At 33.4% G+C, this 72,089-nt stretch overlaps 3 protein-coding genes and 1 pseudogene across 4 annotated transcripts; 2 read left to right on the forward strand and 2 right to left on the reverse strand.

Annotated features, from left to right (window-relative positions):
• Positions 1-3,452: 3,452 nt before the first annotated feature.
• Positions 3,453-19,402, reverse strand: LOC133181400 (uncharacterized; annotated as a pseudogene).
• Positions 19,403-32,251: 12,849 nt separating this feature from the next.
• On the forward strand, positions 32,252-38,376 carry LOC133181441 (lithostathine-like). Of its 2 annotated transcripts, none has more exons than XM_061315950.1 (4): positions 32,252-32,359; positions 36,017-36,162; positions 36,451-36,541; positions 37,084-38,376. In XM_061315950.1, exons 1-4 carry the CDS (start codon positions 32,296-32,298, stop codon positions 37,458-37,460), a joined length of 678 nt encoding a protein of 225 aa, XP_061171934.1. In that variant the 5' UTR covers positions 32,252-32,295; the 3' UTR covers positions 37,461-38,376. The 2 variants fall into 2 exon arrangements, with proteins under 2 accessions (XP_061171934.1, XP_061171935.1); XM_061315951.1 differs by having other exon boundaries at positions 37,204-38,376.
• A 468-nt stretch (positions 38,377-38,844) lies between these two features.
• Positions 38,845-48,392, reverse strand: LOC133181443 (myosin-10-like). Its single transcript, XM_061315952.1, has 7 exons — positions 47,904-48,392; positions 42,774-42,915; positions 42,417-42,431; positions 42,151-42,180; positions 41,509-41,565; positions 40,830-40,939; positions 38,845-40,466 (listed from the first exon to the last, which is right to left on the reverse strand). The coding sequence occupies exons 1-7, from the start codon at positions 48,036-48,038 to the stop codon at positions 39,156-39,158; spliced, it is 1,800 nt and encodes a 599-aa protein (XP_061171936.1). The 5' UTR covers positions 48,039-48,392; the 3' UTR covers positions 38,845-39,155.
• Positions 48,393-65,650: 17,258 nt separating this feature from the next.
• Positions 65,651-66,097, forward strand: LOC133181402 (uncharacterized). The gene has a single exon (XM_061315915.1). The coding sequence runs from the start codon at positions 65,651-65,653 to the stop codon at positions 66,095-66,097; it is 447 nt and encodes a 148-aa protein (XP_061171899.1).
• The last annotated feature ends 5,992 nt before the right edge of the window (positions 66,098-72,089 follow it).

Here is a 72,089-nt window from a genome sequence, read left to right on the forward strand (position 1 = left end):
TACAACGAGCATTGACAGGGGTGTTGGGAGCGTAGAGGAAGACAACTCTGGATAGAGAATGTTCAGTTTTCCTATCTCCTGAATCAGCATTGATGTGTAAATACCCTTCGCATTCGTTACAACCGATTGGTTTTACTTTGTCGCTGCTGCGTGTAGTACATGCATGTAAACATAACATTTTCCTTTTTGTTTACGTTTCATTGAACGTGCATTTGTGTTTATTTCACTTTGCACGTTGACCTGTGCAAGAGCGTCGATGCTATGGCCTGTGAGTTTCACCCCAGCAAACCAAAGTTATAAAGTTGATAAAAACCGTTTGACGTAAGAGTTTTCCTAATTAGAGATATTATTTATCAAAATTACACAAATCAAAATGCACTTTGCAATAGCAGAAAAAATCTGTCCCTTTTATACTTGGAGTATTCAGTGGCAAAATGATATTCAAATTATTTTAAAAATTCTCTATTACAAAGAGCATTTTAATTTGTTCTTTTGTACATGGAATATCTCTTTCTTAGAAAGCTGTTGAATAAAACAGTTTTTTGACTTGATACTTATGATTTCCAGGGGTGTAACTCCAAGGTTTCAACATTCAGGAACATTAACAGATTTTGGCCACTGTTAAAATTGTTTCAACAAACGAAAAGTTGCCTTTAGAAGAACTTTAAACAGGATTGACATAGACCTCTTTGTCAACAAAGTATGTCACATTACAACATGTTCTTTAAGAATCAAAATTTATCCTGATTAATTTGACTCAGCGTAAATCATGTGGATATACATATATTCTTTGGTTTTATAAAAAGAAAACAAACCACTTCTCGCGAAGAAATGCATGGGTCTTCTCTCATATGAAATCACTGCATTTCGCTTAAGGTAGAACCTTAAGTCTTTGTCACGAGATTCTCAAACTTTTCAAAATGATAAATTAGCACTCGCTTATCAATCAGTATATGAAATGTTTCCTTGTTATTAGATGTAGTACAGCCTGTGCAACTTGGAATGATAATTTTACCCTGCGAATACATATTTTCAGCCATTTTTAGGGGTTCTGGTCTGAAAGAGAATATAGAAAATCACAAAAATACTTCTTCAAACATTGCCGTTTATAGACTTTATTAACTGAACCGTATTAAGCAATATTATTCAAGAATAACTTCTTTTTTATTCAATTGACATAAAAGATTAAGTCCTCATTTCAACGAATATAGGCAAATGAGCTCAATATTTTTTGAGTCAATTTACAACCTAAATTTGTAAATATTTTTCAAAAGTCTTTGTCAGTATGTTTTCAATCTTTAATATGATGAAGAACATACCCAAATGATTAGAAAAGGTTATTAAAATACACACCTTTCCCCGCGAACTAATGAGAGACACTCTATCAATCCTTCTTTCGTTGACCTTTTTGCACTTACACAGGATTTAATTATTAAATGACTGTTTTTGGGCTTACATTCAGATTTACAATGTGAATATTTATGAAAAAAAATTAATTTTCTATTTAAAAAGATAATATCTAATAGAAACATTATTATTATACGCCCACCATTATAAATGAGTAATAAATAATTATGAAAAGGAATGCTCGTAATTTCATGATAAACATTACAAAATTTACACACAACCTTTAACTGATCTTTGACTCAGACACATTTCATCAAGATACTAATATTGAACTGCTTAGATTTCTTAGGATATTTGCATTCCTTCAAAATAGTTGTATGCCATTCATATTATCACAGTTGTGCAACTTATTTACAGGAGACAGTCTTGGATTAAAATCGTAAAGTATGGGAAAAAGTAGCATTAAATTAATTATGACGTCATAATGGGTCAAGCACAAAAAAAGACGGACTAAACTAATTTACTTGATATGACGTCATTCGACGTAGGTTCTACGTTAAAATTCAATTAACTTCCATAACGATTTTGTTTTAAATTGCACGCACAGAATGCAGATTTCACAAAGAACTGACACCTACCTGTAAGTGACCATGGAACTTAAGATCATCGATTATAGCTGCTACTGTCAGCTACTTTAGACCATTATATTTTCGACATAACAAAATGAATTGTATACAAAAACAATTGTCTTTTTAAAAAATTGTAACTTCCGTAACGGTAATACAGGGATGTTTTTGCATTAAAGGGTATAAAAAAATCATAAGGTTGGGAGCGAAATACTTTATACTTTTGATTAAGATCTCAAACATTAATTTTATCTATTACCGAGAATTTCAACTATTATTACTGGAAATTATTAGATTAGATGATCATCTAAAATTATACCTAAGCGTTCCATACTGGACATCTGAAAACGAAAAACGGATCAAGGCAGCTTCATTTAAAGGGACCTGGACACAGATTTAAACTTTATATATTCTCATATTTTCTGTCATGACATATGTTACTACAGTATTTCACAGGAAATATAATAAAAGCGTGTTCAGAAACTTCTTTTATCTGGAAATTATTGAAACTACGAATTTCGGGACGCGTTTGATTGACACATCTTTGCGCTTTCAAAAAGTAATCTTTATCCTTAATACTTAAGAAAAGTAGAAATTTTGTTGTGTACTGATGAAACATATTAAAACTACAATCCAGAAAATTCAGAGAAGAAATGTGAGAAAACAACTCACCAGTTTTGTTAGTGCGTGCTCTGTGATGTGTGCAGAGTTTAACAAATTGTACACACTCGGTGAAACGTAAACATTAACAATAACAGAGCTCGTGCCCTGTTTACAAAAACAGGTTTTTGATGTGATGTAAAGAAGAATGTCGTTGTCATTGAATTCTAAGAATATTCATGTAAGATCAATTCATTAACTGATTTTATTTTTTGAATAAGCATAGAAATTTAAAATGTAAACAATGCAACTGTGTCCAGGCTTCTTTAAAAACTTATAAGACCTGTTCCAATGTGTACATACAGGTCAGATGCTTCCTACGGTGTTGCCTTGATGACACAACCTCTTTATAGAGTATGGGCCTATTCAAGCATTAACTTCCGAAACATTACCTTAAAAGCCAATGGTATATTGAAATTTTTGTAAAAAATAAACGATACCAGATCTGTGGATAATTATTTTTTTATTTTTCAAGTGCACTGGTATATTCCTTAGTGAATTATGATGTCAACTAGCTATTTGAAACACATATTATTTTCATGTTATATACCCCGAATCTGTCCTTTTATCGTAAAATGACTGACAAGTCTTGTTTATATGGGCGACTTTTTCAACTTTAACTCAGTAAAAATATAGCGCTATTTAAGGGATATCTATTACGTGGATTCTATATAGGCAATTTAAAAAACAGTTTTAAACATGTTTTAAAAGTATAGTTGACAATGCTTTTTAAAAATAGTACAATATATGTATATATTGTTAACGAACATTTTGAATGAACTTTGGCGATTAAATATCCACTTTCGTACATTCAAAAATCTATATAATGAGATAAAATGATAGAAAACAGAGACAAAAGGGCAAAAGCTGGGGCACCACACGACCAGCAGCATTGTCTTCATTAACAACATTAGGAAGGGTTACGCTGTTCGTGGTGGATATTAGAGCTCGAGTAGCTGTATTGATTGTTGTGGATCTGTATCCCTCGGAAGCAGATGTCGGGCAGTCTAAAGATCTATTTTGATAATTTGGAGCACATTCCGGGCTATGTCCTCCACCACCGCTGGGACTAGGGTTCGTTGATAGATCTAAAAAAAAAATCAACAAACATTACAAATCAGGAAAAAGGGCATACAACACGGACCTCAGGAAATTACAGCAATGGGATCAGGTGCATAGAACGAGTATGCAGGCCCTTTTTGACTGTTGACCTGAGGCCTTATAATTGATATGAAAAACGTCAGCCAAAATACGATCCAATGATCGGTTATATTTGATATTTAAGGTCAAGATCTAGTAAATGACTTTAGACTGTCTTTTGGTGCTAGATCCATTATGACGTCATAATTAATTTAAGCTTAATTTTTCCCGTACTTTACGACTGTAAAAGAAATATGTAGCAAATGAAGCATTTTCAATGTATTCAATTTGAAATCATGTCAAAAGTAACAGCGATATCTATATTCAATTTAATATCATTTTGAAGTAGAGGTTAAGAAGAAATGAAAAACCGTTTTCTGAGAGACTGTAGGCAATATTGATACATTTCTTTTATCTGAGATGGAAAAAACTCCTAAATTTATACCTGGCTTTCTTCATTTTTCATTAAAAATTACAGTTTAAAATATGTTTTTCGTTTAGTTTATCAAAAAAATTATGTCCCGAAACACCCTATTTTTGCAAGCCATATTTGTAGAGGATCATTAAAAGACCTCGTTTCTCAAATTTGAAAAATCTGTAGGCATCTTTCATTTACTAGATCTTGACCTTAACAAGGTCATTATAACGACGATAGAATTTACGAAATGCTGACATGCTGACTTTAAACATGGTTGTTAAAATTCCCGTTACATTAAGTTATCTTTCAGTAGCTCGTCTCCGTTTAAAAATTGTTCGTACTCGAAGCATGCTCTTAAGTAACGAATAAGCTGGGAGAGGTAATACCATATTCAGGTGAAAGCGGAATGTTACTACAACAATACTAAATAATAGGGATGTCAACGAGTACCCGGTTAACCGGGTACTCGATCGAACGTCCGAGTATCGAATACTAAAACCGGTATTCGGTTACTCGGAAGTGTATTTTTTCTTATTTCAAGGTACATATTTTTATCAAAAATTATCAAAAAAATAACTTAAAACTGCATACGGCTATTAGCGTGTTGTCATGTACACCTGTAAATCACCCTTCATCGCCTGTGGCTGTGTACATACAGTAATTAGTGACCTATTATGGTTCTTTAATTTTTGGATGGCTTCAATGATTGCTTTCAGTGAACATCGATTAATAAGTATTGTCTATTATCTTCAAATCATTTTTTAAATTATTTAGCTAATGTTTGGCAGCGAAATCTGACATGCATAGAAATGCCGCTACCCACTTTAAAAGCGAAGAAATAATAAGAAATAATTGAAGATTTAAAAAAAATTGTTGATAGTCAGTTTGTGTAGTAAGTTTATACGGGGGAAACAACCAGCTTATACTAGCGATTCCAACAACGTCCGTCCCATCCCTTTGGCTAGTCTAATCATCACAAACCTGCATAAAAGATTGTTCTCCTTTTGCGTTGATGAAATAGACCTTAAACAAGAACTGTAAACCATTTGTAATTTTTGATGTATTAATTGTGTCTTTTGTGTTTATTTGATAAATAAATCTAGTACCAAAAATCAATCCCATTGAACTCGATGTTTATATGTATACATTTATAAACGTGCTAAAACAGCTTTGGGGTTTGACAGAGCTTAACATGGCTCAAGAAAATTAACACACTTGTATTTACATTTCTAAATGTACCGAGTAACCGGGTACTCGATTGGGAAAACGTCCGAGTAACCGATTATCAAAAATTGACCGATTTGACATCCCTACTAAATAAGGAAAGTTAACGGTGGAAAAGCTAAAGTCATATTGTTTGTCAAACAATTTAGTTGTTAGTTCGCCTTTGTCATTTATAATCAGTAATTCATCCAAATAAGAATCAGATGTGGCAGACTCTGTGTTGTCTTATATTTCAAGCTCAGAAGGATATATGGAGTCGACATATGAGTGGAAGTAACTATTGTTAATTGATAAAACGTCGTCGATATATCGTCGATTTTAAGGCCACGGTAAGTCTTTTCTAGTAGAATTTTTTAAAATTAAATTCAGCTTATAGGAATATAAAAACTCGTCACGTAATAAAGAAGCACAATGAGTTCCCATCGAAATTCCAACGGTTTGTTGGAAGACCTGGTTTTCTTACGATCACATTGGGAAATGATTTTGTGTCTGATAATATAAAAAAACCCATTTTTTCTAATAAAAAATTACCGCAGAATATTTGATTTATAAATGCCTCTGTTATTATACAATTGTTCTGTTTTTGCTGGGGAGTACAATTATCACTGAGCCCGAAGAGCGAAGTATTACTGCATTTAGAGATGGGATCAATCACCATATTAACTCAAAACAGCATTGATTTTTTTATTATATGATTCAACGATTAAATTATACAAACTCATTAAGCAAACCTTGCAATCCTTTTTGATTGTTTGTATTTGTTGGAAGTCCCAGTCAACACTGAGAGAAACGGGATTAAAATAACATACATGAATTCAGTTGTATTAATTGAATTTCTTGGTCTATTTAAGGTGCAATTTAGAAGAAGGTCAATATAGGTAAACATAATATTTCATATCTAATTTTGTAAATTTATACGTTCTTTATTACTTATCTTTTTTATCCAATGTAGAGAAAAATAAATGTTTTACTAACATGGAAGGTCTTGTGCAGGTAAGCCTAACTTCTAATAAGTAATTTAAATTTACAAGTTCTCAATCTATTTTTACTCAAATGTAGAAAAAAAAATGTTATGTTTATCTGGACGTTGTCGTTCAGATGAACATAACTTGAGATGATTTCTACGATGTTGGATTTCACCCAATCAGAGAGCTAAGACTTATTCAAACATATGATAAACAAAATTATTAGAATATTTTGCATAACCTAGTACTTTATTGTTTCAGCGAAGTTCACAGCAATGAACACGCAGTGCTACAACAATTAGTGCGAGTGTTTTGAATACTTAAAAATGTAAGTAATCAAATTATTAACAGTGAGCCTTATTAAAAAGCGTGTTATAAAACTTGATTTAAACCTAATGATAAAAAACAACAAAAACTACTAGTGGTTAGGATAGGGGAAATTCCCCAAAGGGATACGGGTAGCTTTATCCATTGTTGTGGAGCTGCATCCCTCGGGGAGACACTGCGGGCAGTCTGGGTGTCTGTTTGTATTATCTGCGGCACATTACGGGCGACGTCCTCCACCGGGACCCGAGTTCACACAGTAATAAAGATAGTAATCGTACGCGTATCCATAATTTTCCATATTCCAATCTAAAAAAAATATGATAACGCCATTATCAGCACATTTCGCTTGAGGAAAAGATGAGTATTATTCGTCAGGTGGATCATAATTTTGAAAATTTATTAAATTAATGTCAACCATAGATTAATATAAAATACTCAGGTGATGTGTTTGTAGTACAATTTTAAGAAATAAAAGTTTCTTGATTAATAACATGTCCTTTGAAACAACCAACAAAATATGGAATCTTCTCTCTCACATATAGTCTGTTACTACCATTTGTAATGTTTAATCTAGCATTGCTCTCTGACATTATCAGTTCTCACGATAAAATTCTTCTCCCTAGAATCATCTGTTGTCAATCTTTATCATATGCCTGGTAATATGTTCAATCTGATGGTAACTTCATAAATAGTTAGTGAACTAGCCAGACATGTTCTTCTACCTCTCTCTTGCAACATTACAATGGCGATGGGCCGGGGATTCTATGAATTATCTCTTGGATATATATACTAGTGCTACTGTGTAACACACTTGTAGTGAAAGGTAATCGAAAATGTCGGCATTACCAAACTTTCCACCATTTTCTGTACATGAAAATGTACTTTACATACGCTGGAAGAAATGGAAATTGAGACTTGACAATCTTATCCTTGCGATGGGAATTAAGAATGACAAAGCCAGACAGAGAGCTCTGCTACTTCACTATGCTGGAAAGGAGGTAAATGAAATCTTCGAGACTTTACCTAACACGGGTGATGATTATGACACAGCAGTAACAAGGCTGACTGAGTACTTTGCTCCAAAGGAGAACACAGAAATTGAAGTGTACAAATTCAGATTGGCTAAGCAAGAACCTGGAGAAACTAAATACACGTTCCACATCAAACTTAGACAATTGTCTTAACTTGTGAATTCGACAACAATAACGAAGAAGTAAAATCACAAATATTTCAAGGATGCAGCTCAACGAGACTACGGAGACGCGCACTGAGGGAGGATATGAATCTCGGGATCTACTAAAGCTTAAGCGAGGTCAATGGAACTCTCAAATAAACAACCAAGCGAAATTGAAAAGTAACTGCAATGTGGAAACGTCGAAATGCACCCAAATTTCTGGAGAGGAAACGTGATACAAGGGATCAGACAGACACACGCAGAAAGGAGAAATGCTGCAACTGTGGTGGACAGTGTCCACATCTTAATGGAAAGTTTCCAGCAAAAGGTAAGACATGTAACGCATGTCACAAATTTGGCCATTTTGCGTCAGTATGTAGATCAAGAGCAAAACACTGAGGAATCGTAAACCAAAATCAGTGAAACAACTAGAAGCATGCTACAGCGACTCTGATTCTGAATCTGGTGAATATCTATTTTGTTTGGATCAAATTTATTCCATTACCAAAAACAACCGCGTATAAAAATTGAAATCAACGAGATACCTGTGAATGTGCTAGTCGACACTGACTCAAGCATCAACGTTGTTGAGGAATTAATGTACATTCAGGAAACTTGAAAACCAAGTAAAATTGGATTTGATACGTGTGTTCAATTGCAAATTGTACAGAAAAAAGCATCCCTTAGTGATGACAAAATTGAACTTTTGTGTCAAAAGAACCCGAAGATGTTCAATGTGATCAGAAAACTTAAAAATAAGCAAGACAAACTCCACGTAGATGAATCTGCAAAACCCCGTATCTCAGCCACACAGAAGAATTCCATTCCATGTTAACAAAGTCGAAAAAGAACTTGAAAAATAGAGAAACTCGATATCATTGAAAAGCTTAATGGCCCCACATCATGGGTCTCTCCGATCGTCATTCCTCTTAAACCCAAGAAACCTGGAGAAATTAGACTGTGTGTGGATATGCGGAAAGCCAACACAGCAATTTAACATGAACGCCATGTCACACCAACGAATGATGACATGATTCTTGATCTCTATGGATCTAAAGTGTTCTCCAAACCCTGAATGCTGGGCATCTTCAACTAGAATTACAACCAGATTCTCGGAATATCACAACGTTTTCAACCCATGTTGGATTACGTCGATATACCAAAACTATGTTTTGGAATTTCCTCAGCAGCAGAAGTGTACCAGAACACGCTTAGTACCGCGCTTGAAGGACTGCAAGGGGTTCGAAACATAAGTGATGAAATCATAGTGTTCAGACAGAATCGCGAGGAGCATGACAAAAAATCTTGAGGCAGTTTTCAAGCGACTAGTAGGATAACATTTCACGTTAAACAAAGAAAAAATGTGAATTCAACAAAACCCAAATTGAATTTTATGGATATATTATTAGCTCAGAGGGAATTTCCGCAGATCCCAGAAAAGTGGATGCGAAAAAGAACTCTGAAATATCGTCTAATGCAAGTGAAGTTCGAATCTTTTTAGGCATGACAAACTATGTTGGAAGATTTATTCCAAACTATTCAACATTTACTGCGCCGCTGAGAGAGCTATTCAAGCAAAATGTGAAAATTGAATGGCAACCTAATCAACAAAAATCATTCGACATGTTGAAACTTGAAATTTCACATGACAAAGTTATGACATATTTTGATCCGACAAAAGAAACAACATTGATTGTTGATGCAAGAACTTGGTGTGTTATTAACACAGGAGGGCAAAGTCATATCTTACGGAAGCCGTGCGTTAAATGAGTGCGAGGCACTAGCAGTTGTTTGGGGATGTGAACATTTTCATTTGTATTTGTCTGGACAAGATTTCAAAGTCATTGGCGACCACAAGTCTTTGGAAGCGATTTTTAATCATCCACACTCAAAGCCTCCCGTGAGAAAAGAGAGTTGGCGATTGATACTCCATCCATATCGTTTCAAGTTACAATACCGCCCGGGGAAAACAAATACGGCATGTCCAGGTATCCGTTTAAGTCAACACAGATAAACAGTCTGTCAGACATTTCCGAGGGATTTGTAAATTACGTAACACAAAATTCCCTACCAAAACATGGACCTAAGCCGAAATTAGTAATGTAATCCAAAAAGACCCCATCCTTCAACACGTTATTGGGGCCATCATTTCCGAAAAATGGATTCCATAATCTAAAGACAATGATAAAACAATTGCAACACTTAGAGGAAGGCAAAATGAATTAACATTAACACCGAAAACAGATTGGTCATTCCGAGGTCATTAAAAGAAAAGTAATCAAATTAGCGCATGGAGTTCATCATGGAATAGTCCGAACTAAACAGCTACTCAGGAAAAAGGTATGGTTTGTCAACATAGACAAGCAAGTAGAAGAATTCTATAAAGGATGCGTTCCATGTCAAGCATCAGTTTCAAGACAATAATATACGCCATTGAAGATGTAAATCATATACGGTGCCAATTTTGATGCAACAGATGCGCATTACGACAATTTATGTCTCTTCAGTGATGCTCACGCCGAAACGCTGGAAATCCATGATATTTAAAAAAAAAAAGACTTTGAAGAGCTGAAAAAAGGTGCCAAAGACTGGAGCCAAATACGTTGAAGGATCAGAACTATGTATGAGGGAGATAATCCTTAATTTTGAAATAAATTTCCACGTTTTACCAGAGCAATTAAATATATATCCGTATTTTCAAGCTAGTACCGAAGTACTTTGCTTCTGGGCTGTAGAGAACATTGGGGACTAAGAGTCCAACAGTAGAGGCCTCGACCCGGGGGTCATAATGTAAATCATACACGGTACCAATTTTGATGCACCAGATGCCCATTTCGACAATACATGTATATGTGATGATCATGCCGAAACGGAAATCCAAAATATCCAAAAGATATCACCCTTACCAAACCGACCGTGGTCCAAAGTATGGATTTTTGTGGGCCATTCTCGCACGGATGCTACTTAATGGTTATTGTTGATGACAACTCGAGGTATCCAGTAGTCGAAAGTCTGTCAAAATTAACAGCAAGTGCAGTAATACCGAAGCTAGACAACGTTTTTGCCCTATTTGGAATACCTGATGTCGTGAAAACCGATAATGGACCTTCGTTCAACGGATTGCTTTTCGAGGATTTCGCAAAACATCTCGGATTTCAGCATAGGAAAATAACACCACTGTGGCCCAAAGCTAATAGAAAAGCAGAAAGCTTTATGAAGACGATTTGGAAAGGGATACGTGCACAACGCTGAACATAGGAGTTGGAAACAAGAGTTGTCTTGTTTTCTGCGCAACTATATAGGAACGCCGCATGCAACAACAAACGCAACGCCCGCGGAATTACTACTTAGCAGGAAAATGAAAACAAGAATTCCAGAAATTATTCCATCATCCATAAATAAAAGGATATTTACTAAAGATCAAAAGGAAAGAGAAAATCAAGAAGTATGCAGATCTCAGAAGAGAGGCTCTAGATAACAAGCTTTAGCTAGGAGACAAAGTTTTCGTTAAACAACCTAAATTTTGTCTACACCATACAATCCTGAGCCGTACCAATTCATCAAACAAAAGGGCTCTATGATAACGGCCAAGAATGACAATAAAGGAGTAATTAGGAATTCGTCATTCTTCAAGAAAATTAATGACTGCCAAAGGTCAGCTGAGGTGATAGACGATTCCTGTGATGATCTAATTACTACACAGCCGGAGACAAGACGATCAACTTGAGAGTGCAAATGTCCAGAGTATCTGAAAGAATATCGGTTTGCCTTGTGAGCAGTTTGTAATGGGGCATAATAACCCCAAAAGCTTATAAATTAGCCCCCCCCCCCTTTTTTTGTAGCCTTAACTGTGCTGCGATGTTTATGTTTAATCTAGCACTGCTCTCTGACATTATCAGTTCTCGCGGTAATGTTCCTTTCCCTAAAATCATCTGTTGTCAATCATTTATTTATTTTATGCATGGGAATATGTTCAATCTTATTGACACTTGATAAATAGTTAGTGAACTAGACAGACGTGTTCTACTTCCTCTCTCTCACAACATAACACCATTGACAAATTACCCATGACACTTGTCCAGTCCATCTTCAAAAATATTCTTTGACAGTAACACTCTTGGTCCATAGATTTGAAAACCAATCCGAGCCAATAAATTGAATTCATATTTTTTTTTCTTTTATACAAACAACTGTCTGGTATTGTATGTTTTTGATAAGTGCCATTTGGACTTCCATGTCCATTACATTGGTCAAAAGTTTCGGGATTTGATTTCTCAACAGCGTTTGTTAACTCCGCCGCCAAGGGATTGAAGATGGCCACACCAGTTCGTTTCCGATCATTCCTAGACCCACACATCCTGGCACTGGTACAATTTGGAGATTTTTCAGAATTGTAATGTAGTTCGCAGCTGTGGGAGTGTTTGGATTAACTTTGTGTCATTATCTGGAAGACCGCTTTGCCGAAATGAAAAAACTACATTTGAATGTTTGTTAGATTAATATTAATTCTCGTACACGCAAAAAATCTGTATCTGTTTATACATACATAATATTTCTTTTCAATTCTTAATTCAATGAGTGTTTATCTTAATTCTACTCAAATATTAAGGGTTCTACACACCCCGTGACTTGTGATGTATATCGAGAAAAATACTTTTACTTCCTGTTGCATTTAATTTGTGCGCTGGCACCGCCTGTAAGGGAGTCTAAGAAACGCTTTAGAGATAAAGGTTTTGTCACGCGGAAAGTATGCAGTAAACTAAAAGCGACACCCTAATCATAAACAATGAACACATGGCAGGATTACGGCGTAACCGAAACAAAAAAGTGTCGATTTTTTTCAATAAAAGAACAGTATACATTTGGGTTTATGTTGCATAATAATTCGCAATTAACAGGTACCGGTATATATACGAGAAAAGTTTTAAGTTATTTATACAATTCATTGTGATATCGTCAAGGAAAGTCTGTTGTAAAAGTTAATATTTTTGCAGACTGATGTGCGTTTCAATAATACCTATCTCCTTGTGTGTTTATAAATATTGATAAATAGTGTGAATTTCTAGCTTTCCTCATTTATATAAATCTGTCCTGATCTGTTGCCAATAATGAGTAACGTTTACGGAGACTTACCAAAGTTTTTGAGTCCCGGCCAACAGGAAAGATAACTCTAAAAAGAACTTCGATACCAAAGATTTTGAAAATAATTTTTCAATATCAATAGTAGCTGCAATAATGTAGCCCTCTCCAATTTTTTTTTTTTTTTTTTTTTTTTGGGAGAGGGCTACAACTCCTTAGGATCTCCGTAATGGTGCAAGTGCGGGAGTGATTCACTACCGCACAGATTTCGGCCCAAATTATCAGTAAGTGGGTATTTTATTAACATATCTTACCTGAACTCATAAAATGTAGTTATGCAAGACATGAATTGATCCAAAAATATACAAAATAATCCGTATATCGGTTATTTTTCATGTATGTCAATATCACAACTTGAATTTATCCGCCATGTTTACTGACCTTGATCGATTTTATTTTGGGACAACCAATGAGAATTCGGGATCAAGGGGAGCGGATCTTTTAGGAATTCCCTTATTTTAAGCATAAATATTACTGTTTATGAAAAAAATTCCACATGGAATGCTTTTATTTATCGAAGTTTAGTGATACCTTATAACACAATCATTTATCAACACCGACATTTACGTTATCAAGTGATTCTAAAATTCAAGCGCAAGTCTCAGTACGTCACGCGAGAACTGTCATGGCTGCGGAAGAGAACGGCTGGTAAAGACGCAGATTTATTTTACTTGGTTTTCGCGTATAAAGGGCTATGATGTTGATAGTGAATAAAAATTCCGTCTTATTGGAAGTAAGTTGTATGTAAAAACAATTTATTTTGCCTGCAGTCGCCCGTATCTAAAAAATATATTTGCACCATTACGGAGATGCAGTGGAATTGTAGCCCTCTCCTGAAAATATCAGATTAAAAAAAATCGGAGAGGGCTACATTATTGCAGCTATATCAATAGATTTTATTTTAAGTCAATTTCTTGTTGTAAATTAATTTATCAATCTTTGTTCTATACTATCAGGAGTCCTCTTAATATTTTCTCCATGAACTTTAGAGAAAATTGGAATTATTATTTTTTTATAACTTCAATTAATTTCTTTAAAATAATGTTGACTGGTAAAATTCAGTTTTGTGGTTGTTTTGTGAGCCTAATAATATACGATAGGAAAAAACAAAATTTATTGCGCTACGTATCAAAATCTCAATGGGAAAAATATCTTGAAATCAATGACATTAAATTTTAAAAAAATCAGTATTTATTTATCAATTCCTGGCCAGATATTAAACGTTGATATGCTCGCACCTTCTAACTTTATTAGCATAAATCGGAACATTTCGGAGATACACATCGTAAAATATTAACAAATTCCGTAAACGTCCGAACAGCTTTCACAAAGAGATTTAGATGAGACCAACATACGAAACGTGAAAATCGAGAGGAATGTTCAACTCGAAGAAAGAGGTAAATCTTTTTGTTTTTGTTATGTACAAGGTTTTTAAATAACAAAACGTTGGAAAACAAATGTTTATTTTCATGAAAACTGAAAGTTTGGATGAAGTTTCTCATTCTGTTATGTGGTATTGTACATGAAAGTGTCAAAACAGCATCTCTCGATTTTGTAAACATTTTTTAAACACCGGATATCACATATATCTATGAAAAGCTTTATTTGCACATGCATATTACACCAAAACTTTAAACATTCAGTGTATAATAATAACTTGGAATATTTTTTGTGCCTTCGACTTTCACACTTTCAAGTTCTAAAGAACACATTAGTTTCATTTCAATTTCAAAAGTCCAAAAAAGTCTTAAAAATTTATTATAAATATCTAAATTTTTAGCAAATGCCCTCTAATTAACAAATTAATTTGTTGTTGAACATTCCATTGTCTGTCTACTTGTAGTATTTTTTTTAAATAAATAAATATGAATACATGCTGTTTCTTCACCGTGTCATTTTTTCTTTTCTATATGAGTCCTGATATACAAATTATATATTTATATGTTTTTGTTGAATTGTTTAAACTATCATTAAGTTTGTTCATTTAACAAAATACTTAATGAATGTAATTGTGGAGACAGATACCTTCCATAAATATGTACATGTACAAGGTACATGTGCAACCAAAATACCTTGATACTTGAAAATCGTAATGCTTATTAAATTAATTTGCATATGTGTACTAAAAGTAGATAAACTGTTGTTGAACCATTTTGTTATGCTAATGCTGACTCAACACCAAAAAAGAATTTTATAGAGTTTAATTGAAGTGGTTCTGATTAAATAAAGGATATGACATCATAAAAATTCTTTTTATTTAATTAAACACACTTCACAAATTTTAAGAACATATTTAAATGGAAAAAAGAAATTGACTATAACCAATAAAAATTCCTGAGTTGTCTCTCTTTATAGAAATAATTATCTGTTGCAATGAATGCTCCCTGGAGTTCATAACCCTGAATATTGATAAGGTTGGGAGGTGTGCTTGTTAAAAGTAATGTTAAGTAATATGAGAAAATAAACTGGGGTGTGTGGAGGACCCTTAAACATTTTTCCATGTCATTTGATAGAGCTGGGAGCTTCTGAAATGTCATTTTATTAAGTAATGTTTTTTTCCTCTTTTAAGTAGTTTGTTTCGTTGCTTGTTTGTTTAACGTCCCTTTCGAGAAATTTTCACTCATATTGAGATGCCACCATTTGCCGGTGGCGGGCTGCAAATTTTAGACTTATGCTCGGTATTTAGGTCCATTGAGCAGTGAGGGTTTGTTTTCGCACCAGCACCATCTGAGACACAGGACCTTGCTTTGTACGCTCTCATCTGAAGGACAGGTCTTCTTATCCTGCAGTGGGATTCGAATCCGCTTCGTAAGGATCAACGCCTTACTCCGCGACTCTAGAGCAAACGCTCTAACCACTGCATCACGCTCTCTCACGTAGTAAATTACATCAATAAACACCAATATGGAGCCCTTGAACCGAGAAAACAGCCTCTTGTCCTAATCTTAAATGTATATATAAATCGTAAATTTAAAGGCTTAAACTTTGGGGTATTCCATTGATGCTCCTCTGTTGACAATCTGCAGACTGAATAAAAACAGAAATTGCTTCAAGTATCACAGTAACATAATTTGGTAAAATACAGTCTAGAATAGTAACCGATGAATGGATGTCGTATAAAATATACTTATAAAGGAAATATACTGAGCAAAATTAGTTAAGCAATTAAAAATAAAATAATATTTGAAAACTCCAAGGAAATTTTAGAAAATTTGAAATCATAAAATTTTACCAAAATCAATTACATCCGAACGTACGATTTTTCAACACTTTATACAACCATTCCTCACAATAAATTAAACTCCAGGGGCCCAATTCATCAAAAGTCGTGAATTTAAGCCTTAACTTAGGGGCTTGCGCTATAATTTAATTTATAATTCAAAAAGTGGCGTAAGTCTAGTCGTAAACGATACGCTTAGTCTCAGGACTAAAGTCCTTGACAACACTGCATTGCACATGCGCAAAAAACATAAATATAGGTATTGTGTACAATGTATGTGTAGAACAACACATTATACATTAACTTAATGAAAAATTACATGAAATTTTAGGGACTTTGTAGAAAACATCATTCTTCAATCTAATTATTATAAAATATTAACCACTTACAACATACCGTCTGATTAAACTCCAAAATTAAAGGTCTTAAGAAAGAAATAAATGATCTTGTAAATGAATGGAAAGAAAATATTTATTTTGGAATATTTACCTTATCCCACCCCCTCTCGATTTTGATTTAGGAAGGGAGAGGGAGAGATAATCCGTTTCAATTGTATGTACTTGTATACATATGTAACTGGACATATGATGGACTACTACATTATTAAGAATCGAAAAAATAATACAAAATATGCATCGTCATGCAAAAATCAAGATTTTTTTTCCATTTCTTCTATGACATGACCTTGAACGCTATTCCGATTGTTCCTAAAAATTGTAGTATTTATTTTTAGAAATGCGTATTCTTTTTATTTTTCCCGATAGAAAAGGCTAAAATTTATCATTTATTGTTTAAACGTTTATATATTGTCATACATGGGCGTAATAATTGTAAAATTACAGTCATTTCCCAGTCAAGTTTCTCTGACAGATGATTATCAGAAGCTTTCGAATGACTTATTGCCCCTAGTCCCTAAGGTAAAATCCTCTTTGATTTATATTCAATATTAGAATATATTGACTTTCAAGTACGAATTAATGGAATTTTTTTAGTCTTTTGAACTTTAACAACTTATTTTGGACGCAGGCTCGGGTCGTGATTTTTTTCAAGGGGTTAGGGGGGTCATCAATTAACAAAAGAATCCATCTAAGAAACTTGTTGACACGTGATTTTCTTTCCCAAACCTGAAAATCTTATTTCGGGGGAGGGGGGTCCTTCCCTTAGATTCTTAAACTTCATAAATATGGTTCTTCATTCCAACTAACTTACTCAACTCTAACGGAAGTTCAAGGTAATTTTTATTTTTTACTTACTTTACTCTAGACTTGTACATAAATAACTCCGCAAATTGCGACGAAGGGGACTGGACCCCCTTCCTGACCCCCCTCTAGATCCACGCATGTGGACGTGGAGTAAATAAGAAATGGAGTTTTCGACCACGATAATTTTTTTTTGAAAGCCTATACTTGGTTTTAGGATTAGTTAAAAAATTATTATTTTTTTTTTTTGTAAAATATAGATATTACACTGTAACCAAAGCCAAAGAAGATAACTGTGCTTTGTGGAAAAAAATACTTTTTTCAATAAAAATATGTTCGGAAAAATATATTTTTTTTCAAAATAGACATTTTTAATAGGTTCCTTTTCAGTGATGACACAAAATGTATATCGTATAGTCAATTTACAATACCTCATACTCAGAATACAACAATCAAATGTGTATAAATGCAGGATTGTCAAAACTTAAGAGATGGTGTTAAAATGAATCCCTAATAAAGCGATCTTTTATGAATAAATTTATTAAAGTTATGTAAATACTGCATGCGCATGTCAAATACCTCCCCGAGTGGTTGTAACCCCCTCCCCGTTCCCGCTCCCCCAAATCTTCATAGTTTATGAAATTAAATAATGCGACTAGGCGTACGACCTTTGATGAAACGGGCCCCTGTTTTACATCATAGACAGCTGCTTTTTCAATTAAAAGGGAACTCGTACATTTACGTACCTAGTTATGGTTATTTGCAAAATAACTCTGTTAAAAAACACTCTGATTGTACACATAAGTACTTTGAAGTTGATATTAAAAGATCCTTGAGTTTCTGATGGACAATATCTAATAGTGGTAACAATTGCGCCCCGATATTAGCAGATCTTTGTTGTATTTATATGAAGCTAAATTAATTTAAATCTTATACATGAGAAGAAGAAAACACTTGCTGTGGCCTTCAACTCTAAATTTAGATACGACGACGTATTACCAATTAACAATAGTTACTTCCATTCATATGTCGACTCGATATATCCCAGTGAACTTGAAATAAAAGATACCCAAGAGTCTGACACGTCTGTTTCAGAATTAGATATTTTACTAAAAAAAGATGTCAATGATAAAACTTTATGACAAACGTGTTGACTTAAAATTTTCTATCTTCAGCTTCTCTTATATATGTAGCAATATACCCTTATCACCTACAAATTGAGTTTGTCTCCCTGTTGATTCGACATGCAGGAGCATGCTCTACGTTAGAAAATTTCTAAAAGGAGCCAAGCTATTGAAAAACATTCGCTGAATAACGTTGTTTCTTTCTTAATTGAACTCTGGGTTTTTCATTACATAATCCAAAAAAGATCAAACTTGACCTACAAACTTGTTCTGTAACATAAGAAACCAAAGAAAAACTGATATGGAGTACGGGTTTTAAAGTCATATTCAATTTCAATATTTTATATACATGACCTCAATTTATAGCAATAACAGCCATACAAATGCATCTCATCCTGATACGACGTGCTTTATCTCAAGCATGGTGTTCCACTCGAGCTGTAAGGCAAGAGCAGTTCAGATGCGTTATTGACGTTATATCGCTGTCTTAATCCAACGACGACCAAGAATGTTCAGAACTTGTTAAATTTGTGACAAATTTGACGATCTCGCAGGCCAATTAATCCATGATCATATTACATAATTCTGATGGATGCCGTTTTGAGTATGCCGTGTGGTGTGCGGTCGGGCTTTTTTCTTGCTGGAAAAGGATAGCATTTCCTCGATTCAGCAAGAAAACAACAAAAAGAAGGGCGATATTGTTAAGTATCTCTTAGAATTTAATGTTCTGTTTATATAAGGTCAGTTTTACCCTGTTGACTTATAATCCACCCCAAAACATAATCTTCATCTTTTGTAGCGGTCACGTTGGATGATATTTTCTTGATCATGTCTCTCATTTTTGCGTCTACAAACACAGACTATTCCATCTGCAAAATTGACACTAAAACGTAACAACGGTTAAAAAAAACTCATTCTACCGTCGTTGAATCCAGCAACGATGAGTATTGTCGATGACATTGAGGTACTGGGTGAGAGGTCTTCGAGTTCAAATATTTGCGAAACGCAGCCTCTTTGATACAATTTGTCCACATAACCTCACTCCAGAAGCACGACATAACTCGTCTGCAACTTAAGGTGCAGCCATGACAAGCTTAAGGTCTTGACGTTGTAATGATAAAATTATCTTGCCTAACAGTTATTCGGTTTGTGAACGTCCTAAACGCTGTCGATCAGTAACGATCAGTAATCTTCAGTGAAGATTCTCAAGTACATGTAGTGCGAAATCGATCTTAAAGTCGGCATATTGATTAAAGTGTTGGTGATGTCTTTTTGTGAGCTGACAGCGGTTACCATCCCTATAGCCCTTTATTTTCGAAAAGTCCTGGTCGTTTCCCCATTGGTCGTTTTGTGCTCGAAAAGATTTTCAAGTGGAAAATTCTTCGCAAAGCGTGGACATTCAAGCATAACATATTGTTTTGTTGAAATGTCTCTTCATTGGACGACACGATGGACGACAAGTTTTAAAAACATTTTTGTTTTCGGTACCTTTATATCTATTTGTTTAAGTAAAACAAAATAAATCTTTTAAAAAAAATATTTTAAAATCATACCTTAGCGAAAAATGGCTAAACTTATTTGTTCAGCATACATATAGATTTGAAATGGTTTAGATGATCATCTGTACGTTATGTTGATATTTGATCATGTATCCATGTCTTTCTACTCAATTATGCCACAAATTATGCATGTTTTAATGATATAAACTGTCATTTATGAAGAAAATAAAAAGAAAAATAGATACGTTTGCTTCAAACACTCAGTTTTAGACAAAAATTAACCTACGATGCGTATCGTCCGTTGATGTAGACGTTGTGACTTCCTCAATAGGAATTCGTGTAGTTGAATCCGTCGTAGAGGACGTGCAGTCTGCTGGTAGTTCAGGATTATCATCTGCACAGTCAGGAGTTGATTGACATTGACAAGGTTGGTAACAGTAAATCATCAATGCGACGAACAGTATGAAGCTTCTCATGATTTATTTAGTTCCCCTATCTCTGCAGATAATGTTAACCATTTAGCAAATTTATTTGTATATTGTCAATCTGCTGTCCAAATAATTCCTCATTTTTTTATCATACATTTTTTAAATTGCATTTCAATATTTTCAATGAGAAAAGCTTATTTTAATCATGTTTAAGTGTTCAAAGACCCTTCCTCTCTCTTGTCTTGCATTTTACTATCATAAATTACAAGAAGTTTGGATAAATAAAAAAAAAGGCCCAATCGTACCTTATTAAGTGTAACACATGACGAGAAAGAGATATCGATCTTTAGTTATTTTACTTATTACGGATTTGTTTTTGATCAATTCTAAGAAGTTTCATCAACTTCCCTTTTTCTTAAAAGGAACATATTATGATTATGATGAAATTATGATGAAATGAAATATGGAGATATCGAAAAGTTATCTAGCTCTAGAGTCCTTTGAAATAATATAAATTGGTAGAAGAGCAAAATAGGACCTCTAAAACATGAGAGGTGAAATCATGTGTCATAGAGGAGTAAGCATCCCCTGTCCACCAGCCACACCCGCCGTGAGTTCCTTGTCATGATCTGGCAAACGGATAATCCGCAGATCCCTAACAATATTTTTCTGTAGTTAACTATAGTGAATACTTTGGTACTATGATTTACACTGTACTATGGAACTTAATTAATTTAGAACTTTTTTTTTTTGAGATTTCGATGCTTAAAATCTCTTAAATTTAATACCAATGAGGTAAAATTTGGAACTAAAATGTGAATATGCAAACAATACTTCCATTTAATATCAAGAATGTGCATGTATGGATTTGAGAACATAAATCATAAAAATCTGAAATCCATAGTAAAAACATAGGTAATCAGAGATTACAGAGCTCACCTCAACGAATGTTGTCTTTAAGTAAGGCAAAGTTGCAAACTAATAACCTTGTAGCGTGCATCCCTAGAAGTAACATTAATGCAATTTTGGTCCGATAGGGCTTGCACTTACTTGGGAATGGACTTCCCTAAAATTTTAAACTAGTCACTCATCCGGAAAATGTAGGTCAGATCCAGCATCCGAAGCAAGCTTGGCAGTGTGCATCCTTAGATGTATCATCCATGCAATTTAGTCAATATAGGGTTTATAGTTACTTGGAAATGAGACATGCGCCAAAAACTTTAACCTGCTCTAAGAACTTTAACCTGCTCTGAAAACATTAACTTGGTCATTCTTCAGTATGTACAATTTCTAAAACGAGGTAAATTATTGACAAATAAGTTGATGAAACAAGAATATCAGCTGTCTCGTTTAAAGACATCATTTCGTAAGTTCTATGGTCGATACAATGACCTTGTCATCAAATACAATTTATCATTGAGTCAAATGCTGACTGACGTTTTTCATACTAATTGTTAGGCCATTATTTACACACTGAATGGTCAGCGGATTTTTCCGTTATTTCCCGATCATGACAAGGAGCACACGGCGGGTGTGACCGGTCGGCAGGGGATGCTCACTCCTCCATGGCACCTGATCCCACCTCTGATGTTTGGAGGTCCGAGTTTGCTCTGCTCCTATTTTGTATTGATTAATGGACTTTTGAGCTTGAAAACTGTTCGTTATCTCCATATATTTCACTGAAATTGCAGCATCTGAAACCTTGACTGGTACAATGAAACATTCTAGAAGCATCCTTCATGCATCTCTGATTAATATAGGAAACTGATGTACTTGAAAAGAAAATTGTTCCAAAAAATTTAACCTGGGACACCGACGCCGAGGGTATTAAATAAGCTCCCCCAACTTCGTTGAGGTGAGCTAAAAACTTTTACCATAATAAAAGTCGCCCACGGGGCCAGTGATTAGAGCGTCTGCTCTAGAGTCGCGGAGTAATGAGCTGATCCTTACGTCGAGGCTTCGAATCCACTGCGGGGTGTGGAGACCGGTCCTTTGGATGACCGTATAAACCGAGGTCCCGTGTCGCAGTAGGTGTTGGCACGAAAAAGATCCCTCACTGCTCTATGGCCCTAAGTGCCGAGCATAGGTATAAATTTGCAGCCCTCCACCGGCAAGAGGTGGCGTCTCCATATGAGTGAAAATTTTTCGAGAAGGAGGTTAAACAACAAACAAACAAACAAAACCATAGTAAAAAAAGTGATACTATAGTAAACTATAGTTAACTGGATAATTCAGTGTAAATAATGGCCTAACAATAAGTATAAGAAACGTCAGTCAGCATTCGACTAAATGATAGATTGTTATTGCTGACAAGGTCATTGTACTGACCATAGAACTTGTTTTGCCTTAAGAATGCTGAGTGGTTCTACACGATAGATTTGTCAACAATGAATCTGTTACCACTGCAATTCTTAATATAACTTGAAAAATTGATTTTTTTTTTTTATTTTGACAAAATTTAACATTTAACATAAACACGTCCATTTTTTGTTAGAAATACTTTTTTCAAAAAAAGATTTGAAAGATATTTTTCTCTTTGTAAAATATTAACGAGAAATTTTAAACTAAGAAAAAGAAACAATGATCATATATTTTGTTCCTCATGAAAGTTAATTAGAAAAATGGTTGCACACATAATTTGCAACCTGAACTATCAATACAGGCGCTATATATGTAAATAAATCTATGTTTCAGCATGTTTTTTTTTTTACATTGGCTAAATTTATGACGATCTTCTAATTGATATAGGAAGTGGAAAAAAAAATTCCACAAAAATGACGCTGAAATTTCAGGAATAAAATATTTTTTTGTGACATCCTAAATATTTCTCCCTTTATGGACTTAAAAGTTGCTTTAATGGCAAGCAGTATTGATGGGAGTAAAGTATTTGTGCATTCACGTTTTTCAGGAGTGCAAAAATTCATGTTTTTTTCTTACTATATTTTGTTTGGAATTTAGTTATCTAAGTTTAATCTATATATAATTTTTGCCCTCTTTTTTTTTTTCTTTTCTTTTTTTTTTTTTTAGAAAATAAAGACCCGACAACATATATACATGTACTCTGTTAATCAGTCAATTACAGGACCCTTCTGTGTTTGAGACTCATATTTCTATTGGCAGGCATACAATGCATTTTTAAAAAAAAAAAAAAAAAATCTCACTTCAAAGATGACTTCTATCCTTCATTATTGCTATACATTGTAATTTGATCGGATAGCATTTATATGAATAATTTATAGCTTAAAAAATGACAGTCTTGCTGTTGAAAGCTTCTCAACTTCAATTTTGTTAATCATATATATCCTTTCTCTTTTTATATTACTGCTTACGATACAGTCTAACCATACTTTTTTTAAAAAAAATTGTATAATAGATGTATTAGATCAGTTTGCATTTGTAAAGAAACTAAAGCTTTTAGATACTTAATCAGCATATTTTAGTAGGAAAATGTTACATTTATAAACGTGATGCACACCTGACACAAATTAAAAAAAAATTAAATAGACTATCTTAAGGTTTCCCCTTCCTCTTGTGACGTGACGGTGTTTTGCAATATGGCGCATTATTTAATTCTCCTGCATAATAAAGGAATGTGTTTCTTAGAAAACTTACTTTGATTAATTGTTGGTAAAACAAAGCAAATGGCAATAAATACTTTTTTCATCATTTATACAAATCGCCAATATATGGCTGAAATAGTGCCGATTTGGTGTAAAACATCAATCAATCAATCAATCAATCATTAAATAATGTAAAAGATCCCCATCCTCGATGATTTCTATGACATATCCACAATTTATACAAACATGTATAAAGTAACAATTATTGTGGAACCATCATTGTTTGTGGGGGGGGGGGTGGGGGGGGGGGTCGATATTCAAGGGTGACCCATTTTTTTAGTTAATGTGAATTGTAATTTCATGGATTACTCTTGTACCTCTTGTAAGCTCTATAAATTAAGGTAGTCTAAGATAACTTTATTCTGTTCAATGTATGAGCGTATCAATTTTCATAGAGATGTATATAAGTTTGTGGGTAATGCGATATAGTTGCCCACGAAATCCACGAACGTTTTCCCCTATGAAACGATGTTTGGACGAATGTTTTACATTTAAATGTAAGATAATCTTTAAAAATCTTTCTTTTCGCTGGACCAGAAAGAATGTAATATGTGTGAAAGACCCAAAGTAGATTCTTCATTATCAAACTTGTAGACTTTAGAGATAGGGTTTGACCACAATAAAAGATCGACGTTTTACATTTGAAATACATGTATATGGAGAAAATCTTTTTATATCCTCTTTTCAAGAACTACTAGACTAGAAAACATAAAAAAAACTTGTGTGAAAGACATTAAGTACATTCTAAATTGTTCAAATCATGAACCCCGGGAATAGGTTTGGGCCATGGTAAGGGATCAAGGTTTTACATTAAAATGTATAGGAAAATCTTTAAAAATCTTTTTCAAGAACCACTGAACTAGATAAAAAACAAACTTCTGTGAAAGCTTCAGGAGGTAGTGTAGATTCTAAACTGTTCAAATCATGGCCCCTGGGGTAGGGTTGAGCCAAAATAGGAGTTCAATGTTTCGCATGGAATTATATAAAAATAATTTTTAAAAATCTTCTAAAGAAACACAAAAGAATCATTGCTTTACAAATACATGTATTAACAAGTGTGTGGATTTTTTTTTCATCAAATTTTTTGGCCCCAGGGTAGAGTTGGCTAAGTCAGGATCAAATTTAACTGCAAGGCCATGTTAGTCATATTGGAAATCGAAGCATCCCCATTGTATGTAGATTTAGAGACCCTAGGGTTAGGGTATTGCCACAAAATGGGGTAAAAATTTTTCATGGACATTTTCATTCAAAATCTTTTAAAAATCTGAAGAAGAACAGCAAAGCTAAAAGTAACTCAGCTGAGAGTTGTGACCCTTGGGTCTCTTGTTAAAGTCTAATATTTTCAAGCTCGGGAGTGCAACAATAAAGATAAAATAAAAAATGATAAAATAAATATCAATGACCCCATATCCTTAACAACAAAATAATCATAAGGGAATGCTTATTCTACTCGTAGTTGATATCATTATATGTGAATCCATACAAAAAAAGGACAAAGATCTTCAAAAAATTTTCAGAAAAGTTTTCAGCACTCATTAAAAATGTATACATATGGTTTAAGTTTTTTAATTTTCACATGCAGTACACAAAGCTTGTCATTTTCACATTAATCTATTTGCTAGTTGGAAAACCCTTATAGTTATATATTTAGAGGCATAGGTATTTTTAAAAAAAAAAAAAGAGTTAAAATGACAAAGTGTGAGTGGTGAGCTAACCCTCTAAAAGCATGAGTTGAATTTTATCTATTGCAGTATCAAGCAGGGCGGCCGTCACGGTAGCTCAGTCGGTAGAGTGCTCGCTCCGTGATCGGAATGTCGTGTGTTCAAATCACGACCGCGACTGACCTAAGTCGATAAAAAATTAGGTAGCAACCACAGGCCTTTAGATCGCTTTTAGAAAAAATAACTAAGGAGTTAAAAAAATATTCTTATTATACATCCCATTTTTTAAAAGTCGAATTTTAGCGATCCAAAGGCCTGTGGTAGCAACTGTTCATTCGCCAAGCCTTCGGCACTTTTAAGTGAAAGTTGCGGGTCCTTCGGATGAGACCTTAAAAACCGAGGCCCCGTGTCACGGTAGGCGTTGGCACGATAAAGAACCTTCACTGTTCAATGGCCGTGAGTGCCGAGTATAAGGTCTAAATTTGAAGCCCTTCGCCGGTATATGGTGACGTCTCTATATGGGTAAAACATTCTCACACGGGACATAAAACATACAATCGATCAATCAATCAAGCAGTGTAATGAATATTTTATTTTGCATATTTAAAGGAGCGTTAAAATGATATTTAAACTGCGAAATGTATTTCTTTCGCCAAAATCAACATTTGTCTTCAATCTAATAATGTACTAACTTACGAATAAATCTTTAAATGACCATTCTCATTTAGTTAATGACGTGTATGAATGAATGAAATAATAATGGGAAAATGATTATATGTATCCTAATATCTAGAGAAAGTTTACATTTTTTTCTTGGATTATATATTCTTACATATTTTCTTTGTTATTATCTTAAGGTGGAATACAATCATTTTTGTTTCTTTAAGTGTGTAAATGTCCATTAAACAAAATATTACATTCGTCTCTTACCTTATATCGGTCAAAGAAAGAGCCAGTTGTTCATTCAGTTTCTTCAGATTTATGGATGTAATTCTACATCGTTGCAATTCAGTGTTAAGGAATGCATTTTTATTTTTTATTCATTGTAGATCATCTTTCGTTTGACAGAGATTCAGTTGACCAAGTACATTTAAAAGCATTCCCCGTGAAGAGATGGGTATCATTTTTTTTTTTTAAAAAATCTGGTGTTTATTTACAGTCGAGATTTTTCAGTCAGGTGAACTCTATTTTTTGTTTGCATCTTCATGTCTGGAATAATAACATTATAATAACAAATAGAACTACAATTTCTGTTACGTATACATTGCTCTTCTGTGCTTTTATGTAATGCTATGCACACAGTTATTTACACCAACTGATGTCCAAAAAAATTGCATCAAAACATTTTTTAATTATTCCGTGTATAACTTTAAAGAATTTGAAGCGAAACACTGACAAAGTGACAAAGTTTTATTTTTTTAGTTATGTACAAACAATAGTGGCATTTGAATGATATTTGACATGAGAAAGATACCTACAATTTTAAAAATTTATACACTAGTAAACAAAATAGACTGGGGGGGGGGGTTAGGGTATTCCTACTCGTACAATGAAGCAAACAGTAATTCTTGGGTGTAGGGTTTCGACATTTCTACGAACAAGTTTATTTTCGGATGTACATTTTCCCCAAAACCTCCGAAATATAGATTTTTTTCCTCGATCACAGGTCATTCATTAATACGTTGATTTTGCCACCTGAGGTGTACAATAATCACCGAGGCCGAAGGGCGAGGTTAAATGACAATAATAATAATAATAATAATAATAATAATAATAATAATAATATATAAATAACCTGATGGTTAACCATCACCTTAACCTTAACCTGTTAAGCTTTTTTACAGTTCTAAATATCTTTCATTTCTGTAGACTTTTCATATCTTTTTCCTACTTAATTATATAACTATATCATGTTACTTTTTTCTACAATGTCTTTTGTGGTGTTTTTTGGATACTAGTAAGATCTTAAAATCAGTGTCGACGCAGTTAAGCGATCAGGTATGGAAACAATGAAAAATCCATAGGCGCAACGTCCATAATGTGGATGTGGGGTATTGTGGTATAGCAGGAGTTGAATCATCTAAAATGTTAAAAGCACGTCGACTCCATGCTTTTATTCTCGAAAAGATAAAAGTTTGGAACAGGTCATGGTCTATGTGTCATTAAGGATGATTTTAAATCCTTAAATTGTGTTCGTAAATATGGTATTATTCTACATTCTTATCCTCAACATTAACAGAGGACTTGGTACATGGCGTTAATTCTTTCCCGTGTACACTTTTCTTCCAGGCCCTCAGAACAGTATTTGGGCAAAGACATGGTAGATTTAACGGTTTATTCTGGGAGTATAGCACCGTAAAAGGACAGTAGACGCCCAAACATATCAAGACTCATCTGCAGTTAAATCTTGTGGTTTGGAAGTGAAAATATCTATATAGTAGTAGAAAAGAAGACAAATTCCCAGATGTATAAATATATAATCGAATAAAGTTAAACAGTATATACACATCTATTACAATTTTCTTCGGGACATTCAGATTTTCAGATTACCTTTCTCTCCTGTTAATTATGCAAATAAATAATTTTTTCTTTCAGAAAAAAATGCAAGTTTGCTTCTTCACTCTATCGTGACCGGTCATTAGCCTAGTGGCAGAGCGTTCGCTTCATAATCGGGAGGCCCAGTTTCGATTCTTGTTCGCCGCGCCGCGTCAAACATAAGACGTAAACATTGGTAGTGATTGTTCCTTCGCCAAGCGCCCGGCATTAGAAGTGCAAGTCAATGAGTCTTTGAATTTAGACCTTAAAAATCGAGGTCCAGTGTCACGGTAGGCGTTAGCACGATAAAGAAAACTCACTGTTCCATTGCTGAACAAAGTTAGTATCGATACTGTAAAAGTATTGTTCTTCGAGATAATATTAATACAATATCTCATGTTGTCAAAGTGGTCCAACCTTCTGTCATCTAAATAATCAAAAATATGCCCGTGGGTCTAAATGCTCACTAGCTAATTAGACCAGAGATAAACTATATTCCTTATTCCTATCATGCCTATTGACGCGTCTTAATGATTGAGTAAATTGAATCGTGGGTTCAAATCCATCGGCCGCGACAACATTAGTCGATAAAAAAAGATTAGGTGCACATGTAGCAAATGTTTCTATGCCAAGCGCTTGGCACTTTTACACTTTTAAGTGATAGTTGATCTTTCGGATGAGACGTTAAATATCGAGGCTCTGTGTCGCGGCAGGCGTTGGCACAACAAGGATCCCTTACAGTTCAGTGAGCCGGAGTGCTCAGTAAACGTCTAAATTTGAAGCCTATACTGGCATACGGTGACGTCTCATATGAGTGATATAATTTTGCAAAAGCCTTGAAACTACTACTAAGCAATCAATGAATCTATCTCTAATATGCTGATAGGCAAGTACTTACTTTTGCACAATCGTTCATAGACAATAGCGTCAATGAAGGGATGACGTGTTTGTACGATTACGATGACGCGATAACAATGACGCAATACTGCGATAGCTCGATGGGGATGATGCAATGACGCGATAACGTGATGACAATAGTACAAGAGCATGATGGAGCGAAAGCGAGTAACGTTTCATCGTCATCGAACATGTACATGTACCATCGCGCCATTGTCATTACATAATCGCGTCTTCGCACCATTGTTTCACATAACTGCGCCATCACATCATGATAATGATGCTATCGAAATATTGTGTCATTGTCATCGCACAATCGCGTCACACTTTCTCGCGTCTCCTCAAGGGGACTTAGTAGAATACGTGGACCTACTGAGTATCTGGATTCCATACTTTCTTGATAAATTAACAAGTTTAATGTACACTATTCATGAAACATTTTTAAAATACCTTCTAACTGATGCAAGTGGCGGATCCAGCAGGGGGATGGTCAGAAAGGTATACAGACCCCTTCGATTTATAAAAACAAAATAACCAAGAAATGACCCTCAAATATGTATAACACTTAATATCCTCATTTTGAAAATCAGTAAAATCACATAATAAAGATACTAGAATTGTCATTTTACTTCCAAATATCATGCGATATGGTGTTATTCCCCTATGGTAGCGTTAAGTAAAAATTCCAGTAGTCAGTTTACAAGTTTATAACAGATTTTAAATAATTACAATAACATTATACGAGGGTTGTCCGGTAAAATCGTGGACAAGTTGTCTATATTGAAAAATAATCGTCACTGCGTTCTAAAACTTTCACTACTTTTTAGTACATTTTTAATCAATATACATAGCAAATTTCGAATAGATATTTGCTCAAATAAACAAAATATGAGACTTTATGTTATGTATGGTATCGTCTTACGGCGCACGGATGATAACGTCAAAGTCTTTAAAGCAGCGTCACTTTTCCTCTTTGCTAAATAAAAGTTGGATAAGCCCCACTTAAATTCGGGGATTTCATTGATGCACATACTTGATTTTCCCTTTATTCCTCCATAAACAGTCAAGGAACCAATCTCGAACACACGGGGGACCTTCTTAAGATTTACTAGGAAGATATGGACAGTACTCTCACTATCATTCAACTAAACAGGTTCTCTTATATCTACGGTCTACAGTGACAGCGTCTTTTGCTATTGCCAGTAGCTGTTTGTCCTTATGTTTTGTTCTACCCGGGGACCCGATCAAAAGCTTCCGCTTAGAAAACTCCCATTTCACTTGTATCCTAAAAATTTAGTGATATTTTTATATATTTTATTCTTCTGTAGCCATTTTAAGTTTTTAGGGCGTCATTACTACATCTAAATCAAACTGAACTGCTCTCCGGTGCGCCGTAACGTCAACAAACGTCGCCATTTTTCGTGTGTTGTGTTTACCACTTTCCCATTTCAAATGCTCAGGAAACAGCCAAAAATTAAGCAAATGCCTTATATTTTATAAAAGACGAAATAATAGATAGTGGATTAAAAATAGGATAATTTTTTCCCTAACCTTATCTATTTAATACTTTTATTTCGAAATAATACTCGTGTATTCGCTAATGAAACCCTGATTTTTTGATCGTGCGCCGTAGGACCGTACCCTGTGCACATTCAAGCATAATAAAATCTTTATTTTTGTCTATATTTTATCCAAAAAATTAAGATGCACTTGAATATGATGAATAAACATTTGCTGAAAATTTCAGCTTAGTGTGCCCATTATTTTTCGAGAAAAACGCTTTGTCCACGATTTTACCGGACAACCCTTGTACATGTCTTAATTTGAATATCTTTTTCAATTCCCTAACATGTGCTGTCACGCTCCTATACATGCATTTTAAGGGTGGTTCCGCTGGAGATGGTAATACACGGCAGCTACCGGGTAGCTTCCAGTTTAAGGGAGCTACTAGAACGTCATTTGTATACATCATATAAGCAAATGACACAGGCAATTGACGTTTTAAACCGTTCTCTGTAGTGATAAAAATATCCCCATACCATAATTATTATAATATGCGAATATTTTTATCAATAAAGAGAAAGGTTTAAAACGGCAAATAATTTTCTCCATTACAGAAAGTATACAGGAGAATTCTTTGTGCTAATTACGTGGAAGAATTATTCAAGAAAATGTGGATTTTCGGTTAGTGTGAGGGAAAGAGCGTATAAATTTAGTTTTATCTTTTTTCATGATATTTGAACAGTTTTCAATTTGTTTGCTCTTATACTGTAAAAATCGTATCTAGAATTATTAAAAATAGTTTCAAATTATCCCAAGATTTTAATAAAAGCAAATTTTAGCTTTAGTCTTAATCAATTTAGGAAGTAATTCTTATCAGTTGATTAATTAATCGGACGTATAATTTATTAAGTCTTATTACAATTACATGCAGTAAATAATTCCAAGAAAAACTGTGTAAATATGTCATGTTTAAACCACTGTTGGTTCAAAAATAATATTAGGTTTGACAAACTCAGCAAACGAGCATGAATAACAAAAAGGACTAGATATCATTTAAAAGAACTTTGTGTGTGGTTTTTTTATCGTCTAGTCAAAACAAAAGGGAAGATACATTAAAAATACATGAAACGTTATGTATTAAAAATGATTAAACAAAAAGTGTTAGATAACAAAGAAAGTTGGATTTGAGCTCAAACGATGTCTGTAGAAATATACGAAAATAAATCATGTCGTTCTATATTCAGTACATACATTTATAGAAAAAAGTAATTTTTTGCATTCGATTTTTTTAAATATTCGTGAAGATATTGAGGCACGAATAATAATTCAGTATGGCTCAGATACATTTATCTACATGTTAAAAATGCTCAACCGTTTATGCTGATAAATTGTAAAAAGAAAACCAAAAGTTATTGATGGTTTTTCTGGGTCAGCATTTTCAGAAAATGAGAGATTTCTTCGAAACATTTGCGTCGAAGGCACTTTCAGAAAACAGCATTCACATTATATACACAACAGCGGCTTACAGATACGCCCCCACCTCACTGCAGTCATCTTATTGTGAGGTACAGCAGACAAACTATTTCATAATGGTAGGGGTACCGGTTTTAACTGTTCTGATTTCATGTCTTGGAATATTGTCTGCAAATGCAGGTATGATCTTTTAATTGGCAATATAAGTCTTGATGTGCGTTCCTCTTCAAGGTATCAACCTCAAGATATGCTTTTAACATATGGCATTTTGCTTCTTATTAAAGTTGTCTTTAAAAATTTGCATTGAAGTGAATTGATATAAACTTGTAATTTATTAGAATTTTCTGCAATTTACACAGGTGGACTTAAAATCGGCTTATGCTCTTTCTGTCATTTTCACTCAGCTGTGAAAGAATTGAATGATTAATGATGAAAACTGAGATTAAACATAGACCGCAGCAAGGGAATGAGAGAAAATATGTCTAGAAGCAGATTTCCATCACATGTGTATCAAAAATATGTCATATCTGATGTTTTTGACAGGTGGAGAAGTAAAATTTAGGTGACACAATTTCCTTAATCCGAACGATAACAGCCAGCTGTAGAAATTGAATTCTGCAGAAAAAAAATATTATAATTTTTGCATGTAATATCAAACATAAATAATTTTTATGATTTTTGTTGCATTAAAGTTGTTTTTATAAGGCTATTTCCGGAAAAGAGTGTTTGTTACTCCTCCTACTCACCTGATCCCACCTATAATGTTTCCAGGGGTCCATGTTTTTGCCTTGTTCACGATCCGTTTTCTTTACTTTTGGATTTATGAGATTGATTACTGTTTTTATCTTATTTGTTAAAACCAAAACGAAATACAGAAGAACAAGATGTTTTCAAAACAATAGACCGAAATTATTATTTCGGAAACTATAGAAGAAGGGGGAAACATTGCCCGAAAGGAGAAAGGGGTCAATATACTGTAGATTCCTTATTTTACGCGAGTACTTATTATCGCGAAATGACCCAAGGGCGTCAAATCGCGAGAATAATATTTCGCGAATGGTTTATTTATCTAGAGATTTTACATACATTAAAGCACCATAAAAATAAAAGCGAGTAATTTTATTTCGCGAGCGGTGCTTCTCGCGTAATTACGCGATAATTTATTCCTCGCGTACATTTAGGAATCTACAGTATTGAGTCTTCCAACTGGAAGAAAGGCTACGTGTATTTTGTGATACTTCCCCGGGAGAAGGCTTACTGTATAGCAAGCTTTCGGAGGAAAGGCTCACTATACAGCCATCCAGAGGGAATGATCAATACATAGCCAGTTTCCGGGGAAAGGCTAACTTTATGAGTCATCTAGAGGAAATGCTCAATATATACACAGTTTTCCTGGGGAAGACTCACAATAATGAATATAGCCATCCGGAGGGAAGGTTCAATATAAAGCCAGTTTTCATGGGGAACTCTCACTATACAACAGTGGAAATCTAGACAAAAGATCCAGACGCCTTTGATTGTAAAGCAATGATGTATAATGATAAAAAGAAGCTTGAATTATTTTAGTTTAACAATCATATTGATATGAGGTAAAAATAGACAAATATTGCAAATCATTTTATGATAGTTAAAAAAAATTAACAATAAAGTTTTAAAACGAAGAACTTCACTGAGTATACTATTATCAAAATCTCAAGTCTTAGGATAATTAGTGAAACGATTCAGTCAGAGGTAACACATTGTATAGAACATAAAGTCTTTGCAAAATATGAAAATAAATACCAGTAATCAAGCTCAGAAGTCTATAGGAACAATACAAATTGGGAGCAAACACGGGCCTCTAAAACATCTATAAAGCATCCTCTGTTGACCGGTCAAACCCGCTGTTTGCAAGTGCCACAATGGCGATTTTACCAACAATTAATTAATACAATAATGCTTAATTGAACAGAGTAAAATAAAACAAAAATAAAAATAAATTAAAACAGTTCCATTTTGTATTTACAAGGAAAGAATTCTGTAGACAATAAAAAATTGGTGTCAAATACGATTGCTTAAAGTTGAAACGGTATTTGCAATAAGGTAGAGTTAAAACAAAGCATATTAATGCCGTTTTGTGCCAATAGTATATTCCTTTACATAAAGGACAAAAATTCTTGTGAATTTATATTCAATATAGAAAAACTCAAATTGTCTTTGCAGACTTTGAGTTCGAGATTGACATCAGATACTTTCTCCAATCAATTATAAAGCGTTATCGCAAACGTAACTACCAAATTAAGCTCACTCTCCGTTTGAATCAATTTTATCCAAATGATCAGCATTCCAATTATTGATCTTGATAAAGTTATTCTTTATAAATACTTGTATGCATAAAAAGAGACTTTTTGTGACAAGGAATATTGGACTCGTTACAATATACATTTATGTACATATATGTATTTATTCTTATTCATAATACCTTGCCGTCAAGATTATATTATGTTTCTTCAATAAATATAGAACATGTCATGTTTAATGCTGATCTGTTTTTATATTCCTGTGAAGCGGGATTTATTCCAAAACTTTTACATGAGAAGATTGATTGATTGATGTAGTTTTACGTTCCATTTGAGAATTTTTCATTCATATAGAGATGTTACCATATACCGGCGAAGGGCTTCAAATTAAATACAGACCTATACTCGTCACTCAGGACCATTGAGCAGTGAAGGTACATTATCGTGTCAACGCACCGTGACACGGAACCTCGGATTTTAAGACCTATGACTTTCATTTGTAGTGCCGGGCGCTTGGCGGAGGATCAGTCACTACCTGAGTTTACGTCTTAGGTTTGACGATCGAGAATCGAACCCTGACCTCCCGATAACGAACGCCCTATCACTAGGCTACCGTGTCTGGTTCTGCATGAGAAGAGAACACTTTCGTTGGCCTTCAACTCATAAGGCAGATCTATCGACGACTTATCATTAATTAACAACAGTTACTTCTTTTCATATATATCCCAGTGAACTCGGAATTAAAGACACCTCAGAGTCTGCCACATCTGTTTCATATTTGGATGTTTAACTGACTGTCGACGATAAGGGCCAGCTAACAACTAAATTGAATGACAAATGAGATGACTTATCTTTTCCATTGTCAACTTTTCTTTTTTATGTAGTAATCGATCACCTGTACATGGTGTTTATGTCTCCCAACAAATTCGATACTCAAGATCATGCTCTGAGTACGAATAATTCTTAAACCGAGGCATAAAATAAGTTGATGTTAAATGGATTGCATTAATAACCTCGTTTAAAGTCAGCATTTCGTATAATGACCTTGTAAGCAAATTAGACTATAGTTGGGTCATATTTTGACACACTAACATGCTTCATACCAATTTTTAGACCTTTGTTTTTCTATTTAATTTAACTACAGAATATTCCTTATTACCTAATTAATATGCGACCGATCGACAGGGAATACCTTACTCCTCCAAGGTACCTGAACACACCTGGAATCTCTAGAGTTCCATGTTTTATGCCCGGTTCACAGATTTGTATTGTTTGTAGGTTTTTTAAGATCAATCACTGTTCGTCATCTTCACCTTTTTCACCAATCTTAACCAAGTCATCAAATTTATTTCTTCGGTACACTTAGGGATTCTACAGGCATGAAATAACGTTAAATGGTTTCAAAAGACAGAAAGCGTTTTTTTTTTTTTTTTTTTTTTTTTTTTTTTTTTTTTATCATTTTTTATATAGCAGAAAGTAATAACTAAAGTAGAGAAGCAATACACTTGAACTCTAAAATTATTGTATAAAACCTTCAAAAAACCTTTTTTTTCTGCAGCAACTGTCAAACCAAAGGTAACTGTTACTCCAAATATCAAGGAGGGCCAGGTAGACTCCTCAGTTAAATGCCCTAATGGATTTGTGAGATATGAGGAATCCTGCTACAGCTTTCACTCGGAGGCATTCTCCTGGCCAGAGGCGCTGGTTTGTTGTGTCTTGTTCTATTTTATTGACTTTTGTAGAACTTTACTTTGATATTTATCCATTATGAAGGTTGGAAAAAAGCAACATATTCGCTGGACAGTAGATTATTCATGTTATCTTATATACCTAGAATATCACTGATGAATTCTTTTGAAACTTACCTTGTCAAAAGTAATATACAAAATTATAAAAATGAAAAAATGGATTAATAATTGTATACTTTTTCCCCAGCAGCAACTTATGGCTATGATATTGTTTATGTAATAAAAACAAACATTTCTTTTTAAGGTGTTTTGTAGTACATTCAAAAACACTCTGGTAACCCTGAGATCAACTGCCCAGTATGAATTTCTGCAAGGCATTTTAGCAACTATCACAGGTAATTGTATCTTCTATTTCTTTATAAACTGACCCTTTTCGTACCCAATGAAAACATTGCATTTTCAAAGCCATGCCTATAAAACAAGGTAATATATTTACATAATTTGATAATTAGTAATGCATGGAGTGCAATTAAAAATGTATCTCTGTCAAAAGAGGGGTTTTTTTTTCAAATCCAAGACAAGTAATTTTTTCAGGAGCGGAATGATCAAAATAAAGCAAGAAATTAAAAAATTCTTTTATTTATAAATCTGAAAATAGGAGATGTCAACTTTCTTTTTAAAGCAATTCTTTGCAAATCAATTAATTATTATTAAGGACTTTTAGGAATTTCTTCCATTCATTTACATGTACCTTAGAGATTAGATTATATAATGCAGCACATCTGTTTTAAATAAATCGATTTTTTAGAATGATAATTCGAAGGGTATCCAAAATTATAAACGAGCATGTAAGATTTAGCTATTGAGTGCAATGAGCATGTTTGAAGGCTACTGACCTCCAGTGCACTGGCTGGAACTTAGAACATCTTTATTGCAGCTCCCGAGGTCCAAGCTATAAAACACACTACTCCGTCCCCATTTTATTCATACAATTTCCGTCCAAGTAGACAGCAAAGACAAAATAATCTACAATTTCGATCTAAATCCGTATCCACAGGTGGGTTTACTGCTGCGGGATTTTGGACAGCCGGAACAGCAGCAGACCTTCCAGGTGAATGGAAATGGGCTACCAACAATAGGGACATTGAATTTGACACGTTTAATGCCACAGACCCAAATAAAGCTACTCTAGGATTCCCTACAAAACAGCGAAGTGGATGCCTGGCCCTTGCCAAGGCCGTTGGATTCCGAGTCTCCAGGATGGATTGCAAGACTCCGCTGCACTTTGTTTGTGAACGTCTTGATCCATACTAAAGCATGGACTACAATCATTACTGGAATACTTGTTTGCTGATATATGAAGGGTACGCATGTCTTGCTTTGAAGTCGAATTATGGATTACATTTTATTTAATTATTATCATATACCATGATGCTCACCTTTCAGTGATGCATGTCTTTCTGTCTGTCATGTACTGGTTCGTCTTCTTAATGTTTCAAAGTGATAATCAAAACTATGTCTGGGAATTGTGGAATTTTCAGTTCTTCATAATTGTAACGTTGACAACATGTAATACATTATATGAGAATAGATACTAATAACACATTTTTTAAACAAAAAAAAATTCATTGTAAAACTCTCAAAAGTGTACCAGTCATAGTATTCCGGGTTACTGAGCTTGAATTCAAAAATGTTCATATTACTTTGTAATAGTGACTTTAAAATTTAAAATCTTAATCATGATTCATGATTCACTTTTCATCAATCATAGAAAATTGACAATCAGGACCCTATGTGGATCTAAATAGACAAAATGTATGTTATGTTATGTGATATAACAATAACATGTTAATTTTTTTAAAATTTATATTTCTGTAAGAGTCCAAAATTTTCTTTGTATTAAATACTTAAAATAAGTATGCAAGTACTATTTCTTGGTGGAAAAAAATGTCCAGCGACTGCATAACATCCTAACTGTTTTCTACCTTATATTTCTTTGTATCTCTTTTTATCATCATAATGCACAATTTTTCTTGTGTTGAAACGTATACACATGTGCAATTCGTTATTTTGTGTATTGTCTACTGATGCTACAATAAGTATACTCTATATATCATATAAGTGTTTTTTTAATTTCCAGTGATTCTCCTCATAATGTACAGACTATTTCAGACTTCGATGTTTGTTTATCTCATAGTTAAAGATCACATTTTGACAAAATAAATGCAATGCAGAAAAAAAATACATTGTGTTAATTTCTTATCCTCTTTACTTTTCATTGAATTTCCTTCAATCTGACTATGGACTACTCCATTTACCTAATCAATTCAGAGGGCTCACGGCAAGTGTGACCAATCGACGGGAGATGCTTCCTCCTCGTATACAGTTGATCCCACCTAGGATGTTTCAGGGGTCCGTATCTTTCGCCCTGTTCACGATTCTCTACTGCATTATGGGATTGATTACTGTTCGTTATCTTCTCCTTTTTCATTCCCAGGAAATGGCTCTTTCATACGAAAAAATCATGTTCAATTTCAAAATGAATACGATCGTAGCTTATCCTGTCATGTAAAAGTAAAAAAAAAAATGTTTATGCATGCTGTGATAACATAAGACAGTATCTCACTTTAAATAATATTTTAATTCAACTCATAATAAGTAGATACAGTATAAATCTTAAAATATATATCACAGTATATTTATCACAAGCAATGCCAATATTTACAAGTCCCGTTTCAAATACTCTTACATATTTGGCATTAACAAATTGTGCTTCATTTTTAAAAAGAAGTGAACGAACGAAAGTAAATAATAACGAAAGATAAAAACAAAGCACGTTGTTTTTAGGAATGAGGAATTTATATCATTATTACTCCTCATGGTGGACCGTCTTCGGAATATAAGTATATATGTTCATGTAATACTGAATATTGGCACAATGAAAATTAGGAACATCGAATGGATTTACTTTCCTTCACTTCCACCATTACAGTTTCCAGTCAACCGTTTCTAATTCCTAACTTTTGTAGGATTTAGTGATTTTTCAAACTTATTTCTTGCATTCATAGCCTTCAGATCTCCAAGGCCTGGAACACTTTTTGCTAAATATTTGTTGTACTGGTTTTTGGTCTCCAGACGAACTGGGGCTGTTGTAAGTCCATCGGGTAGAGCAGCAAATTTGTTTGTGGGCATTCCCAATTGTCGTGGGGCGTCGATTGACTTTCTCGTCGTGGTACTCACCTGAACTGTGTACTGTGTTGGAGGGAATGTCTGCTTATGTATCTGTGGTAATATATTTTCCTTACTCTTTCTTCTCTTGGTATCTTCCTCAAAATCTTGTAAACGATCGCTCCTGTCAGTGCTTACGGACGACACAGCTCCATTAAGATTTTCCACACTGATCAATTCTCTGGAGGATCTTGATTTTGAGTTTTTCAGCCTTTTCAGTTCTTGTTCCAATTCAGTGATTCTGTTTTTGGATTTTGTACCCTCAGATTCTAGAAGCTGTATGCGAGTATCCTTCTTTCGGTTTTCAAGTTTTACATCCTGTAGTTGGTTTCGCATGACATTCATTATGGCAGATTGCCATACCGTTGCTCCCATCTGGAAAGCATTTTTCTTCTTTTCGTCTTCTTGGGCTTTTTTCTTTGAGCTTTCTACAATTTCATCGTATTCTTGAATTTTCTCTTTCAGTTCTGTCATTGTTTCGTCTGTTCTCACTGCATATTCTCTATAAGCGTCCATCAGAGAAGGGGCACCCATACCTGTCTCAAACCCCATATGTGTCAAACAAAAATCTCGTTGCTCGCAGAGGTCAAAATATTTCATGCCAATATTCTTCAGTTCTTCATGCTTCTCTAACAATCTATCCACATCTTCACTAAGAAATGCAAATTCATTTATATGTAACTCCACTTCCTGTTTCTGTGTTAACCTTTTTGGACGACTCTGAAGGGCGTCGCTTAGCTTTCCCTTTATATTTCTCAAAGTTGCTTCCGCATTATTGAGCTTTTCTTTAGCTTTTTGTAACTGATTTTCATTGGCTTGGTTGAATCGAAGCTGTGAGCTTACATCACCCTTATGCTTGGAAGATACCTCTTTTAAATTATTTTCTAAGCTTTTCACTTGAGCGTTAAGCCCATTGATTTCCATTTTGCTATCTTCGAGTTTTGCTTTCATGTTTTGTAATACTGTATGCCATTTTTCAGCCTCCGTTCGATGCTGGTCATTTTGCTCTATCAATTTACGACGAGCTTCTACTGCCTTTTCTTTGTCTCTAACGTCATCTTTCCAAACCATTTTTAGTGCTTCCGTTCTTAGCTGAGAAAAAAAGTACACGAATAGAATTGTACAATAATAAAGAATCACAAGTCCGTGATAATAATTTTATGTTCAATTTATATTTTTAAAAAGAGGATATTACTTTTTCATCCTTAAAACTATATCTGCATCAGTTATGTCAACAGATATTTTGAGAAATAAAACTATATTCCTTGTTAAAATGCACTAATCGATAGTAAACTGCACAAGTACTTAATTTAGTGTAAAAAAAAAAAGGTTCATATTTGCGTAACTATAATTTAGCATTCGGTATTTTTATTTTTCTAATGGAGACATTCAAAAAAATTAGCGCACATAAGATGAACCAAATTAAGGCACCAGAAATTAGTACATATACAGTACCTTATCGACAAAGAACTTTTCTACTCCATCTCTCTCATGGCTTCGTAAGCGATCGAGGAAAGGCAATCTTCTGTACATTTCTTTTGTATCAAATTTTGTTGCCAGAACATCTAAAAAAAAAAAAGAAAGATTTTTTAAAAATTCTTTTTTAAAGAAACAGTTAAACCCATATAGCTCATTGTTGCCAAAATTGAATGCTGAAAATGAAAGACATGTGCTTTATCCACTATATCCAATCTTCCGTTCACTCACCGTCAGTATGTATCAAGTTGAGAAACAAGAAATGGGACACAAGAGTAATTCCTAATGTGTAGTAATTAAAATATTTTTAAATGTTCAGATCTGCTTGAATATATCTGGAAATTCGAGCTTCATGGCAAGTTTAGTGTATATCCCATAAATTAAAGATCACTTTAAATTTTGCATTTGGATCAGTACCAAAACGACAGGTCAGAAAAAGGGTTTGTGGAGGTATTCTCTATCCGTGTGCCATAGTTTACAGAATGAAAGGAATATACTGCAGAGAACACTCTTTAAATTAATTGTTAAATACAGAACGAAAGTTATCGAAATAGACGGGTTCAAATTTTGGTAATCAGTGAAAACAAGGTATATATAGAGGGTTTTTGTGCTCATTAGGGGAGGCTATTCATGGGGAAAAAGAGCACACTATGTATACCTTGATTTTGTCTCTTTTCACGATCCTTGACCATTTTGTCAATTTTTTGCTCTAAAGCTGTAGAAAATAAAGTGATTATATCAAGAACAATTGCGTTTTTATTTTTACTTGACACTTTAAAATTAATTATTTTAAATCATTTTTTTATTATATGGAAAATTCGCTCTAGTCATGATAAATTAAGGAAATCAGTTTCATCAGTGGCTTTATTTAATATTTAGTATTACTACAAATCCGTGCCTTAAAATCGTTGACTGAGAAAAACTCTGTATAATATAAGTCATATTTAAATTACTAGTGGTTCTATGGTATGATTAGGTTTCACAAATTCAGCAAAAGGGCAGTTATAATTAGACAAGGGCCAGAAATCATTTGAGATGAAAATACCATGTAGCTGAGAATATATATAGAGTAAAATTTGTACAAGAAAGGATAAATTGTACTAAGAGCGGATAAAAACCGTTGTCATCAAGTTAAGAATTCCCAAGAGTTCATTACTTGAGCTAGATTAGTATGCTCTAATCTACCACCAAGTGTTAGTACACTACCATATTGTTAGTGATAATCTACGTTAGTGTAATCGTACACATTTAGTCGTATTTAGGTGAGGGGAAAAAAGACGGCGAACATCCGGGAACTTACTGAGCTCTCGTTCATCTACCTCATCCTCATCTACGTTATGATGTATGTTTATAAAAAAAGATGCACATACAAATACATAAAAAAAAATGCGAAATGATATTGTCTTGTAAAATTGAAGATGATATGATTTTTCGACTGATAGTTAATAAATTTTAAGGTTGATTCCTGCAAAATGGATTTATAATAACAGTATGTTGCACTCCCCGTTCCCCAAAGCAATAACATGTCAACGACGTAGCATGCAAAGGATTGACAGAAAAACTTACCAACATCCAAAGTCCCTACAGATAATAGACATAGAACATTGTTGTCATAAAAAATTCAACTTGATATAATTTCATTCAGTGAGAAAAGATTATTTCATTCCGGAAATACAAATTTAAGTGTGAGGACAATTTTCCTTTATATTCAGAGAAAATATTGTTAGGTATTTAAGTCCCTATTTCAATAAAATATCATTGTCTTTAATGTTTCAATTTATGAAAATGATCTCATCATGATTGATAAAAAATTAGATGTGTCCGATTCTCAGATATATGTAGTGAAGTAAACGTGCTCAGAATGCATTTTAAGTTTTATTTCGTACCATCTAATAATTACTGTGTACTACTATGTACACATACCTTCATCTCGTAGAAAGTCTGCTAAAAAGTTGTGTCCACATTTTTGAAGGACGTCACAGAATTTCCCGTAAGAGTCGGAAACTCCCCTGATAGGAAGAATATCCAGAACGCACCCGACCTTCTGATCACGAGTTGTGGCCTCCTGAAATGATGCAAAAAAATATGGTCTGCGACAAAGATGTACACTGATTTGATGTTCATACTGGGCGGCGCAAAGGCTATCCATTGTAGCATATCAATGAATTGACTGTCTATGAGTATGTCCGATATGAAAAACAAACATTAAATAAAATTCAATGTTTGGGCTTTTAAAATATCATTTTCGGCTTGAGCTATGGAAAAGAGGAATTGTATCTTATAAAAATGAGCAAAACTTTTCTTTCATTCAAAATAGAGGAGAGGAAATTTTTCCATGTCAATTTGAGCCAATACTGGAATGCTGTTGTCTTTAATTTCTCCCTGAGTTTTTCCGAAACGAAGTAAATCAAACGTTTGGACGCAAAGCATTAGACAAACTGAATTCCAGTTTCGTGTCATGCAGGAATGAAAGATATTCAGTGAGTGACGTTTATTTTCCTGGAAAATTCATCATTGAAAATATGCAGATGATTATGTAGATAAAGCATATTAGAAGCGAAAAAATGAAAATGTGTTTGTCTGAAAGAAAAAGCCATTGTGTGCTTCGAGTAAGCCGCAATTGAGACATGCACTGAAAGCTTGCGTTAATGCGTTCCCTCTGACTATTCACAATAGGCGCAGAGGTACATGTAACTACAAAAAAAAAAACTGCAAATTTTTGACAAAATTAGATGAAAGATTTTAAATAGTTAAGTGGTGTTAACTTTATGGCCTGTTAAATTCGATTAATTGATCTTATTAATGACTACAGTTATTACGATAGAGATACAATGTAATAAATAAAAATCTTTCGTCCAAAGTGTTTGTTCCAGGTTTAGGCCGATTAGTTACCAAATCACACCGTACATTGGAGCGGATTTTACACTAGATTTCAAAAGACCATTAACCTATAAACTATTAATATACTACCGATGAACTGCAATTTAATCGCAATTCGCGTTCCACAATAAATTTATACTTAAAAAATCTATAATTCCTTTGTACGTTTGAGGAGGGTTGAAATGCTTCTTTATCTTCCGAAACTGAAGTTCCACAAATGTGTGGTGTGGCTAGAATTGAGGGTACCGTAGTGTTGCTTTTCTCGTAAATAACGAAATTTCCATTTAAGCATTTTATTGTAGTTATGTTGAATATTGATATTTAAGACATAAATCAAATGTCCAGGAGAAGAGAACACAAATTGAAACGAAGCACAACGAACCAGAGTAGAGTCAAATGATCTTCTGGCATTCATTCATTTGATATTGACATTTAATACATTAGCTATTATGCAATAATTGTAATTCAATTTTTTCAACAACACAGCAGTAAATGTTGTTTATTCATATTTCTAGGATTTGGATTTATTGGCTTCGATTAATGTAACTTAAAAAATGGCTAATTTTACTACATTGTCAAAAAATATGAGAGAGAGAAGATTTAAAACAATTTCATAAAATAGGATGGCTGAACAAATTTATGCCTTATTTATGAATTTTACAGCTTTCCTAGTGGATTTGGAATCATACAAGCAAAGTATTTAATTACCCAGTATAAACAACTTACAAGACAAATTGGAGTGTCCGGGGAGGGGGGGGGGGGGGGCTTACCTATATGTATGTATAAAAAGCATGAACAATAGTGTGCCCGATTGTTGTACTCGTAATCTTTATCGTTTAATCGACAACAACAAAGATATGTGGAATAATAAAAAGATTTTTAATTACTGTGTTTACCAAATACGATACACATGTCATCAAACCGTCAAAAGGCATTAAAAAGAATGAATTCATTGTCGTCTTGAGGTGTTAAAAGTCTTAATACGTACTTTGATCGATTTGTTTTCATTTAGAAGTCTATAACCTAAGAGATACTCCCCAAGTTTAAGAATTATAGGTACGAGGGTTGTTCGGAAAGTTCGTGGACTATGCCAATCTTAGTTATACTATCTTCAAGAGATTTAAAATGAGCACATTATGATATGTGAAAATATTTATTTCGTTTAAGTGTGAAGTTTCATTCCATGTGATTTTATAGAATTCATGTTATTTAATTTTAAAATCAACACGTTTTGTAACCATGGAGCAAACGCATCTACACTGTTACGTCAAAAACATACCGACACGAGGTTCACAAAAATACTATCCCTGTACATTTCACTTAGTATTGCCCAATACCAGTGCACTCATTAAAAACCTTTCTCTATCAATTGAAATCTATTTTGCTAATAATTGTTCCAGTAGCATTATTTTGTTTATCAATTTTTTTTTTCATTGCATGTGTGCTTTCATAAGATCAGCATCTGTGAAGCGCCAAACTCATAGCATGACATTACTTATTTTTCAATGTTTTTGATAAGATTTTTACAGGTAATCCGTTTTTTAACAGATCACCATCGTCTAAACAGAGTAGTCTATCATTCAAATACCGCTTGTACCATATACGCACACATGCATAGCTCGCTTTTGACATATTTCCTACTTCCTCCGGCATTTTCAGACTTTTTCCTGGAGTTTTCCAGAATACAACACAAAATTGTATGGTTAACTGCTGCTCCGTGACGTTCTACGACGTCATCTTTTTGTCTTTTTCAACGAGGACTACCTATCTTCTGAAGCTGATTTCTTTTCTACGAAGCAAAATATTAAGTCATAATTTGGAATCAGAAACGATGAAACAATTCCTAATTTGATCGTGTACAATTATTTGGTTTTTCTGTCATTTTACAGAAGATATGACTTCAGACATTATTTAGCGTCTTGATTGTAAATAACAAAATTTTGACATGCGCCGTGATCCGATTTTTGCATTTTTTTAAGTCTAAAAAGGTTGGAAATAAACCAGGATATTTCAAAAAAAAAAATTTTAATACACATCATTTGAATTTATTGTTGAAATATTTCTTCCAAATTTTGATATACATTGTAATATGACGTTAAGTAAAAAAGTTACGATGGTAGTCCACGAACTTTCCGAACAACCCTCGTATGTTAATTTCATCGGTGGACTAAGACTTGTTTTTCCAACTTGCTTCTAACATCCTAGAAGTTCCCCCGAATTTCAAAATATTTATTGGTACCTGAACACTACATTTGAAAAGGAGACACTTAAGGTTTCCAATTAAATCGCTTGTTTGTAATTTCATAGTAAAATTCTCAATCAAAGAAGTGTTTTAAAAAATCTGAATTTTTAAACTTAGATTTAAAAAATGGATCGAGTTTGATACATTTAGTTGGGTATAAAATAACAACGTGGGCTTTAAATTGTATGGTTGTATTTCAGTAGCTTTAAATACGAGTTTTCCTGTATGTAAGACATTGAGAAATAGCCACTGTTAGGAAAACATACTAGCCTTTGTATGGAAAAAGCTTTTGTTTAAGATATAAACATTTTATCTTTTGTTTTCAAAAGAGAGCAAGAGTTTATGTTTGCTGGTTTCTTCAGAAATAAAATATGTATTTTGTGCCAGGTAATATTGCTTCTCTGAATGAACAACTACATAAAGCCCAATATGAATGATTTAAATAAATTCGCAACAATGAGATATCGATGAAGTTCAAACACAAAAAGGCATTACTATCCCTCCAAATGAGAATTTAATCCTTTAACAAATATTAGAAGATACATTCTCGAGACCAGAATTCAATATAATTAGAAATGTCGGATTCTTTTGTGGCACTAGGTGAAATTCCTACTTGTCGCGAACTTTGTCCATAATGGCCTAGTAAAGGCGAGATTGAAAAAAAAAAACCCAGGGTTGTCAGAGCTGGTTTAATTCCTCTGATTGATTCCGAAATGGACGCATTTTTAATACTCTTATGAGAATTGCGCAGTCCAAACCTTTGTTCAAGATTGTTATATTAATTCCAGCCAAGGCCAAATTTGTAATGAATTCAGAATTAAAATCAGACAAGCAATTAAAATTGTCTGCCAGAGGATATTCACACAAAAGATTTCATTTGTTTGAGAGTAGACCAGATAAAATGCAGATTAATAATCGAGATTTCGATAATTGCTTTGAAGTCACCGTTGATTATGAATCAAATCACCACATGTTCGTTAAAAACATTTTGTCGATATTTGCATATTTTTGTTCCTATGAGAAAAGGGTTGTTTGAACAGAGAAGATTTTCCCGTATCATATGTATATGTCATTTGTTGTAAAGCATGCTGGGCTTGTGTCAACACAAGACAAAATACAAGAGAGCATTTATCCTTGTACTGGGTGCAGCTAGGCTCTTATCTGGAGTGTAGTTATATTGATTATACTAAATTGAATGGTTAAAATCTAAACTGTTCAAATGCTATTTTTCCATGTTTTATTTCTTTTTAAAAAAAAAGAGATTGCTTTTCCAGTAACAAAATAATTTGTTAATATGTTTTTTGTTAATTTTAAACAAATTCAATCGATATGCACAAAGTTAGATGATTTTACTGCATGCTAACATTGTTGTATATTGGGCAACTATGGTAAAATAATACCGGTTGATTATTATTTCAGGTTTACAATCAATCGCTCCTTTTTTTAAATTATGTATGCTATTCAAGACTAAATATCCTTTAAATACAGAAAACGGATGATCTGTGAATGATTTAAGGCAACGCCCACTTAATGTACAAGTCAGAAAGCCTTATCTGTAACCCTATCTGTATCGAAGAAATCTCCAATCAAAACAGAATATAAAGACAAATTTAAAATACGGGAACTTAGCTGGAAACTAAGCTGGGGCACTTATCTTTAAATTCCTTACAATTTTTTTATTAAAAGAAAATACAAAGCCTTTTTTTCAAAATGAACCGAAAAATTAATCTACAGTGTAATTAACGGAGAAGAAAGTCTGGAAAATAAGAACTAACAAAATGAAATACCATAAAATTATAGCTATCAATTGACATTTACAATTAATATGTTATTACTCTATTCATACTAACATACTTTTGTCAATGGTCATTTTATCATTCTTTAAAATTCATCATCTTTATGAAAATATGACACCCTCGAAAGTGGAATACCTGTATTGCTCTATATACAGAATCTGGCACCAATCCCTCGTTTCTTAGGGACTCTAATAAATTGTCCGTCCATATGATGTTCTTGGTAAGAAACGACCTATGAAGTTGTATGATGTGTCTGTATCTTTCATCCATTTTCAGTTTCGATGCAATAGAATGTTAATTTCAATCCTGATGTTCGTAAATTACATCCATATGTTAATTTCTTCTTATATTTTCTTCTCCGAAGTTAAAGTCGTGAATATGAATATTTCTCCAACTAGAATTTACTTCTAATCTCCCCAATACACCTAATCATAAGTGATTAATCCTGTATTTGTGAGAGTCAAGCGCATAAGTAATAATAGACTTATGAACACATTTTTGGGCAGAGGTTTTATTGCACTTCATAAGACTTCTTAACACTTTCAGGTCTTCTAATCCATGTTTTAAATTTCCACCAGATGAAGATTTCGTCTGTAAATTTAGTTTTAACAGCGGATCTTATACCGCAATACGTCACGGTGACAAGGAATTAAATTTGTTTTATGAAAAACCGATCAATGAAAAAAAAAATCATCACATGATCTCTGATGAGATGATAAAAGGATGTTTTAGCAGTTTATAGATCTCTATTCAAATGTTATAAAAAGAATTGATTCTTAAAATTAACAATACAAGTCCCAGATGAAGCGTAAGGAAGATCGGTTTAATGTTGAGTTCAGTAATACAGGTGGATGATATGGCCATTGATTTTTATTAGGTTTGAATTACCCTACTTGAAAGATACCAATGCTTTATTTCCTGATTTAAAAGTCTTCTCAATGAAAAAATTGGAATTCTAAGTTTGAAGGTATGGTTTAAGTTAGATTTACATCCTATTTACAAATTGTCTCCGAAATGATCTTGTTTGGGCTTGGTATGTCCGAGGTGACCTTTATCGATAGATATACACAAAATATAAGATGCATGGGTGAAAATCATGGTAAATCTTTAATGTTTGTTAAAAACGAATATCATTGAAACACATGGAGTACAATTTAATTTAATGCAATTGAATGATTTTTTTTTTAATGTAAATATAATCAGCACTTAATATACTAAATTATCAGTATATATTAAAATAATTTTCATTAGGAAAAATCCCAACATTCTCAAAATCATATAAAAATATTCCTGGACGTTAATATTTTATAAATGATACATGTAGGAAATGTAATAAAAGCTATTTCTCCTTAACCCCAGGATATGATGTTGTGAATTATAGAACAGACAGAAACTCTGTTTCGTTGGATTTCAAAATGACACAGTTTGCTTCTCCTGCGAGATATTGTCATATTCTTATGTATAGCAGTCCACTCAATATATGGCAATCAGATTTTGGAACGCAGTTCGCAATTCAAAAGTGAACTGCATTCCAGAACGCAGTTCGCAATTCAAAATTTAAACATAAGTCATGGGGTCTGACATTTTGAGGGTAGGGTACTAGTGGTCAGCTACCACTTCTATGAAAAAATGGTGATAGTACCATCTCTAGTTTCCGAGATATAGCCCTCCAGTTTTTAGGTCCACTATATAATACTGTATGAATAAACATCGGGCTCGGGGACATCGAAGTCCCCTGTACCAGGGTCTGAAATTCTGAGGGTTGGGTACTAGTGGTCAGTTACCACTTCTATGAAAAAATGGTGATGGTACCATCTCTAGTTTAAGAGTTATAGCCCTTCAGTTTTTAGGCCTAATATATAATACTATATGAATAAACATCGGGCTCGGGGACATCGAAGTCCCCTGTTCCGAGGTCTGAAATTTTGAGGGTAGGCTACTAGTGGTAAATTACCACTTCTGTGAAAATATGGTGATGGTACCATCTCTAGTATCCGAGATATAGCCCTCCAGTTCTTAGGCCTTCAATATATCTATATATAATTCTATTTTTTAAAAGAAATTAATAGCTAAATAACTTTTCAAAATAATAAAAAAGAATAAAGCAAAGAAAAACATACAAGTTACTTCCCAAATTTCCCGAGTGAGTTTTTCCTCAAATGGGTAAAGGCTGTTTCATTAAAATGCAGATTTTTATAGATACATATTACAAATAATTATATTAATTCCAAAAAAGTTAATCTAATTATTCATCATCAAAAAGTAAATGTAAGGGCTTGACAAAATAAATGTACCTTTCTCTTTGTTTCTTTTATCTCCAATTCTTTTCTTCTTTTTGTTTGTTTGTTTGTTTGTTTTTGATATTACGTACATGTATTACATGTATATAAATCATAATTTTGAATCTCTCACAGCAGGATTTGAACTAGAAATTTTTTCTGATGAGGAAATGCTAATTTTGAATAAAAATAATGTAACATTCAATTCAATTTATTTATTGCAAAAGACATACATCTTATAGCATATTTAAGGACATCATAGATTATTTGATTAACATATAGTGAAAAACTTAAGATCAGTAAAAGTTCTTTAAAAAAGAAAAAAAAAGGAATGGGAAAAAATTTCATACAGAATTCTCTTTGTACAGAGATGTACTCGTGTATGGAGAATGACAATATATATGAATGAAAATATTTGAATGTTACATGTCAGAGACATTTCTTCGCAAGGGCTTTAAATATAAAATTTCCTATATTTACAATTTTTTTTACATTGCCGACTCTTTAAAAAAAATAGTACGGGTAATTTATACCGAGAGGGCTTGCAGCAGTATTCTTTTTCTGTAATTTCATTCCTGTTTCTACATACATGTACACGGGACACACGAGTATCAAATGATATTTATCTTTAATATCAGTATATTTCCGTATCTACCCCTTTAATATAAAGCGTATACATCAATACACTGCATTCTTGTTATTTTTGTGAGCCTTCCAAATGTATATTGTATAGTAAAGACATATCTTTCTTACCAATGTACATATTTATGTCCACAAGCATGTGTCATGCATCATTTTTAGCATACCTGCAAGTTTTTTAAAATATTTACTAATTTTGTTTAGAAATTGAGTTTCTGAGAGCCTGACTTATCTTTAAAATTACAATATAAAAAATGAGATAAAAATTACTGCAAAAAAGCACATTAAAGCAAGTATTATGATCATCAGGTAAAATACAAGTAATATTCCATCCCAAAAGTAGTAATTATAAAATATACAATGTAATATAAAAACCTAAAGGTTATAAAGTAAAGATTATAAAATCACAAAAAAAAAGAATTTCATTTAAGTATAAAAAAAATTGTGAAAAAATAAGGAATTAAATATTTTTACAAATCCCGAATCGACATCACAGATGTTTGGTGAGGGAAAAAAACTTTAGTCCATTATGAAGGAGTCCAGAACATAAAGGCATTCATTGAAGAAAACCTTCGAGAGTTGCTGCTCTTTGCGTGTTCCATTGGTAAACTTTTTAAACCTTTTATAATTAAAAAGATGGTTCCTAGATAATTTATACAGAACATACATGTAAAAGTCTGTTACGTGATGGATGATGGAGGATACTCACAACTATTCACAATAAGGATCCCATTAAAATTAAGAAAAAAAAAAATCGCAACCGCTACACAGCACAGAAAATTGACATACTCGTAAATTTACTTAACTTGTCATATGTCATTTGCAAAATTATTTTGTTAAAATCATTCTGATTGTATACACAAGTACTCTGAAGTTGATATTAAAAAGATGCTTGAGTTTCTGATTGACAATATCTATGTGGTTTTTGGAGACCAGGTCTTCCAACAATCTATTGGAATTCCATGGGTACCATCTGCGCCCCGTTATTAGAAGACCTCATTTTGTATTCATGTGAAACAAAATTTGTTCAAAATCTTATATGTGAAAAAAGGAAACACTTGCTGTGGCCTTCAACTCGACATTTAGATATATCGACGACGTATTGTCAATTAACAATGGTTATTTCCATTCTTATGTCGATACGATATATCCCAGTGAGCTTGAAATAAAAGATACCACAGAGTCTGACACATCTGTTTCATATTTGGATATTTCACTAGAAAAAGACGTTAATGGGAATCTTACAACCAAGCTTTATGGCAAACGTGATGACTTTAACTTTTCCATCGTCAACTTCCCTTACTTATGCAGGAATATACCTTCATCACCTGCATCTCTCAGTTGATTCGATACGCAAGAGCATGCTCTATGTATGAACAATTTCTAAAACGAGGTAAGTTATTGACAATCAATTTGATGAAACAAGAATATCAGTAGTCTCGTTTAAAGTCGTCATTTCGTAAGTTCTATGGTCGATACAATGACCTTGTCAGCAAATACAATTTATCATTAAGTCAAATCCTGACTGATGTTTTTCACATTGATTGTTAGGCCATTATTTACACACTGAATTGTCGACAGATTTTTCCGTTATTTCCCACACGGGGGGTGTGACCGGTCGGCAGGTCACTCTTCCATGGCACCTGATCCCACCTCTAATGTTTTAGAGGTCAATGTTTGCTCTGCTCCAAAATTTGTAATGTTTAATGGACTTTTGAGCTTGAATTTTTAACTGTTCGTTATCTCCATATATTTCATGCACTTAGTGATGGCATGACTATAAGTTTCTATATTTTGGATTCACTGATTTTCCTCTTACTTGCAATTTTCAAAAAATATATAACAGCCCCTTAGTTGAAAATCATTTAGTTCACTTTATTTTTTATAGAAATGGGATGGAAGGGAATAAATCATGGGAAATATCAATTGAAATAAAAATAACAAATTAAGAGGAAATCAACTGATATGAAATTAATTGGAAATTTGAAAATTTGGATATCGTCTTATAGAGGACAAATTCCTCAGTAAAAGATATCAATTAAAATTACAAACTTAGAAGAAATCAATCTGTACAAGTATTGGTTTCCATGGCACCAACTTCTGAATATGTCCTCGTATAAATAGATTAAAGCTTTGAAAAAAATTAAGCTTTTATTAAAGAAAGTAATTTCCACTGTCTTCTTAAAGACAGACAATTCCTTCACAACAATGCCAATCAAGTACATTACACCTTTACAAATAAACAACAATTATGTTAAATATTTCATTTATGTGTTGAATGCTGTTTAATTTTCTTTTGTTTAAATGTAAGTAAGTAAATATTTTATATTGTATTGTTTTAAAACTCAATATTTTGATTTTTCTTCATCTGCTGGAATTCTCCCATGCCTTGCAGGTGTCAGCTGCATGTTATGCAATTTTCTCCATTTCTTCAGTTTCAGCTACTTGTTACATAACTCCAAAATTTTCCATGGTCAAACCTTACCCCTATGTATGCTAATAGCCAATCAGAAGTGACCATCATGGTCACGTGTTTTGATGCTGTCGGTAGCTGACCAGTCAGCGTTGGGTCAATCTCGCCTCATCTATGCTATCAGTAACAACAAAACATTTGGCACACCCACCGCCACCCCAGTCTTTCCTACCTTATTTTGCATTTATATATTTCTAATTTTACTGGCATATTTATTTTTGATGTGCCATCTTTTTGCTGTATACTTACTGTTTTATATTTATTTATTTTTTTTTTTACAAATATTGGCATATTTTTGATGTGCCATCTTTTTGCTGTACATATACTTACTGTTTTTTTTTTTTGTTTTTTTTTGTTGTTTTTTTTTTTATATTTTTTGCAAATATTGTTTATCTGTAAATTTAGGGGATCGGCATTTTGATATGTTTTGTGTGAATACCTTTTGGTCTGATCCCCTATCATGTTTATGTATATATTTTTCTTATTTTCGTCATATTTAATAAATGACATATTTCATCTCAACATTGGTGTTGATTTCATTGATCATAACTCAGCAAAACAGAGCTGCGGTGAGATTGTGCAGCATGAGGAAACAAACTAATTTTACAGAAGTCGCAATACATATATATGGAGGTACCTATTCTAAAATTGTTCAATTGATGAAGAATGATAAATATCAATGCTTTATCGTATTATTTAGAGAAAATGGTAAGTTATCAAAAGGAATGGATTACACATTTGCAAAGTTGATTGGTTCACAAAAGTTATCATATGGAAAATTTATTGCTGTAACGGGAAAAAATTTCCGAGGCTCCTGCTCATCTGCGCTCATCAACACCAGAGAAACTGGATTTATTATCGATCCTACAGTAAGGTCTCGTTTAAAATGCTTAAAATTACTTTATTCAAATAGATAAAAAATGAAATCGATTCTTACTTTTACTAATCAATATATATATATATATATATATATATATATATATATATATATATATATATATATATATATATATATATATATATATATATATATATATATATATATATATATATATATATATATATATATATATTGTGAATTAGCTTTATCCTCGTAGTTGAATAATATCCTTTTCTCTCCCATTCTTGTCCATCTCACATTAAGCAAAATTACTTATTTTATAGGTAACATGGGGCGTAGTTCATGGTTGAGCTGCGGAGACTAAAAGCTTGCAACGTTCTACGGACCTAAGTAAGACGGAAGAAAGTCTCTTTTGGTTGTATAGGGTATTACTTTTCAAGTTACAAACGAGCGTGGTTTGAATTTTTCTTTGGTGAAGGTAAATTTCATGTAATCTTTCTAATCATACTCATCCTTCCCCCTTCTCCATTTTGAACCGTTAGATAACAAGGGAGACTCACATTTCATATCCAGCTGATGATGCTTTCAATTAGTTGGACTTATGAATGAGACAAACGTACTTGGAAATATTGTAAATATTGATAACTGTGGAACAGTTTTCTCAGTGTTTCATTAAAATTCCTGATTTATTTCTCTTAAGGAGATATATCATTTAAATAAATGAGTCTAGAATGGACTTTTTCAGAAATCATCTATAGCTACATGATTACCGAAAATCTTAATCGTGTATTAATGTCATTAATATCATTAATTTTAATTAGACTAGTTGATTGGTGTGGGAATCATAGTAACATTGGAATAAATGTTCTTTAACACTTCAAGCTGATCTTTCATTCCAAAAGATGTCCAAAAATCACTTGCAGCATTCTAAAATTGTTGACAACGATTCATAATGGAATCAAGTATTTGAATCCTTAACTGTTGAATAACGTTCGATGATAAGATTTTATGAGGAACCACATCCTCCTGAAGTACTAGGGAAGTCTAGCACAGGTATCAAAAATACTGAATGGATCTTTCTTTTGTGTACTGTAGGAGTTCTGATGGCAAGAATATGATACAATCCGACGATCGCACGATACATCAGCTACACTAGAATGACTAGGATAACAAGATAAAACTTTCTGTAGAAGGGGCGGATTTATTACCAAACGTTTACGATAAAAAAATTTACATTTTTTAACTTTTTTTTTTCATTGCATCAAACATTGTCATTGAAAATATCGACATTAATTTCCTAACAAAATTTACTTTAGTACACTATATAGTAATACAAGGTATCAAAGTTTAATTTTTCCATATTAGATTTTTTTAACCCTAGTTCATCAAGGTTTTAATGATTCCGCCATTGTAAACCAATTTATTATTATTTTAAAATCAAAATTGTTTCGTTAAACTATTTTTTTTATCAATAAGGAAATATTAATTGTAAATTCAAAATATTATTTACAAGTATATCATCATTACCATCCAATTCGGGAGATAATACTGTAGTATGTAGTAAATCATAGTATTACAGTTTGTATTGTAGTAATCTTGACTAAACTTTTGTTAGGGTACCTGTAAGAAATGGACAGCAGGACATCCTCTCCACTCAAACGACATTTGGTATTCTAAATTTTCAGTCATTTGGTAAACATTGGATCTGGAAATCTCATAAAGCTCCATGTGTAAATTACATTGTTCTTCACGTATCAATGAAGAACAAATTGTATGTTAAACTTCACAGGCACACTTTACTTCATCATTTGATGAAGTACACTTTTGGTGGCATTATGGATCCATACATTCATCAACTGCTGGAGCAGATGATTGTTTGCGATGTACATTTGACATAGCTAGGTTAAGACGCATCTCCAAATAAATACCCGAAATGTATAACTAATTTATTCTTTAGATCTGAACTCAATAATAGTGACATTTTCAAATAGTAATTTATCCTTTTATAGACGTAGTTTTCAAAAGGTTTACTCTAACAAAAACGAATTACAGATATGCAGATTATATATTCAGGAATGCATGTTTTGAATGAATACTTTTTTCAAATTTCAGTAAAAGAGATCTACAGAATTATTTCATGATCAAACAGTTGCAGGTTTGTAAATAACAATCCCAATAGTTAATCCATGTCCATTTCTACTCAGTCACTCCAAATGATAGCTTCTCTAATTTAAATCTGAATTCTTCAAAAGTTTGAAAAACAAATGGGTTCCATTAGCTTATAAAAAAGCGCCGAGGCATTACTCTGTGTGATCGATCTAAAAGATGGAGGATTGCATATTGTTAAGTTTAATTGTGGTTTTCACTGTGTGTTTCTAGGTTAAACATTGATCCTTCTTTTGTGGTTCGACCTAGTCCTACTACATGAAGAAAAATGCCTTGAAAGATCTTAGAATGCCTGCAAATAAATTTGATTAATTGTAGCCTACCTGTACTGAAGAATGGTTTCCATATACAGTCGCATCTGTCACAGAGGCCAACTCTTTTCAGTGGCCACTCAACCCTTATACGACCACTTTTAACCCCATTCAACCCCCATACACACTTAAGAAACATGACTTTGTTGTTCATAATACCTAATTCGTTGACTTTGACATAACAAAATTAACTAAACAAGGCTTGTTTTCATCGAAAAGGCTTGGCAGAGAACTCTATAGACAAAATTCTGTAATTTATAAAATCAAAAAGCTGAATTTATCAAAAGCAGTAAATAAAATTAAAAAAAAAAACTTCAAAATATTGTTGAACTTGATTTGAAAAAAGTAATGACATTACTGACAGATTTTCACCTTTTATTGCAATGAGGGGTTAAACCTTATATATGTATATTACATAGGATAACTTTTACATACATTTGGTCTTTATTTGACTCCGTGAGCATTAGGATCTTAATCATATACATGTACCCTGTACTGATAAATAATCCCTTCTTCGAGGGGGATATATATCATCATGTATACATTTTGACCCCCTTCAGCCAAGGATACTCAACTTGTTTCTGAGAAGGTCGAAATTCTGTATTATAATCATAACGTCAAACTTTATTCAGGAAACCTTGTTTGAACTTTCACTTCAGGTAACCAAAATGTCTTTTTTACTTAAGACAATCACGGTCAGCAGATGGATATTGTTCATAATTAAAAAAAAGATGAATGAACTGTACCAGTACATATCCCATTTTTCTTTGTTTACCTATGGGGTTCAACATGAAGATGAACATAATATTCATAAATGGTTCTGTGAACTTTTATTGACACAAAAGTTTATTTTAGTGATCTTTACAATTTGCATTTTCATTTTGCCTTTGCTCTATTGATGTACATCACATTTTCTCGATAAATTAGCAACTGGATAAATGTTTACCTAACCTGAAAGTAGTGAGAACGCTAATGCTTATTCTGTAGTTAAATCAAAAATTGAACTAGACGCACTCGTTTTGAACGCCGAACAATGCAATATGCCTTCAGTGATGTTTTGAATGCAGACAACATATATTTTTGCAACAATAAAAGATATTAAACTAGCACAAATATAGTCAGGTTGTTGAATAATTATAATGAACCCAAATACAATTAATATATTTATACTTCTCTAGTCACTTTTGTTTCGTTGGCCCTTTTCTTTGGTGAGACTATTTTCATTTTTCGATTCTGATTGAAAGTATGTGAATGGTGATTTTGAGTGATTCATAAATAATACACAACAACACAGTAATAAGAAAACCATCTTTCACCAATATTTATATGATCTTATTTTATAATCAAGAACACGTCTTAAAAAGTAGCAAAAATGTGTTCCACGCAAGTTGGAGATAACATCTCTTTTACTTTTTCATCTCCAGAACCTTCACAAACGGAACCAAAAATTGGATAAAATAAGAATTATCTAACGTTCTACATGTACAGACAATGTTGAAAAAATCAAAAGAAGAGATAGAAATGCATTCATAAGTTGTGATGAATGACATGAATAATGAGGAAAATGTTTTTGACCTTCACAAGCTATGTAATTAATTCATTTATCTTTGAGAAAAAAATACAAGCAGCTTCAATACCATCCTCCCACTCTTTGAAGAGCATGCAAAAACATATTGATTTGTATGTAAAGTATATGAATCCTACTATTTACAAACATAGTAAAAATCTGTATTCCAAAATTGAAATCGTAGAAGTATTAAAAATACTCTTCAGCGATAAGGGACAGTTTGCATGGTTTTGATTTAAAGGCCCGTGATGATATCTAGAGTTGTCGCATTATTGATTCAGAATACTTATATCATATATATATATATATAACCCGAACATTGTTGTCCAGTCAATTTAAATAAGCGGGGAAATATTATGTATCGTATAAATCATTTACTCATCTTTTGCTATCTTTACCCAGGAATATTAATAGTTGCAAAAACAAGTGAGTTAAACAAACTCTGATAAAAAAAAAAACCCTTGAGTTAAAACATTTTATTCCAATAGTTATTTCAGATTATGAGATTAGATTTATATATACGGAATTATTTTACTATTTACAAACTTTTTTTCAGATGAAATATACATACGGCTTATAAAAGTAAGACCGGATCTTGTTGAGCCTTCCTTAGCTTTTTGGTCTGGATTTTCAAACACATTGAATCGCTGTACCTTTCAGTGTCTCCAAGAAAGTCGCTGTGTGTCTTTACTGTACAATTCTACTGATGAGTCATGTAAGCTGTTTAACATCATCTACACTCTGGATAGAAGTGAAGACACTAATAATGTTCAGTATTACATCCTACATAGTGGAAATACACGTCGGGGTAAGTAATGGAAGAGCTATGTCACTCACTCTTTTTATCGTACTAAACAAAATAACCACAATCATTCAAAAACAATAATTTAGCTTTACAGCCTTTTATGTTTTTGTATATATATATATATATATATATATATATATATATATATATATATATATATATATATATATATATATATATATATATATATATATATATATATATATATATATATATATATTAAGGATTTGATTCATGCAGAATGTACCACCTAAAGTCTATAAAAGCATTAATGTCTGACGTATAAAATCGCAAAAGAATGACTTTTCTAGATGTATGTCGTAAGCATCAGCAGATCCTATAGCTTTCTGATGTTTGGAACATATATTTAAAGTTGGAAGAGTTAGTAAAGGCATCTTAAATGCTTCGTCCAACACTGCACGATTCATGACTTTTAAGGAGAATTTTCAGGTCATGATACACGGTAAATTCCTTTATCGCCTAAACTGAACTGAATTGTTGACGGATTTTTCCGTTATTTCCCGATCATGACAAGGAGCACACGGCGGGTGTGACAGGTCGGCATGGGATGCTCACTCCTCCATGGCACCTGATCCCACCTCTGATGTCTAAGAGGTCCGTGTTTGCTCTGCTCCTATTTTGTAATGTTTAATGGACTTTTGAGCTCGAATACTGTTCGTTATCTCCACATATTTCATCTGTAAAGTTCGCTTTTTGTATTTTTTTCCTTTCGGCAATTAATAGATCGTAGATGATATTTCCTTCAGTATACCATGAAATAAACCTTCTGATGATTTATTCCATGAACTTGTTCATGTTGTGTTGAAATTTCAATTCGAGATTTTTTCCTTATAAAGAAATATAAGGATAAAAAAATACATCTTCATTTCTATTAAATCTCTTTCGTAATTTTATATATATATATATATATATATATATATATATATATATATATATATATATATATATATATATATATATATATATATATATATATATATATATATATCTCCAGTTCCAAAGTCTTGCAAAGATCTTGCCGACTGCTCAGGTATAATGACAGATGGCGAATACTGGATGTATCCTACTGGTACAGAAGAAAAAAGGGTTAAGGTCTTTTGTCACAACATGGGATCTGGTCCTTCTGAATACATCAATCTGGAGCAGGAAAACTCCTTCACTCACCACCACGGTTTCAACAAGCCAATCGATTCGCAACAATGCCAATCGAGTTACACGCCACCTTTAAAGAAAGCAGTTTTTGGAAAAGTTGCAATAGATATTCTGGTATCTATTTTCAAAATGTTGATTTGATAACTAATGCCTTGAATAGTCAATATCAATACTTTATTGTTTGGACTGATCAATCGTTACTGATCAAAAGTTTCAAGGGTTCTATTTCTTTCTTTCTTTCATCAAAGTATAATTAATGAACTAAATCCTGGATATCATTTTGCAATTTTTTTGGACTTAAACTTTTAATTTGCAAACAACTTTAAACCCTTTTAACTTTCTGAATGTGAAATATCTATACTGTTCAAATCTTAAGAAAAAGAGCTGTTTGTAGAGCAAATGTTTAAGTTATCAAACATGGAGACATGCCTTTGATTTTACAGACAATGGAGGTCAAAGGTACTGATTACACTTTTGCAACTTTAACTGGTTCGCCATCGTTACCGTATGGAGAAATACATGACTGCAACGGTGAAAATTTTCGAAGCCCATGTCCATATTTTTCATCTGCGATTATCAACACCAGAGGAACTGGACTAGTCATCAACCCTTCAGTAATTCTTTGTTGAAAGGCCTAAAATGGAATTGACGATAGAATTTTAAATCATGCTTTTTTCACTCCGTGAATTTGCATTTGTGAATTAGTTATACCTTGTAGCTAGATTCAAGAGATTTTGGCTAGCTCCTTTCTGAATCCCAATTTTATTTCTTTTTGTTTAATATACACCATACTTGTTTATCTTTAGGTTACATGGGGTAAGGTCAGTGGATGGGCTACAGCGATAAGAAACTTGCAAATCTCGACGGACGGAACGGAGATTTCCTTTGGTTGTTTGGGATGGTGTGGTATATGTGGACCTTCATCAGTATCTATTTCGTTGCAAGTTTCAAATGAGTTTGGTATGAATTTATTTTTCTAGAGTGTGTGTCATTTGTATATTACTTTCCTAATCAGGATCAGATTTCCTTCTCCCTGTTTCTATCTCAGAGCGTAGGATAACAAGACTGGCTACATTTAATGTATAACTTTTAGTGCACGCAAGTACTGTAGATCACCAAAAATTCTGCGACACCTTATTTTCGCGAGAAAGTAATATTGAATTTATGAGCGAGACAAAAATTTCTCGAACTCTGATTATTGTTCTTCATAGTCTTTAATACTTCAATCACACGAGACAGCTTTATTTTCGCGAGCAGACTGCTTCGCGTAATCACACAAAAGTAAAATTCTCGCGAATAAAAAGTTATTTACAGTGTTCGGATTGATGACTATGAGAAATGCTTGGAAATGTTGTAAATATTGATAGTTTGAGTGTCAACTTTATACACCGTATTCTGATACAGTATCTATAAATTTCTGAATTCTTATTTTTCAGTTTCTGCTGCAGAAGCTACAGCAATGATCTGTCAAATATGATGTGATTCATTCGCCAAGGATTGGTGATAATAAACAAGAGAATGCTTGAGATATAGCAATTTAAATTTGCTTTATATACCTTGTGCATAGATGTTTAATATTCTGACAAAACTACAAATAAATATACACGTTATTGCCCACAAACATGGATGAAATAAACAGATGAAAAACAAAAAATAGCAATTCATTTTACAAAATAAAATGAAAAAGAAAAAAAATCCCCATATTAATACTCAGCATCTGCATTCTTTCAAATATAAAGTTTCTTTCAAATATAAGTTTTGGACAATGCCAATAATTTAAAAATATTTTGTTCCAATAAAAGATGAAAATTGTGCAATAAAATCATAGATTTAACGTAGCCATTTGTGCAGAAAATCGCAAACAAAAGATATTTGAAATGTACTTATACACAATACATTCAAGATAAATCTTTCAACAAAAGGGGGAACTTTCATTCAATGGGTATGGGTATTCCTATCAATAAATAAAACAGATATTTTTGTCTCAGGTTTTTGCTCACTGATGGATGCTCAAGGCATTAAAAAAGCTTTTCCTACCACTACAAAAATCAATCTTAATGACAAGTTCAAAAAATTGAAATGCGCTCGTTTGATATATATTTTCGCCGAAAATGATTTTGTCATAAGATTTTGACTCTTTTGGCAGTAGAAAAAACACGCACACATATACGGGGAAGTCTTATGCCTCAACTTATTTAGCTTAATCAAAATCTAGTTTTATATCCTATAATTGAATTGGGATTTGCCTGGTTTTATAAGTTAGAAAAAATGATAAATTGTATATTACTTCCTGTATCTGGTTAACGTTGATATAGATTTTCCTTCAAGGTCTAGCGATGCCAGCTGAATCTCTTTTACAGTGCTATTTCATAGGTTATGTAACTTAACAAGAGCAATGACACCTTTCCTTTTACTTGTTCTTGATAAGTAAAAGATTATAATAATATTGGAAAAGGGAAGACTTTCAATATGATTTCAAGTCTAGACTCCCAAGGTCGGTCTGAAAAAAAAGGTGCGTACATGTAGGAAGAACTGGAGACCGATCAGCTCAATTTGTTGCTTATCTGAGGAACTTTTACAGGTCGATACTTGAAAAAGTGAAAATGCCCCATGTGAGATCAAAAAAAGTGGGTTTCAATGTAAAAGACAAAATGAAAAGTTCACGCAAATGAAGAAATGACGAAGTGTAAGAGTGGATTGTTAGAAAAGGGTAAAACAATTTTAAATAAGAAGGCTAGAAAGCTCTCAAGGTGACCAAGGTTTTATAATGCTCTTCTTATTAGTCATTACCTTTGCTCCTGATCATGGTGAAAAATAGAATCGATTAATATGAATGAAAATAAAAGTTTATTTCAACCTTTATTGAATAATTTTGGACTTCCTTTTCACAAGGGAATTCAAATTCAAAATCATATGCTGATGATGAAGATTTCTTTATTGATGTAACAGTGTCGGATTTCTTACGAGAGAAATTCAACCAGCTGAGGATAACAAGTTTGAAGACATTGGGACCATTCTAAACAATGAGATTGTTCACCAAACTTTTCAAAATGAAAACATCTACAAATCAAGATGGTAATATAACGGCTTCTCTATACAAGATTATGTCATAGGACAGTAATAAGCACAGGAAGGTGTTTGTTTCTACATATAGGACAGTAATAAGCACTGGAAGGTGTTTGTTTCTACATGTACCCACCTTCATATGTGGGTACCAAAGGAAGATCCACAATATTTCTATAATATACAAAAAACCGTTTTCGATCCCCAATTGTCCCCAGCGTGAAGATTGATATTTCAAACACAAATTCACATCTACAGGACACTCCCAGACTTATTCCGAAATATGATTTGGCTACTGTGAAAAATGATAGATGAGTTCAGTGAACCAGGTTTTTGTATTTAATTTTTTTTTATTTTGTCCCCCATTTGGCCCCCACGGTGAATCAGAGTTCTAAAGCCTTATTGCACATCTACCGGACACCACCAACCACCTCCCAGGAGATGATTTTGCTGATACAAAAAATGTAAGACCGGGTTAAGGAAACCAGGTTACGGTAGAAAAAAACGCCTTTATGACACCCCCCCCCCCCATTCATCCTTTAGGTGAAGATCTAAATTCTGAAACCTTGTTTTACATGTATATGACATTCAAATTTATATTCAAAATTTGAATGGCTACTGTTAAAAATGTACGAGCCGTTCAGGGAACCAAGTTTCTGTAAAAAAAAAAAAAACTACACTTTTTGGTCCCCAATCGCCCGTCGTGAAAAAAAATTAAAAACCTTAATGCATATCTACAGTGCACTCACAATTATATTCCAAAATATAAAGAGTTAAGGCGAAAAATGTAAGAGGTGTTCAAGGAACCAAGTTTTTATCGAAAAACGACGTTTTTCGACTAGCACTTTGCCCCTAGGGTGAAATTAAAATTCCGAAACCTTATTGTACATCTATATTTTTGTACTAATTGACTTTCACCTGTCAGAGTGCTTTCCTTACTCAATGAACTAGACATTATTTAATTATCAGGTGTTGATGCCATCGGGCCACATCTATTGAATCTTTCCTCATAAATAATACATACACCTGGGACCCATATAATAAAGACTAGTATATTATCTGGAATATACCCTGAGAGTTTGGCGTAAAGAGTAATATATAAAATATAGGCTACGCAAGGCACAAAATCCGGACTCATCATGGGTGGAAGAAGATTCAGAGCTGTGGTTAATGTACATGACTCCGATAGCAAATCAGAATGCCTTGCAAGCTCCGCAAATTCCACATCCTAAGGAAATTTCAATTTTAAGGGGGTCTTGTGAAAGGTTTCCATGCATGTACACTCACTCTAGCTGTTTGCGTTAGACATAGCTGTTTACGTTATGCCTGCTGCTCAATCCCATTCACTTTTTATGTATAAATTATATAGCTGTTTACGGTCGCCCGCGTGGCGCAGTGGTTAGAGCGTCTGCTCTAGAGTTGCGGAGTAAGGAGTTGATCCTTACGTCGCGGGTTCGAATCCCACTGTGGGACGTGGAGACCGGTCCTTCGGATGAGACCGTATAAACCGAGGTCCCGTGTCGCAGTAGGTGCTGGGACGAAAAAGATCCCTCACTGCTCAATGGCCGTAAGTGCCGAGTATAGGACAAAATTTGCAGCTCTCCACCGGCAAGTGGTGGCGTCTCCATATGAGTGAAAAATGCTCGAGAGGGACGTTAAACAACAAACAATCAATCAATATAGCTGTTTACGTTGCAGTAATCAACATACGATGCTACATTGCACTCTCACACAAAACATTGCCGCTCATAATTTTCATGTTCCCAGTAGATTCCAGACACAGCTTACTAGCAATACAAATAGGGCACAACAGCACGTTTCAGGGGACCAAAGAATGTTAAACCTAACGTCCCCGTTTCAGGTTTACTAATCCACAAGCTATGAGGCCTTCGCAAAACGCATATTAAACTGCCTATATTAAAGAACCACTTGTAATGTTACCCAAATAGGCCAATTGCATAAAAATTGTAATAATAAGAAAAAAAGTCCTGGCCTTAATTTAACGGGTTCATACTGGTTTCCAGTAAATGTTCTACCAAACCTCTTTCTGTACTCCTCCCTAAAATATTAACAACAGTGAAGGAGAATCTTCAGGGATACTGTACAACAGTAACATTTCGTTCGTAGTGCATGCTCTTGCGCATCGAATCAACTGGGAGACATAAACTCCATAAGCAGGTGATAATGGTATATTGCTACATAAGGAAAGTTGACGATAGAAAAGTTGCAGTCATCACGTTTATCATACAGTTTTGTTGTTGGGTAACCATTAACGTCTTTTTCTAGTAAATGAACAAATATGAAACAGATGATTCAGACTCCGTGGTATCTTTAATTTTAAGTTCAAAGTGATATATAGAATCATTGTAGGAATGAAAATGAATATTATAAATTGATAAAACGTTGTCGATATATCTAAATGTTGAATTGAAGGCCACAGCAAGAGACTTCTTCTTTTCATAAAGAAGATTTTGAATAAATTCATGGGAACCTGCACCAAGCAAATGTGGAGCCTTTGAGTTGTACATCGACGCCGTTGAGTCAGACATTGAGAAACTCCTTTCAATGCGAGACAAGATCCCCGACAATTTAAGTAAGGAAGAGAGATCCGCCTTACAATCCTTAAAAAATCGGGATGACATAGTGATCAAGAAGGCAGACAAAGGTTCTACAGTAGTAGTCCTTGATAAAGAGGCGTACATGGCAGAGGCCCAGAGACAACTCTCAGATGAACGCTTCTGTAAGAAACTGGACTCTGACCCCACTAAAGAGTTCTCAGCCGCAATCATCAAAACTCTAGACGAAATGTTTGAAAATAACGAAATTGGTGTCAACGTCTATGATACTCTCAACCCTATTGACTGTAGACCAGGAAAATTTTACCTGCTTTCAAAGATACACAAAGAAGGCATGCCAGGTCGCCCTATAGTTAGCGCCATCGGACACCCCACGGAAAAAATTTCAGAGTATATTGATTTACATCTCCGTCTGCATGTAGAAAACTTGCCATGAAGTGGATGGGATGCCGCAACAGACTCGAGGAATTCGTTTCCTTTGCTAAATCCTTCCATCATTCGATTAAATTTACTGAAGAAATATCCGACTCCAGAAAAGTATTCTTGGATACTACATCTACCCTGATTGATGGCAAATTTGAGTTCAATCTACACACGAAACCCACTTATTCCCACCTGTATCTCATGTCGACAAGCTGTCATCCCCTACACACATTCAAAGATGTGCCTAAGGGTCTAGCCACCAGGATCCGCCGCATCTGTTCATCCTCTGCTTCATACCAGGAAGAGAGAAATCTCCTAAAGTCCCACTTACGCAAGAGAGGCTACAAAGCCCATACCGTTCAAACTGCTATTGATGAGATGGCAGGACACGACAGACAAAACCTTTTACAATACAAAGAAAAAAAAGTAGCAGCAGGGTTCTACTGGTAACCACATACCATCCTGTCCTTAAAGAACTCAACGATGTTCTTATAAAAACCTCCCAATTCTTTACTCCAACAAAAGTAAAAGCTGAGGTCTTTAAGGAACCTCCATTGGCTGCCTATAGGCGCCCTAGGAACTGGAAGGATATAGTAGTAAGAACCAGATTGGACAACCCATTACCCAGTGGGGGTTTTAAAACTTGTTCTGATAGAAGATGTCTTCTCTGTAAGCACAGCTCTGACACAGTTTTAACAGCCCAATATCGGGTCGCAGGTACAGAATATTAAGGAACTTGTCCTGTCAAACAGTTAACTGCAAATATCTCATCAGCTGCAAAGTATGTCAAAAGCAGTATGTTGGGGAAACGGGAGATCTCCGCAGAAGAATCATTAATCACCGCTCGACCATTAAGACCAAGAAAATGAATGAACCAGTTGGGGAACATTTCAACCTTGAAGGTCATAAATGGGAGGACATGACAGTACTGGTTATTGACCATAATCCTAGATGGACAAAAGCTCAGAGGAAAAGCAAGGAAAAATTCTGGATGCATAGACTGAAGTTTAACCCTAATGGCATTAACAAACTAAATGACTTCACCAGGATGAACGTGAACTAGATCAAATTCCTGATTGTGACAAACAAGAACATTCTCTCCATATAGTGTAAACTTTACAGTTAATTCACATTATCAATTCCGGAACGACCCACACACATATTTTTTGCTTACATTTTTGTTTTTTATTTCTTTTATCCGATAAACAGTCCTAAAAACATTTCTAAATTTATAATAGATCCAAAATCACATTTTAAAATCTCCCTTCTTTATTATCTTTCTTATCTTTCTTTGCTTTCTTTTATCATGTATAGTTACGATATTTTGAGAGAATAAGACAGTGTACGATTTACTACTTGGTCGTAATTAATTAGCGATAATTAATCCGTTCAATTATGTAAATCGCACTTCACCAGAGTACACCTGACAGACCGGACGTATTTCATAAAGGTCCGAATTTCTCTTTTTACACATGGTTATCAACTTCAAATTAAACATGTAACATTGTAAATATATAGTGTTTGGTAGTTTAGTAGAAGTGCTAGTTGTTCTTTTTTTTTTCTTTTTTTCTTTTCTTTTTTTTTTTTTGACATTTTTTTTTTTGTTTTTTTTTTTTTTTTGTTTTTTTGTTTTTGTTGTTGTTGTTTTTTTGTTGTTTTTTTGTTGTTTTCTTTTTTTTTTTGGGGGGGGGGGTTGTTTCTATATTTCCTTTGTTTTTATGACTTCTTAACATTTTTTCCTTTGTCCTGAGGAAGGGACAGGGCGTCCCGAAAATTTGACAATTTTTTTAATTGTTCGTGTCGTTTGGTCATTTTTAGTGCTTTATATAAAATTCAGTCTTTGACCTTGTATCTAAATATGTCGAGAACTTTTTGTACAATTAACTGATTAATCGGTCGGAACGTCTTGCGGTTATCCAATTGGCAATTCTGTATTCGATTGCCCTCCCAAATATATATATATATATATATATATATAGAGAGAGAGAGAGAGAGAGAGAGAGAGAGAGAGAGAGAGAGAAATATTGCAACATCTTGATTATTTAATTGAGTATAGTATATGTCACTCAATAAAATGTATCATCTATAGATATTTTAAATTTTCTTTTCCTTGCAGTTCTGCTACAGACGCTTACGCTGTGATCTGTGAAATTTGTATTGATCCACGGGTCTTTACTGAGGGATAATAATTACAAGCTTCTTCGACCTCATGCTTGAGATCACAATGTACGAATTGTAATTTCAATATTTTGTATGAAGTTCATTAAAAACACTATTAACCTTTCATTTTCAAGATAAAAGTTTCATATTCCCCTGAAAGGCTTGAATGAAAAATCGTTTTTCGTGTGATAAAAGAGTTATCTGAGTTGTGGTTAGTCGTTTTTTAGCGCTACATCTTCAGAACACTGAGGGCAGCTTTCATGGTTTGATTTTCAACTTCAGCGCAAAGAACTGAAATAACTCATTATTGAATCAGAATATCTATATATATACACGTGTATTAGCCGATAATTAATGCTCAGGCAGAAGGAAAAGATTATGCAATTTATAAGTCTTTTACTCATCTTTTCATACTGTTATCTTTACCCAGGAATGTTAACAGTTGCAGGAGCAAGTAAGTAGGAGACAATCCTATGAAAAAAAATCAAAAAGTAGATGGATTACATTAAAAACATTTTGTTTATAGTGTTTATTCAGCGTTGTGTGATCACTTATACATCTCAGGATTTATTAGATGTTTAATTCTCAAGATTTTTTTTCAGATAAAAATTACATACATCTTTTAAGATCAAGACAAGATCTTGTTGAGTCTTCACTAGCAATTTGGTCGGGTTTTTCGGACGAGCTAAATCATTGCTGTTTTCACTGCCTGCGAGCAAGTGGTTGTGTATCTATATTGTACAATTCTAATGATAAGTCTTGCAAGCTTTTTAACATCATCTATAGCACGGAAAAAAGTGAAGAAGCTGATAGCATCCAGTATTTCATCCTAGGTAGCGGGGATACCCGTAGGGGTAAGTAATGAGAGAACTGCAAGGAATGCCATTCATAAGTCAACTGAATTTCGTTGTACACTTTGTTTTTTAAATGATATTTCGACATGAAATTATTTCATAAAATATAATGTTATTTCTTTAGTTCAAGGTAATCAATACTGTCGCTCATTTTAATGTTAGCTTCACGTTTGAGATTAAGGTATATCATAAAACTGTTTTAATTCAGCTTTCCATAACATGTTACCTGTTTTTACGTAATAACTGCACATAACATGTTATGACACTCTGTATGATAGAAGCATTTAATATCATCAGATGAAAGATTATGTGAAGTTGTATAAAAGTTTTATTATTAAGAAGATGGGTGAACATGACGAGCGAAAAGCCTATAGTGTGACAAACATGAAGGTAAAAAATTAAATCTCAATTATAACAAAATTTTCCTTGATATTTCATCTTACATTAAAATATACTTTATGTAAAATCTCTACAATTTGCAAAAAATCTCACAAAGATTGAAATTATTTGCTTGTGAAATATTATACATACACTCAAGAGGGCAAAAAGAGTCATTTTCTCATAATATAATACTATTTTTCGATATGAGTGGGTCTTCGCTCCATTTTTTTGAAAGTTAATCCTCAAAGTTTGCATAAAAATATACATTTTTTGGATATCTTAAAAATATACTTTTATGACATAACATTCGCATCTTTTCGAAAAATATTTGAAGTCCATTAAGTCAAGGGTCATATCAGAAACATAATTTTAAATGCCACTATTCATCAGGACTTGTGTAGTTTAGTGGTTAGCGTGCTAGTCTCGAAATAAAATGATACTCAGGATTTTTATTGCTAGGGTTCGAACCCAACGAATACCACATTATTTTTTTAATAAAAGAATAAATTTTGCCGAGAAAATTTTCCTCAGAAAAGTTTTGTTTATCATGATGTCATAAATTTCATTAATGAGAACTAAATTCACAAATTGAACATGATTTTTATATATCTGAAGCTATAGGCTTTCTGCACGCTATGTTCGCCCATCTCCTTTTGACTCTTCAACTACTCTTGTGCCTACAATAGAATACTTTCTTGCACACAATATTTCTATTATCAATACAAAGCATTGTATTTATATTTCATAATTCTTTGTCTTTTCTGAGATGACATCGCTATAAATAAGACACAATGCTGTAGCACAGAATTACAACGTACAATTAAAGTTATGAATAGAAAAGAAACATTTGCAAAATATTTTATATAAATTCAGTGAAGTTCTTACAATCTTTCAATCCATACTTCATTGATCAATGTGTGAATAAACTGATTTATAAATGGGAAAAATTAATAAGCCGGAAGATATGAATCGGCTTTTTTTTTATAGAGAGATTTTTCATTTCTCAGATGATTCAGCTCACACATTCATAAAAGGAACAAAGATCAGTAAATTTTCTACCCTTTTATAATCAGGGCCATGAATAAGTCATAATAAATTTCTTTTTTTATTATGTTCCCCAAACGAAGTTTGGGAACGTGTTGTTTTATTCTATTTTTCTTCTTCTTCCTGGGTACTTTTTTGTCCACGAGTGATCTCGGAAACTACTCATCCGATTGACGTGCGTGCGCATGCGATGCGTGAAATGACTGATATACTTGATATAGACGTAACTTTTATATTTTTTGATGCATTGAATTTAAACTCAAAACATAAAGTTATATAAGTGGTCTAGACAAAATGGCATTGTTAATTTATGATGAGCCCACGCGCATGTACGAGTGCTTCGCTCTGATTGGCTGAATCAAAAATCTCAATAGCTTCATTTTTTTTTTTTTACAAAATACTTTGAAATTTGAAATATAGGTATATGTTATAAAGTTCTAGAAGTTATTATACGGAAAATCTTTCGAACACGCGCATGCACGTGTACTGTAATTTGATTGACTGAAACTTTAAATGACAGCAAATTCCTTATTTTTCTACAAAACAGAGTGAAATTTAAAATATAGATAGGTATATATTGGGTTTCTTCATTATGCTGCTATCAAAATTGAATATAAGAACATATATACAAGTGTACTGAAATCTGATTGGCTAATAATTTATAGATTGTCTCTCTCTTACTTTACAATAAATACTTCAAGACATGGGTATAAATTATAAGGCCCTATAAGTATAAATAAGTGAGAAATCTAGAAAATACACGACAGCACGTGTGTTGAATTCTGATTGGCTAAGATTGTAGGTATTTTTATCTTACTAAGTTTTTTAAGGAAAGAAGACGAAATCCAGAGTATATGAAAATAAATTATAAGGCCCTATAAGTATAAATAAGTGAGAAATCTAGAAAATACACGTCAGCACGTGTGTTGAAATCTGATTGGCTAAGATTGTAGGTATTTTTAACTTTCTTAGATTTTTAAGGAAGGAAGACGAAATTCAAAGAATATGAAAGTAAATTATAAAGGCCCTATAAGAAATCTAGAAAATACACGTCAGCACGTGTGTTGAAATCTGATTGGCTAAGATTGTAGGTATTTTTAACTTTCTTAGTTTTTTTATGGAAGGAAGACGAAATTCAGAGTATAATGTGAAAATAAATGAGATGATGTATCTTGAAATTTTCGAAAACTTGTGTATGCACGTGTACTGAAATTTACCTATTTGGGTTATGCTCATGTGCGTTATTTCTCTAAATGATTTAGAAAATAAGATTTTTTAAAAAGTCAATAATACAAAGATTTTGCTTAATTTAATGAAGCTTATAGGGATGGGACACTAAAAGGGAGTAGGGGATCGTTTGGGGAACAACTGTAACGGTCTCCGTTACAATCAGAACTAGTCTCATGCTGTCTTTGAAGAAATGCATAGACCAAATACTTGTCGATGGGATTGAGGATAATTTCAAGAAATGCCCATAAATTTGTCATCAAATGGGTATTTTTAGAAGAAATCCATTTAAAAATTGTTAGATCATGACAAAAAAACTGGAAAGTTCAAGAAATTTGT

The sequence above is a fragment of the Saccostrea echinata genome, unplaced genomic scaffold (genome assembly GCF_033153115.1).
Source record: "Saccostrea echinata isolate AGI-Se365-2 ecotype Australia unplaced genomic scaffold, CSIRO_AGI_Sech_v1 ptg000008l, whole genome shotgun sequence".
Lineage (NCBI taxonomy): Eukaryota > Metazoa > Mollusca > Bivalvia > Ostreida > Ostreidae > Saccostrea > Saccostrea echinata.

Bases quoted from the DNA above. Each gene is read 5' to 3' on its own strand.
- LOC133181402 (XM_061315915.1), top strand. From the start codon at position 65,651: ATGCGAGACAAGATCCCCGACAATTTAAGTAAGGAAGAGAGATCCGCC.
- LOC133181443 (XM_061315952.1), bottom strand. From the start codon at position 48,038: ATGGATGAAAGATACAGACACATCATACAACTTCATAGGTCGTTTCTT. The intron at 41,566-42,150 runs GTAAGTTCCCGG...TATTTTCTACAG, and splicing joins GGTAGATGAACGAGAGCTCA to CTTTAGAGCAAAAAATTGAC. The intron at 40,467-40,829 runs GTACTGTATATG...TTTTTTTCTCAG, and splicing joins AAAAGTTCTTTGTCGATAAG to CTAAGAACGGAAGCACTAAA.
- LOC133181441 (XM_061315950.1), top strand. From the start codon at position 32,296: ATGGTAGGGGTACCGGTTTTAACTGTTCTGATTTCATGTCTTGGAATA. The intron at 32,360-36,016 runs GTATGATCTTTT...TTTTTTCTGCAG, and splicing joins AATATTGTCTGCAAATGCAG to CAACTGTCAAACCAAAGGTA. The intron at 36,163-36,450 runs GTTTGTTGTGTC...TTTCTTTTTAAG, and splicing joins TCTCCTGGCCAGAGGCGCTG to GTGTTTTGTAGTACATTCAA.